General features: G+C 37.3%; 4 protein-coding genes across 5 annotated transcripts; 3 read left to right on the top strand and 1 right to left on the bottom strand.

The window, feature by feature from the left end:
• Positions 1–24,695: 24,695 nt before the first annotated feature.
• On the bottom strand, positions 24,696–26,312 carry LOC144701746 (Ribosomal L18p/L5e family protein). 2 transcript variants are annotated; one of them, XM_078573491.1, is made up of 3 exons: positions 25,726–26,280; positions 25,452–25,604; positions 24,696–24,939 (listed from the first exon to the last, which is right to left on the bottom strand). In XM_078573491.1, the coding sequence occupies exons 1-3, from the start codon at positions 25,933–25,935 to the stop codon at positions 24,784–24,786; spliced, it is 519 nt and encodes a 172-aa protein (XP_078429617.1). In that variant the 5' UTR covers positions 25,936–26,280; the 3' UTR covers positions 24,696–24,783. The 2 variants fall into 2 exon arrangements, with proteins under 2 accessions (XP_078429617.1, XP_078429618.1); XM_078573492.1 differs by having other exon boundaries at positions 24,719–24,944; positions 25,726–26,312.
• Positions 26,313–33,548: 7,236 nt separating this feature from the next.
• On the top strand, positions 33,549–33,980 carry LOC144702486 (protein FAR-RED ELONGATED HYPOCOTYL 3-like). Its single transcript, XM_078574548.1, has one exon. It carries the CDS (start codon positions 33,549–33,551, stop codon positions 33,978–33,980), a length of 432 nt encoding a protein of 143 aa, XP_078430674.1.
• Positions 33,981–34,043: 63 nt separating this feature from the next.
• Positions 34,044–35,890, top strand: LOC144702485 (protein FAR1-RELATED SEQUENCE 5-like). The gene is made up of 2 exons (XM_078574547.1): positions 34,044–35,160; positions 35,718–35,890. Exons 1-2 carry the CDS (start codon positions 34,044–34,046, stop codon positions 35,888–35,890), a joined length of 1,290 nt encoding a protein of 429 aa, XP_078430673.1.
• A 3,055-nt stretch (positions 35,891–38,945) lies between these two features.
• On the top strand, positions 38,946–39,750 carry LOC144701744 (E3 ubiquitin-protein ligase MPSR1-like). The gene has a single exon (XM_078573490.1). It carries the CDS (start codon positions 39,084–39,086, stop codon positions 39,669–39,671), a length of 588 nt encoding a protein of 195 aa, XP_078429616.1. The 5' UTR covers positions 38,946–39,083; the 3' UTR covers positions 39,672–39,750.
• The last annotated feature ends 32,339 nt before the right edge of the window (positions 39,751–72,089 follow it).

The raw sequence follows: 72,089 nt of genomic DNA, 5'->3' as shown, positions 1-72,089 counted from the left end.
GGAAGTATTAATGATAATAATAATAATAAATAAAGATAAAAGGGTTTTATGGGCTGGCTAATGAGCAACCCAAGGACAAGGCCTCAAGCCGGCAGCCAGGGCCAGCAAGCGCGGAGCACTCAAGCCGGCCCAACCACTGGGAGACCATTTTGCACAAGGAGCCAAGAGCAGCAGGCCCAAATCGAACCCCAACATAGCCCAGAGGAAGTCGCATTTATAGGCAGGGGTGTTAATTTATTTCAGAAGTTAGAACCCACAGACAACTAGATAGCGTTCCATTTTTTAGAAGTTTTCAATATGGGATGTAAATCCCATGTTATTTTGTTCGCATCGGGCCGGGCCGCAGAGTAAAAACATGATCGCGGCCCATCGGGCCACGAACATAAGGAAACAAGAAGAAAATCGAACCAGGTTTTGAGCCAAGCCGGCCCGAAGCCCGTGTTGTTTCGGGCTTATTTAAAGAGGCGGATATGATCTTAGGCGTCTAATCTTCTTGAAGAAGATCGGACGGTGGAGATCTATCTCACTCTTTTTAACTATCTTATTTTTTTGTTTAGGCTGACGCAGCAGCGGGACCTATCGACAGACAAATCAGAAGAAGACAAGGAGGGTGACGGGGCGCTGACGGGGCATTGACGAGGCATGAGCATGGGTGCACCAGAAGAAGGGTCTGCGGCTGCGATTTAATCGCAGCCGTTGGACCTAGATGGAGACTATCCAACGGCCAGGGGCAATTGCATCCACTCACGTCCCTGGCCGTCAACTCCGCCGGCCGGAGGCGGTTCTCGGCCGGCGAGGGGGGACCAGCCGTGATCCAATGGCCCGAGAGGGCTACCAGGGCAGCTCCCCACCATCGGACGGCCTCGGGGTCCCCTCCCAGGCCGTTAAAAAGGGGCCGAGAGCCCCCAATTTTGGCATCTCTGGCCGCAAGACAAGAGGGACGGCGGAGGACTCTTGCAGGTGACCCAAGACCTGGTGAGGCGCCGTGACACGCCTCAAAGGGCTCAAAGGACTCTCGAGAATATCTCAAAGGTCAGAGCATCGCCGAGTCGCACCCGGATGGAGGAGGAGAGCAGGTGAATGACCAAACGGAAGCTTGACGACGGCGACCGGCGCCGCTATCCATGTTCTCCGAATCAGGGCGTTTGGTGAGATTTGAACTTCGTAGATTATCCTGATACATCCGTTTTGATCTTAATGGGAAGTTTTATTCAACATTTCATCATATAATTGCGTTTACGATTCATTTTGATTCGTGGATTTCTTCGGGGGCATTTCATCAAACACCTAGTGTGTTCGATCAACATTATTCGATTTAACTAAGTTGTATTCCACTCAACCTTATAAAAACACAAAACATCAAAAAATATATCCTGCCTTCTTTTGAGCATTCTGTTGAACACCTCACGGGCGTTCGACAGAATCAACTCTCTTATCTTCTCTTTATCACTATTCGATGTCTATCGGGCATTCTGTCGAACACCTCACGGGCGTTCGACAGAAACACCCTCTTTTCTTTATAAAATCTTTATAAAACATATAAAAAACTTACTACTAAGTAAATACCATATAAATAGCTCTTCGTCTACCCCTCCTCAGGGGCATTTGGTCGAACACCTCTCAGGTGTTCAACTAAATCTACTTGTATTTCACTAAATCAATTATAATAAAACTATAAAAACTACATAAATCATATAAAACCACTGAAACTACCTATATAATTCTGTGGTAATGATCTTACTACAATAAGTAGTACTCTATAAGTCTAATCTATTCTATAGTCATATAAAAGCTTCTTAACTTCTATTATTGTCATCTACATCCTCCTAATTTCTCTCTACACTACTTAAGTTCTTACTTAGCATACTAAAGTTAGATACTATTAGATACCTACTTATTCATCATCTTAGTAATATATAAACCCTGCTCTATCCCCTCTGACCTCTCTTAATATACATATATACACATATATATACTCGTCTACATAACTCTTCTTTCTTCTATTCTGTCATTACTAATCACTCTTATTAAGTACTTTATATTTCTTCACTAGCTACCTAGTATCTAAATTCCTTCTTAATCGTAGTAGCATATATCTAATATTCCCCTTTCTATACCTATCTTATTAAAGTATTATCCCCCCTACTTATTAATTAGTTATCACTTCTTATTACCATTATCTTTACATTATTACTATATTTTAATAAATAACAACTCGATTATTGGATATATACCTAAAGGCCAGTCCCTGTGGAAACGACCTTACTCTCATTTATACATCTTTGAGTAAGTTTCTACTTTTTATAAATTTATTTGATTGAAGGCAAATTAATTACGACGACAATTAAAAATAACACCGCAATTTGCCTCCGTCAGTATCCCTTATCCTCTTTATCCTTTCTCTTATATCTTCCTAAAATCGAGTTCCCCATTCAAAAGATCCCTAATCTCAATATTCCCTTACTTATTTACTATCTCTAATATCTTTATAGATATTAGAGATAGTAATTATTCCCTTACTTACTTATAGTAATAATGTAATTTACATCTTATTTCATAAATATCTTACCTCTACCTTCTCCTATTTCTTTACAACTCTTACTACTTATTAATACTTACTACTTATCTTACACCTTATCACTATCATATAGTTATTATTTACTTATAGTAATAATGTAATGGACATATTATTTCATAAATATCTTACCTCTACCTTCTCCTATTTCTTTATAACTCTTACTACTTATTTATACTTACTACTTATCTTACACCTTATATTATCTTTTTGTATACTTAGTTTCTCTTGTTACTCATTTTATCATCATATTTTACTAACACTAACTCAACCATTAGATCAATCTCTAAAGGTCATTCCATGTGAACACAACCTCACTCCTACCATATTAGAGTGAGTGATAAGCCAAAAATAGGGGTGAATTATGCAATTTTATAATTGACGGAGGACCATCCCGTCGATCAAGGCCCGACCCATCGCCAGCCACATCGCGGAGCCTGAGCAGACGTGAATAATCTACAGTTCTACTATCAGCTTTGAGCCGCGGCGTCGTCGTCTCGCTTCGCGTAGTGTGTTTTTATGTATTTTTCTTTTCGTCGTCTCTAGATTGTTGGGAGGCCCCTACTGCGTGAGTACTGTCCTCCTGCATGCGTTTTTTTTAATTTTAGTTATGATTAGTGCCTTCTTTAGGGGGAGGAAATCCATGTTGGATCTCTTTTCCCTTGAAGAGCCCTTTTAAGGGGAAGCCCAATAGGCTTTCGCCTTAAAAGGGGGCCCAATTGGGCCATCCACAACTGCCTCTCCCTCTCTATAAGAAGGGGGAGGGGTGGACGTGGGAAGAGAAGACTTGTTTTTTTGAAGAATTCATATCTTAGATTGTCTGACAGCTATCGTGAATACAGTGTTCGTATTGTGTTCTTTTGAAAGTTCTTTATCTTGGTTTCTTCACCATGGCCCCTATGAATTTCTGAATTGCCGATTGATCGAGAAGAAGGAGCACTGGCAAAGAAAAGACACTCCCTGGCTGCCTGATTCTATCATCCTCAACATTTTGCGAATCCATCATCCGACCAGTTATCTTGGTTCTATTTCTTCCCTTCTGAAGAAGAAGATGCCGCATAAGAAGAAGAAGGTTGCCCCTTTGATGATTCCACAACCAGAGTTTCCATTTTCATTGCTGTTCTAGACAACTTCTGGTGTCACGATTAGTGAAAGTGAGAATGATGGGGGACCATTGTGACTACATTGACACGAGATGAGTTCAACCGTGCCGCGCTGCTTGAGCTGATGTTAAAACAAAAGTTAACCACATTAAATTAACACATAATTAAATCACATTAAGCCATTGCTAAATTTAAAAAGCATGAAAATCAAGCCAAAGAAATAAAAAAACAACCATTTAAAAACTTTAGAATGGTTATAGGAATTTTATTGAATTTAATAATTTAACTCAAATTATTCCATTCAATTATTCAAATACATATGTATTCCCTAAGTTAAGGAATTTTATTGACATCAAATAAATTAACTCTTAATTTATTTTGGTGAATAAAATCATATACATATTATTCCTGATTTTTCTGGAATGTATTTGACATTAATTAATTTAACTTTTAAATCATTCAATTAAAATAAAGGGAAATGAACCTTTCCAATTTATATTTATGTTTTATTTGACATTAAAATTTAACATTTAAATTTTTTCATGTCGAAAAATCAATAAATATAAATTTCTTGATTTTTCCATAATTTTTCGGAATGTATTTCATGCCTAAAATAATTTATTTAATTATTTAAGGTTAAAAAAATATTCCACCTTTTCAGGAGATATATATAGTTAAACTTTATTAATGTCAAGAACAAGCACATAACCCCGACCACCGGATCACCAGATCTGAGGTTCGTAACCCCGTGGGCGCAAATTAGAAATTGATGTTTTTGTTTGTATAGCAGGTGCAGGCCTGTCTACGTGGCACCAAATAGCGTGAGACCTGTCTACCAAGTGCGTGCCACGTAGGATTCTCGCCTACGTGGCATCTAGTTGGCACCGGTCCCGCCTTGCGGGCAGCCTCCAAGTAGGATGACATCCTACGTGGCACAGGCCCTACTGGCAGGTCGTCCATCTAGGTGGTGACCGCCATGTGGGGGGGGGTCTCCTAGGTGGCACCCGCCATGCTTGTAGGCCATGTAGGTGGCGCCCGCATTTGAACAGGGGGCCCGCCATTAGTGGATTGGGTCAAACGCGATCCACTAAATACGGGCCCCGTGTAGGGTGGGCCTGCGTGTGGATTAGGTCAAACCGATGATGGGTTGTCGGTGAGCCGTTGGGGCCTACCGCGGTGGAACCGCCCCCATTCCATTTGAACGGGAACCCGTTCCACCCTAAGGCAGCTTTGTTTAGGATGAACGAGCCCGTTCTACCATGGGGAGGCTACAGGTCTCGTTCAAGCTGAACAGGGACCCGTTCCATCCTGGACAGACCCCGTTCAACCATTTGAACAGGGTTCGTTCAAGCTCCAGATAGCCCAAAACAGAAAGACAGGGTGTCTGAACGGGATTGAAGAAAAATTGTGCAAAAACCAACTTTTTGCACTACATTTTTGACGATTTTGATGTCGTTCTTCATCCAAATCATCATATGAGTGAGGCTATGATACTACTGTTGGGTTCTAGAGGTATTGACATTGACGAACAAATCAAAACATTCCGCAGCAAAAGACTTGAATGGAAGAATGGCATCTATAAAACCATGAAACAAAGTACCTTTGCATGGATTGCATCCGTACTTTCTTGGATCCTAGAGCGAGACGAATCAAGCAGCTCAAGTTTGTAGCCTCTAGATATACCCACACGATCCTTAACACGTTGAATCTCCTCCTTCTTGTTGACGAGCCCCGTTCAATCTGCGTCATTATTGTTACGTCATCCTGATTGCATTGGAGATGGAGAAGGGATGTGGGGAGAAGGGAGAAGAAGGGGAAAGGCCCCTAAACAATTCTGGCCTGGGTGAATTTCGTTCAGGACCTTTGCCTATTTAGACTAAGTGGGTATTTTTCATAAAAACTCCATAAACTTAAGTATATCTTCTGACTCCCAAAAGACCATTTACGTGTGGCCCTCTAGGCCCATGTCAGTCTAGTTAAGGACTCCAGTGGCCCAATAACCTTTATTGGCCTTCCATTTAATTAACTATATCATCATATAGATTAACTAATGTCAGATCTATTTAACTCAATTGATGGGTGGAGTCTCCAACACGTGGGGTGCCAAGCTACACCTTGTGTTCTAGAAGATACAATAGAGTGTGTATTGACTCACTCATGGAACCCATTCGTCATCGGATACCGTGTAGGTATATTCCCTCATCCACTTGATGCTCCGTGGATGACTTAGGGTACGGAAAATTGTCAAACCCTAATCGGTCATCCGAGTTTGTATTGATGCATTCGGAAATCATCGGATAACTCTTCTCCAATATTTCACTACCTTAACTAAGGACTTCATCGCATCGTCTTCCTTGAGTGGTGATGATCTCAATTTTAGGGTTAAAATTCGTCGTTGGTGATTGAGATTATTCAATAAAATATATTTGACCGTACTTAAAAATACTTAGTTAGTGATGAGTACGGATCGTCTCCACAGGGAACGATGATTAAGGAATTACTTTCTTAAACTAGTGATGATCAATGAGTGATCGACAAAAACACAATTCAAGGATATGAGCGAGTGATATCGATTAAGAAGTACTTAATTTATATGTTAATTTAACTTAAATAAAAGAGTAAGTGATTGTGACGGACACGATAATGAACTATGGTATGAACGAGGATAGTGGTTGGATATGGAATGGTACGATGGCAAGGATGGAGAGATGAGAGAGTGGGGACATAAGTAAGTGAAGTGATAAATGAAACGTTGATAAAAAAAACTATAACTATGATAACGATGATGTTGGGAGAGAAACAACGTAAGGCGAATACACTTACCTTAGATCCTTACGTTCCGCCAGGATCACGGCGATTTGCGAGTGCCGGTAAGCTCCCCCTCTTCTCTTTTGTCTCTTCCCACACACCCAAGACACCAAGAACACTCTTAATGGATCTCAAAACTCACTCTCTTTCAATCAGCCCAAAAATGTGGGAAGCAAGTTCAAGATGATTTTTACTATGATCCAGGCCTCTATTTATAGATAAGAGGGTATGGATAGAAAGAGGAGGGGCAGATCAAAAGTTATGGCTGTTGGAAGTTAAGAAGTCAAAGCACTTGGTATTCTATGGCTTTTTGTATTCCATGGCTTTTCGTATTCCGTGGCTTTTCATATTCCGTGGCTTTTCATATTCTGTGGCTTTTCGTATTCCATGGCTTCTCGCATTCCATGCCACATGTACATGAAAAAAGGACAAAAAATAAAGAAAAATCTCTTTCTCGACGCTGACATAGCGGCGCACCGGCGCGCCACATCATCCTATGCCATAAAAAAACCAAAATACTTAAAATTTCATATCAAATAAAATAAAAGCCCAATAAATATGTATAAATATATATTTTGACTCAGAAAAATCAAACAATTCCATATAAATCATATTCTGTTTTAAAAGTTATATTCTTTTAGAGTATATTGTTAGCAAAATCCTAAAAAATACAGAAATTTCAGAAATTTGTTCTAAAAATAGATGTAATCATTTTAAGCTTGATAACATGCAAATATGAGTAATTTAATGCATAAAGACACATAAATATAATAATATAAGGCACTAGAAATGCATGTTATCAAGTTGTCACCTCTTATATCGAGGGTGGATGATCCCATCTTGACCACTCAATCGTCTTCGTGAACTTCGTGATAAATCCGAACTAAGACCATTTAGAATCCCATGATTAGAGACTCGTTGACCATAATCAAAGTACAACCGTTCATCCACAAGACATCTTTGGTGTCTCAGGTCTAAGGACCACATACACAACTATGACATGAGTCAACCTGATTGACAGTTCGGTATAATACCATTCAGGGATTTGTACGGATCAATTCAGTGAACTATTTCCACTAAAGTGCACCCACTATCTATCCTTGCTGTCTCCACACTAATGGCTACGAGACCGACCATACTCATCATATGAGTGAGGCTAGATAGTGTTATTCTATCCAAATACTTCATGTCCTTCTCGTGTATCCTTCGAATAGGAATGTTTAGAACACACGCTTAAAGACTAGTGATCTTCATATTATGATCCCATAATAATTAAGTAAGTCCGATCATCTAGTCATGGACTTCATTACATGTGTACTATAATGAATATGTTGTATTGATGAACATAGAACGAGATGTAGAATGGGTGATTGGCGTTCCAGCCACATATATGTCCATCATTACAGAGGTCTGGTAATCCTGAAAGACTGAAATACCTTTGCCTCAGTACATAGTGCATGCTTGAAGCCATCCACCCCTTGCACCTCTTGTGTACCAGCAACTAGTGATTTGTCATTTCTCGATCACCTGTAAGCTCACCCTCACGATGTGAAATACCAGATGATAAACTTTAAGATGTCTCCTCGTCTCCAAGAGATAGATATCCAAGAGTTGGGCCTACGTCTCTCTATCAAAAAGCATCTCTATGTAAACTTGTAGGCCTAGATCCTCATCACTTAACAAATAACACATCCTACGGACAATTCTAACACAACAGGCCTAGAATAGCTCCTCAAAGTGAATCCAGAATGCAAAAAAGAATACTGAAGAAATCAGAACAAAATTGGGAAGGTTCGCAGGTTGGAAGAATGTAGAATATTAAATTATGAATGCATTTTGAAGTTTTTTGGAATATTTTATCTGATCCGAACTACTTGGTTCATATCAAATCAGATCAGACTGTTTGATGTGAAGATTTGGGCTAGGTCAAAAGATACATCTGATTCAAATGCAAAGATCAAGTTTGGATCAAATTTATACTCGGTCTTTTTGAGGCTTGGATTTGATCATTCAAATTCTGGATCTGATTGAACATTCAAACAATCAGTTCAAATCCCCGGTCCTTAGTAGAGACACTATGGTCTAATAGTGGGTATTCTTTATAGAAATGTCTCAATAATTTGATATGAAGAAATCCATAAATGATATTATACCTAAGCATCAATCAAATTGATTCATTTCCTGGTTTTATAAGTGAACCTAAGATCTGATTTAATAATAACATATTATGCATTGATGGTAATTTTTTAATATGACTTACAATGAACTAATCAAGATACTCCCATGTGCGTGTTTGGTTTGTTTTTTTAGTCATTCAGTCTCTACCTTTAGGGGGGGAGTCCATGTTTGACTTCTTTTCCCCCCTAAAGAATCCTTTTAAGGGGAAGCCCAATAAGCTTCCCCCTTAAAAGGGCCCATTTGGGCACCCTACTACTTCCCCTCTTTTTACTATAAAGTGAGGGGAGTGGGGGCTAGAATGGTGCTTGTTGTTTTTTTTTGAAATCCAATTGTTGTTTGAAAGAGAGAAAGAGATCTTACTTTAGCTCAACAATTATTCTCACGAGGGATCTGACATCTTCCCCTCACGTTCGGGAAGAAAGTTCTTCCTGTTGTTGTTGTCGTATGAACTGCCACATAAGAAGATCGACTCACCGGAAGATCTATCTGCCCCGATTCTTCACTACGTCATTAACAGGTGCCACATACTTGTCATGAGTCAATTGGATCACACCGGTCGAAGCCCTAGTGCCTCGAGTTGCACTCTAAGTCTCCTGGCACGGTCGATAATCTTCTCCCTTCTGCCGCTCGATGCCTCCGACGAGGCGAATACGGATCTGGCGAGGGCAACTCGGATGCACGGGGAAGATTTACCTGTTGTGTTGTTTTCTCGGTTAACGTGAGCCTGAGTCTTCTATCGATGATCTGGCAACACGATAACCATCGATAACTTCTCTCTTATGCAGCTCGGTGCCTCTGACAGGGAGGATACAGGTTCAACGACTGACTAATAAGGTGTATGGGGAAGACTTACCTGCTTGCGATTTCTTCTCTACCATCGCCCCCCTTCCCTTTCCTTTTCGCGACGAGGAAGTCTATCATATTACACCATCAATAACTGATCTCTTCTGATGCTCGGTACCTCCGACAGTGGATAGGACTCCTACAAGGATGACTCAAACGCACGACAAAGACTTACATGATGTGATTTCCTCTCGGCTATAAACTTTCTATCGAACAATCGCGAGTCTCACTCTTCTGTCGGTGATCAGGCATCACGTTGACCATTCTCCCATTCTCTCCGGGTCATGATCGTCTAGAGAATTGATTATCAGAAGGTTCCTAGCCACTACTAATGAAGCTTGTATCAAATCTCCAGATCTGATCTCCTGGATTCCATCGATATATTCCACAGTGGTCGACTTTCATTTGGCAGTCAGTCCACCTATAGGTCACATCTTCTCTTCATCCCCTTGTATATTGGATTTTAATTGTCTTTCAGTGCTGAATTTCTTCGATTGCTGCTCTACCACGAAAGATTTTAAAATGTGATTATAGGTTTAGCCACCATAATTGGAATAGAGATTTTCTTTGACAGTGTCGGACCTACTCGATCACGTTGACGGTGCGAACACTCTTGGACGAGATCGTTCACCACTCATCGGCCCTTGAGCTGATCACACAGGTCATTGGGAGCTTGATCGTGCCACGATCGTTCTCTGTATCGTTATATGATTACGTCTCACATCACCCAAACTTGACATATTCTTCTCGTTGAGTTTTCAAACATACGTCTCATTCACTTCATTTACTCGCACTTTCACTTTCGTCACACCCTATTTTGTGATCATTCCTCTATGACGTAGCACGACCCTTCGATCTCGGCTATCATGTTACATCACTTGAATAATTGGTCAACATTTCATAGTTAACAACATGCTAAGTCATTTGGAACCCACAAACAAATCAAGGATTATACATATACCGCAATCAATGACAATAAAGATTCCATGAGAGATTTTAATCACTATTCTGTATTTTCTTGAACATGAGGTGTAGCTTAGCATCCAACAGGTTGGAAACTTAACTTATCAATGGAGTAAAGATGATCCTTGATTAATGAATCTATATCCAATAATAGCAGATTTTAAGGTTGGTGGTTAAATGTTATTGGGGCATTAAAGTTATAAGGGCTTTTATAAAAATAACCAAATTAAGTAAAATGATAGGGGGCACATCCTTTCAGATGACCGTACCAGCCAGATTTGAGAACCTCCCCTATTTTGTCCCCTTCCCTGAAACCTCCCCATTTAGTATTATTGAAGAAATTAAAGATGAAATTCATTATTTCAACAATCACATGGATATGATGTAGTGAATCGCTTGAAGGTACCATTAAAGTGAAAAAAAATGAGAGTGGAATTAATTTCATGCACAGTGTTCAATTTTCACTCATTTTATATTGTAATATGAATTGATATCCAATCAATCATTTTTTCTGCGTAAATCATTTTTGGATATCCAATCCAACAATCGCAATGCAAAACAAGTCCCCTTGAGTCTTAACTTTTTTAGAAATTCACGCCTGCAATTGGCACCTGCAATTCGCACCTGCCACCATTTCAATGGTTATCTTGGAAGCAGGTACAGTACTAAGTCCATAAATAATGTAAATTTAAACCTGCTACAAACCTCTCTTCTCATGATTATTACATCTCAAATTTCAGTTTATACACCTAAATTTGTGCTAATTAATGCTTTTTATTGGACTTTTTTTAAAAAATATTTTGTTTCCATGCATAAAAAATTCAATACATTAACATTAGCTCTTCCTATATTTTCAGTCTTAATCTTTCTAAACGGATAAAAAACAAACACATCAAAAATATATTTTAAACTTGAAGGTGCTAGCTTCTCAGCTCTAGATGCCAAGGCAATTCATATTTTAAACTTATGAATATATCTTAATATTTGATTATTAAGGAAATTCTCAATGATTGTTTTCTATATTTTAGATTCAGAGCCTGTGTCAACCAGTCCATGTATGATAAAAATTGAACCAACAGATATGTTAAAACAATTTGGCTTATTTATCTTCAAAAAAACATTCATTATAGTCAAAAAACTCGATGTTAGCATACTATGATGAGGTTATTTAGATCAAACTCATCAATCCTGTCCCCAGATATTGCCACTATTACACCAACACTACCCCAACTGTGATGAAACTGCCTAATACAAAGGGCGTTGGGAATGAACGGCTCGTGTTACACAATAGGGAGGATGGGGCACTCAAAGATGCAACGGTAATGAATGATGTGAGCTTAGAAAATCAATGAAATCGTACGTTAGAATGCCACAGACCTAGAGTGAAGGATCCAATAGTTGACACAAGCGGGTCTAGGGATGCATACAGGATCCCAATGTCCCGATATACCAGCTTGAAGGCCAACAAAGTGGGGGACAACCACTTTCCACAAGCGTCCACAACCATTGATGAGAGCGAGTCTAATCTAAAGCCTGAAATGAAAATTCTTATCTCTTGATTTGGTGGCTAAACCTATAATCTTAAATCTCTTGCGCTGGAGCAAGCAACGAATGCACTGAAAGAAATAATAAAACTCAAAGGGGTTAAAGGGGTGCGAGCTGATGGCCAGAGCCTGGGAGATCGGGGTGCAATGCGGGTTCTTGTTCATAGATGGAGTCACTGAGCCCCAATTGGTCACAGCGGTGTGTGCGTGGTGAGTCAATGGCTTCGCTTAGGGCACTCATGACATTCATGATAGCTGTACACAGCAGTAACACAGTGCACGAAGCTCACCATTTGGGTCTCATACCAATCACACATTCCATATCTTTTTCCATGTTCATTAATAGAACATATTTATTATAGTGGATGTGTGATGCTTATAATGAAGTCCATGAGTACATGATCTACTTGGTGAATTATAATGAGACTGTAATACGGAGATCACTAGTCTTTCTTTAAGCAAGTTTTCTGAATATTCCTATTTAAGGGATACTCGAGAAGGTCATCAAATATCCAGATAGAATACCACTATCTAACCCTATTCACTATCTAACACTATCTAACACGAACTAACACTATCTAACACTATCTAACACTACCATAGCCATTAGTGTTGAGACACTAAGGATAGATAGAGAGTGCTTTTACTCGAAAGAGTTCACTGAATTGATCCATACGAATCCTTGAAGTATACCAAACTATCAGTCAAGTTGATTCACATCATGGTTGTGTATTTGGCCCTTAGACATGAGACACCAAAGACGACTTGTAGATGGACAACTGTACTAAGACTATGACCTAGAAGTCCCTAATCAAGGATTCTAAATAGTCTTAGTTCAGGTGCATCAAGAAGTTCATGAAGATGATTGAGTGGTCAAGATGGGATCGACCACCCTCGGTATAAGAAGTGACAACTCAAGGAAGACAATGCGATAAACTCCTTGGCTAAGGTAGTGAAATATCAGAAAAGAGTTTTCCAATGATTTCCAAACACATTAGTACTAACTTGGATGACCGATTAGGGTTTGACAGGTTACCATACTCTAACTCATCATAGGAGCATCAAGTGGACGAGTGACTATACCTACACAGTAGCCGATGATAAAAAGGTTCCATGAGTAAGTCGATACACACTCCTTTGTGTCTTCTAGAGCGCGAGGTGTAGCTTGGCAGCCCACATGTTGGAGACTCAACCTATCGATTAGGTTAAATCAATTTGACATTAATTGATGTACATGATGATATAGTTAACTAATTTTGACAGCCAATAAAGGTTATTTCGCCACTAGAGTTATTAAGTAGACTAGTACATGGGCCTAGACGGTCACATGCAAATGGTCTTTGGATGTTAGAAGATATACGTAAGTTTCGGGGGTTTATGAAAAATCCCCACATAGTATAAATAAGGGAAGGCCCTGAACAAAATTCATCCAGGCCATCTTTGTTCAGGGGCCTTCCCCGTCTTCTCCCATCTTCCCATGACTCCTCTACATTCCCGATGCGATCGGAACGGGCTAACAGTGACGATGGAGATTAAACGAGGCTTATCAATGAGGAGGAGATTCAACATTTTGAGGATTGCGTGGATACAACTAGAGGCTGCACACTTGAGCAGCTTGACTCTTCTTGCTCTGGGATCCAAGAAATCACTGATGCGATTCGTGCAAAGGTTCTTCGTTTCCATGTTTTATTGATGCAATTTTGATTCCGATATTAGTCTTCCACTACATGGAATCCTCATCTTCAACCATATCAAGGATAGTAGAATCCAACAACATCATCTCTATGAATAGAAAAGAAAAACTTTGTTACAAATTAATTGGTCGTTATGGATTCAAAATTTGCAGTATCATAATGGCATTTTTTCATTGTTTCACACATACCAATTATCGAGGACTTTGATAATTTCTCTCCGTTCAATCAAATCAAATTGTGAAATATACTTAACGGGAAGCTATCCCAAAAATCTTAGTTTATATAAATTTAAATGCAAGTCCATAAAAATATATAAATAAATGTTTTGACTTAGAATATCTTCATAAATATAACTGCAAAAAAATCAAGAAAAGAAGAATTCTGGCTCAAATTTTTTTTTTCTCATATGACATTAGAAAAATCCTTTATGATAATAGGAACATGATTAATTACTTAAATTCAACACATAATTCTAGAAACAAATTTAATCATTTTAGGCTTAATAAAACACAAATCTTACCAATTAAATCCAAATACATCTGTAAATATATTAATATTAGCCTCCCAAATATATTTCTTATCATATCCATTGTTATTTAACATAATACAATGATCGAAAGAATTGTGGAGGTAATGGAAAGTCAGCAGAGGCAAGTGTAATGCATAAGCAGGAACATGGCAATGGTAACCGTCAAAGATGTAGAGCTTGATCCAGATATAGTGGCATTCTAGAAGAAAGAAGTAGACCGTATGATTAATGTAAATCCTAGGAGAGTAAAACAGCCCAAGATAGTTATTCCCATGTGTGAACATCTTTGCTACCTTAGAAATGGTAATCAAATGTACTACTCTCCTTAGATCTGAACCTATAAATTTTGCGACATCTTAAATGACTATTTTCTCCGTAAATTTAATTTATCAATCATTATTTACGCCATTTTAACTTTGTCACACAAAAAATGGATTATATGTATGAAATAACTGAAGATAGACATGTTCCATGAAATAATTGATGAAATCCTTCTTAGATTGTAAACTATTAAGCTCAAAATTTAGGCTTCAAATATGTCATTGGTGTTTTTGAGTTTAATCAATAAAAGTATTAACCCACTCACTTGAGTAAATCAAGTTAGTGATGAATATGGATAAAATATAATAGTGATTAATGTGACCAGATGAGATAAGTATAAATTACAGAGTCAAGAAACAAGAAACTCTAAGGAAACAAAATGATACTGATGACTAGGATTTTAGAAGATCAAGATAGTGATAATTGGGATGAAGTGACGATAATGAGAATAATGCACAGGAGAGACATAAAGAGTGAGAAGTATAAGGCTAATGATGACTAATATAGCAATGTGCAATGATGTAAAAATGGTATGACATAATTTGAGACTATAAGGATATGATGTGATCGTGGGACATGACGGTGAAATAAATCTACACCGACCATGAAGTTGAGAAGAATCAGTGTAAGTCAATGATACTTAACCTATATTCTTACATTCCGTCAGGATCATAGGGACTTGTGAGTGCATGTAAACTTCCCCTCTTCTCACACGTCGATAACACCAAGAACAAGTTTGATGGATCTCAAAAACTCTCTAGCTTTCAGTCAGCCCATATGTGTAGGAATCAAGTTTAACCATGAATTTGACGAAGATCCACACCTCAATTTATATATCAAAAGGTGTGGATATAAAGATGGGTTAAATATGATGTGTCCCTAAACATTTCAGCTCAATCGACCTTCAGGATTTTCATATATCAAGCTTTGAAGTAGGAGAAACCCTATTCATATGTTATCTCTCTCCTTGTCGTCGCGCTATGCTTCATCAATTTCTGTTGGTGGTTAAATGTCAAATCGTCATTGGTTTAATAATTGGTGAGATCACCTCATCTCTCACGATCGGCTGTTCTGACAAAGCCATGTGTCATTGTGTTGAAGAAAAACACAAAAAGATTATTAAATATCATTGCTTAATCATTGTGGTGTGGCGGCGCGTCACCATGCACCGCATCAATATATTTTTCTCTTTGCCTTTTTTTAATAATGACATGCTGATGCATATTATTAACATTAGAAAAATAAGAATATATAAGAATGATTGTGTGACATGGTGTGTGCTTTTGTGCACCAGGTCAGTATCATTCTCCTTTTTTAATCACGTGGGGTCACTTCGGTGTACAATATTTGACTTTTTTAATCTGAATGTTTTTGTGAATTACATTATCATTTATTTCTTCAGTATCTGAATTACATTTTTTTGATTTAAATCTTGCCTTTTCTATTTTTCCATGTTGCCCCTATGAATAAAAAAATTATTGACTTGTGAGTTAATGATTGGGGCATTATGGCATCTTGAGTCATGATGCCATGATTACACCTTTTTGCAATGATTAGCACAGCAACAATAAGCACAGCTAATAATTGTTGAAGCTTTTGATTGGTTGTCATTTGATTGAATCAAATGGTGACACTTGGTGGGGTGCAATTTTATGGCAAAAATATATTAATAAATCATTATAAAATGAATACTTGGTCATAAGAATATATTAAATATATTTTTTTTACTTAGAAAATCAATATCTCCATAAATAAAAAGGTCACAAATTCACAAAACTAAATTCAAAATTAGAAAATTAATAATATGAAATACCACTAAATCCATAAAATCAGAATATCACTCTGAACAAGATTGAATCATTTGAAGAGCATGATAACACATGTTTATAATTCCTTTAATGCATATTAAGTTAGCAAATTTCATAGCAATAACCCAATAATTTCTGTGTTATCATGGGAAATTTTGGCACTTTACCTGTTAGAAACTCAACATATCACTTGGTTAAATCTTTTTAAGATTAATTAATGTGCATGTTTAATATAATTAATTTATTGAGTTCACAAGCAAAGAGTTATTGAGTGCATGGATATATTCACTAGACCCTTACATGGACGTAGAGGGTCGTATGTATAAACCTAAAAAAATTGGAAATCATTCTTGAAAGTGCATGGATATATTCTTGAAAATGATTTCTTGAAATGCTATGTCACACCCATTAAATAAACATTTAATGGGTGACGAAGTGAAACATTTTATGAGCACCATGCCAATGTGCTTTCCTTTCTCAACCCATGATGCAATAAAAAAAGGAATTTTTTTTTTTAATGCAGTACTAAATTTGAGAGCCACACCCGTATGTTTCTCTTTTCTTACAATCACATCATGAAACGTATGTAGGTGCTTTTCCTTATTACCATACAATTTATGGAAATTTGAGTAAATAATTTTTGTGGTGCTGGCATGTGTTATCCTTTCAAATCTCATTCATTTCAATTTAACTATCATCATTATTCATTGGGCCAAAAAACCCTAGGTCTTAGAAAAATAATTTTACGTCTTCTAATGATTAGCCATTATGGCATCACAATTTGTGATCCCACAATAAAAACTTTTCCCATTGTCAGCTGCTCTAATCATTTTCAAAATTCATTAATTTTTTGACATTTGACTAAGTGAAATGATGACACTAAAATGATTCCAAATAAAGATGAAAAACACTAAAATGATTCCATATAAAAATGTTCATTCATCATAACATTTTTATATAGAACTAAACAATAAATTACATAGGAATATAATGTCAAAAATATATAGAAACATATTTCGAAATTATTTAATATACAAATATGATATCAGAATTTTCCATAAAATGTTAAAACTCCAAAAGTGTAATAACTCTGCTATATTTGGGTTTAACTATTTTCAGCTTGATAACCAGTATGTATAGTTAATTTAATTAATTAATATTTTTTTATCACACTTAGAATAATATTTATGATTTTCTATTCATTAATCCACATGAGATGTCTTATTGGATTTCAGCCCATATATTTACATCAATCCTGATGTCATTCTAGTGCTTTTATTCTTATTTATTTGATTCTAAATTTTTTATGCCAACCGCTGGGCTTGGGTAAAATGGACAAGCCCTAATATAAATATTATCCTATTCTATTTTCATATTCTCGGTCTCATTCTTCAGAATAATATATATTAAGGCAGCATTACCTCTTTATATATATTCACTGACTCAACGTGTCGTTCCATTCCATTATTAAAGTTTCCAATATATTACTAAATTAATATTTACTCAAAGAACTTCCTCCCTTGTACTCAAAATTACAATATATTGTTAAGTTAAAATTTTATTCCCTGCGATTTCACCCCTTCGAATCAGATATCCAAATCTATCAAGTTTGTAAGGTAAACTATAGAAAGATGCATGCATGCAATGTTTACCTCAACGACCATTTTACCCCCTATAATTGGGTGTATCACAGATCATTCACAATGCCTGCCTTTGAAGAAAGAGAGTAAGATTGAAAAATTGAAAGATGCAAAATTATTTTTAGAAAATTGATCATATATACCTTGTAGGATGAAGGAGATTGCAAAGGACATTGTCTCAATCAATGAAGAAAATGACATATCCTGTTGATTGAAAATTTTATTAATTTTTTTAAAGAAAAATTTACATCTTAAATTTTGGAAAATATAAATATATTTTATAGCTTATCGATACAAGTTAACCTCATTCAAAAATGTCTACACTCGAAAGAAAAATGAGGATAAGGGAAAAACTAAACATATGAAAAAAATATTTGTGAGAAAGATATTAAGCTATACCCTATAGGATAATGGATAAAGAAAGGGACATTGTATTTAATATCAAATATCCCTCCATTAATGAAAAAAATATCTAGCTTTTACCGAAGAACTTTTCTTACATGCTGAAGAAGAGAAGAACTAGCAATTAAACTTTTAAATAACTTTTACTGTTTCCAAATAAAAGGAGAATTCAATTTATAATGTTTATGATTCAAATAAAAACAGTTTTAAAACAATTTCAATAAATAAAAAATACTTATGATAAATAAATAGAGCTACACCCAGAATGATAAAGGAGAAAGAGAGGGCAGTATCTTAAATAATGTCTGCATTGATAAAAAACAAGGCATAAGATTTTTATTATAATAAATATAGTATATTTAATAAGATATCTACACAAATAAAAATTTAATAAATACATATATTTCTAATTTTTTGGATAAACAAAAGAACTTTATTTCACAACGTTTACATTTTTCTTAAAAAGGATGTGAGTAAAAATAAATGGAAATATGAACATATACTTATGAAAAAGACACCAAGGCGGATGTTGGAGAAACCACAAAACATTGTCTTAAATAATGACCTTTTCTCCATCAATGAAGAAGAATTCATATATGTTTCCCTAGGAAAAAGTTATCTTACATCAAAGAAGACGAGTAAATGATTTTCAAGAGAAAGTATAAAAAATTTTACAATTTTAGAATAAAATATTAATTCATTCATAATGTTTAAATTTAAATAAAAATGACGATAATAAAATAATGGACAGGTGAAAAGATAATTTTGAGAGAGAGATTAGATCATACCCAGAAAGATAAGCGAGAGAGCATATGAAATAGTGTAGATCGTGAAGATGTCTCTATCGACGACAAACTAGATCTATAAATTTTTAAGTAGAGTTATTAAATTAGGATAAATAACTTTGATGATTTTAATGTCCTCTTGAAAAATTTATTTTTTTCAATTTTTCTATTATTGAAGGAAGTATGAGAGGGAACACAATGGAAAGATGAAAAAAAACTTATGAAAAAACTAAAATCAGCAGGATAAAAGAGAAGAAAGATATCATTTTCTTAAATAAATAAGGCTAACTGATAATGTGCATTTGTATCATGTATTTATATCTGTCAACAGTATATGTATATGAATTATTGAAATAATGCATACTATCATTTATATCAAAAATACTTTATTTATGCGTGCATAGAAATAGGAACTATTAATTTTATTTTTAAGATGATCAAAATATGCACTAAATGGATGCTCAAATTTATTATGTAATTATCCTTGAGATATTATGTTTTATATATTTTTAGGTATTTTTATAATATCTTTTATTAAGGATAATATTAATTTAAGTTAGAGCAAATGTTTCAACTTATTATTTTTCATTTCAGGAATTTCAGCTCCTATTTGATATTTATATTGGGCGTCCATGTTGCAATCCAAACAAGTGGGTCACGGCGTGGGCCAATGGGCTTGCCACTGGATTTAATGAGCCAAAAGGACCCAAATTCTAAAAAATCTTGACTCGGTCAAGTTAACTCAGTAGCTGCTGAGACAGCCCAGGTTCTAAGAACATGGAGCTAAGTCCACAATAAGTGCCCCATATCACTAAATCTAAAAAATACAGCCACGTTTGGGCTTTAGACCAGAATCTAATGGAGAGTCAAATTTCAAATAGAAAAAATTTGGATTATATCATGTTAGAGTGTGATTTCATTTTCGCTTGAAAGCTGAGATCTAATCCACTCTCTTAGATCCCAAGCTAACGTGATGATTTTTGACGGAAAAAATTGAACTTGAATCAAGAGCCCTTCCATGTAGACAAATAAATGTAAAGTTGATATCCAGCATCAATTCTAAAAAAATTTCACGATTTTTTATGATCACTTTTGAGTCATAATTTAGATTACAAGAAACCTAAGTATTTGGATTAATCCCTAAAAAATACATCTCCTTTATTGTGATGTTCCCGACTTCTAAATAATTCATCTCTTTTATTCTGATCATTAGTCATTCAGTTTTTTTTATTAATTTGTTCACATGTATTTATGCTACCTTCATGCATAAAAAAAGACATTATTTGATCAACTCTTTGGAAATGATGCCAACTCATTGTCGTGCAAATTTCTAATTTTTTGATGTGAATTATAGGTTAAAAATTTAATGTATGTATAAATTAATTAACTTAAACTCTGATAATTGTGTATTAATATATCAGCCTCCAACCGTGAATAACAAACATATCACTTTTATTTTGAAATTATCTCATAAATCAAAGAAGAGAAGTAAAAATTAAAACAAAAGATATAATTTACTTTCATCATTTCTTGATAAAATTTCCCTTCATTTCACAATGTATACACCTGAACAAAAAGTGAGGAGTATTAAAACAACGGTAATATGAAAAATTAGTGATGAGAAAGAGATCATGTTAGATCCAACCGGATATAGGTGGCAGATGATATTTCTTAAAATAGTAAAAATATATCCATTGATGAAGAATAAGACCTAAACAATGATAAATATATTAATTTATCCTAAATATTTTTTAAGAAAAATTTCTCGTAAATCGAGTATGATAAGTAAAAATAATAATAATATAATATATGAAGATAACGTCAAATAGTTCGTGATAGATATGAGTTAAATTAATTTAATTTATTATTTGAAAGTGATAATGCACACATTTAAATTATCCTTTCGTGCTCATTTAACTTTTATCATAAATACTCTAAAGTTCCTAAGTTCCTAAATTATCTACGCTTCTCTAAAGTTCACAATTATATTTTTAAAACTAACCCTACTTGACTCATCAAGTAAAACGGATTTATCCTCACGTGTTATTGAGTTTTAATAGATCCAAAAGTATTAAACTTCCGTAAGACATGAGACTGTTGATTAGGGCCTTCTCCTATCTATTCTTGGTGGCAATTTTTCATAAAAGCCATACTTTAAACATATTTTTCAATGTATAACATACTATTTTTGTGTGACCCTATAGGCCCATGTATCATTCTAGTTAATGAATCCAATGGCCAAGTAATTATTTTCCATTAACCTTAATAATTATCTATATATAAGTTAATTAAGGATAAATTAACTCAATTGATAGGTTGACTTTCCAATATGTGGGGTGCCAAGATGCACCTCAAACCCTAGAAGATACAAAAGAGTATAATGACTCTCTCATGGAACTTTACTATCATTAGGTATTGTATATGTGTAGTCCCTCATTTTCTTGACACTGCCAGGATTACAGAGTATAGTCAACAGTCATACTTTAATTGTTCATCCCAGTTAGTATTGATGCATTAGGAAATCATCAGAGACAAAGTATATGATATTATATTGCCTTGGATAAAGTATTCCATAGCATCATCTTCCTTGAGATGTCTCCTCTTACACTGAGGGCGGACAATCCTATCTTGATCACTCAACCATCTTCATGAACTTCTTATTACACCCAAGCTAAGACAGTTTGGAACTCATAGTTCATTGTCAAACAGCAATGATCTATCCACAATGTCTTTGGTTTCTCATGTCGATTGACCACTTACACAAGTGTGATGTGAGTCAATTTGATTGATAGTTTGATATAGTAACATTCATGGATTCGTACATATCAATTTGCTGAACTTTTCCCTTAATCATCACCCACCATTTGCCCTTAGTATCTTCAATCTAATTGCTATGATATCGACCACACTCAGCATTTGAGTGAGACTAGATAGTCAAATTCTATCCATATATTTTTATGTCTTCTTCAAGTATCCGTTGAATCTGAATATTTAGAGTACATGTTTAAAAATTAATGATCTTCGTATAGGATATCATCATAATTCACTTAGTCATTGCATGTATCATGGACTTCATTATAAGCATCGCACGTGCATTATAATGTAGCCATTGCATCAATGAATATCGAACAAGACATAGAATGTGTGACTGGATGGTTGGCCACATATACTTCCACCACTTGTATTCCTCCTTATTTTTAGGGATGACTGCTAATTTTTTAATGGGTTGCCAACTGACATTTTTGAGGAGGCTGAAAATATGAAACTGAAGTAATTATCACCAGTCAAATTTTGGAATTCATCCACGAGCTTGGACTTCAAATAATTGTTAAAACGCGCTCCCCCCTTGATTCTTTCACCCTTGTATTTTGTTCCCCATTTGAATTGGCAGAGTAAAAAACCTCATTATAATCTTATTTGGATCTATCCTTGAGTCATCAAAATTTGACATCTATGTGCTCTAAAGCTTGGAGAAGCAGATTTGGAAGTGAAAAGCTGATGTTCATCAAGGGACTACCTCTACTGATGTTTTTGTTTGGCGTTTTTTCTACATTCTTATACAAGTTAATGTAAAACTTAGATTCATACCTTTCCAATGCCATGAACCATGCCTCAAAACCATTATTATATAAAACTGTCATATAGTGTTTTGTGCATCACACGATGCTGCCATATTCATCTTATTGTAGGCTTTTGTTTGCCCTTTTTCCAGATTATTGTACAAGTGAATGTATAGCTTAGATCCATTACCTTCCAGTGCCATGAACCATGCCTCAAAACTGTTATATAGTTTTTTTGTGCATCGCAAGATGCTGCCATGTTCATCCTATTGCAGGCTTTGTCATCACAACTGGTATCCACTTTGCATGCTAGTGCCCTCAACTATTCCCAACACATCATTGGTGTAAGTATTGTTAATTCATTTCTTGCCCTAAAGTTTCCAAATTTTCTAAGATCTTATAAAGCTAGTAGAATTACCTAAAATAAATACATTTATATTTTCATTTATAATTTACTTTTAATTATTTTGCTTTCATTTTATTTAAGTAATGGTTAAGAAGTCATAAAAAATCTAAATACATAAACAGTTCCTTCAAATTTTAAAAATATTTCTGAACAAAAAATTCAATGTTTCAATACCCCTATTCTTTGTAGTTTGACCCTTTATTATCACTAAGGAATTTTATAATTTTCTTGCACAAATCATAACCTTAAACATATCCTAATTTCAGGCTTATCAATCTACACTTGGGGTAAAAAGGAGAGAAAATAATTTCATGATGGGTGATTTGTTTTTAAGACTAAATAGATGATGACAGAATAAGAGGAAGGATTCTAAAATGAATGAGATAAAAGAGGAAGAAGAATATTGAACAAATGAAGAATAAAATGAGACTAATGAATTTTGCATGTCAAATTCAGCCTCAAGTCATTCAATTAATGAGTCAATAATACAGTTTGATATTAATGATGATAAAGCCATCATATTTACATCTAACAGAACTATAAGTTATAAAGATTCTAAAAATAAACTAAAACATGAAAGAAATGACAAGTGAAAGTGGATTAAGGTTTTATATCTTAGGTTTAAAGAAATAATGTGACAATGACTTAAGCCGCATCTTCCAGCCATTCAATTTTTCAATATTACACCATTGTAGCTTCTTTATTTGAGCTCAACAATGAAAAAAATTAATTACACCGATCCAACTTTGTACACAGTGGAAGCAGAACTGGTTTTACACTCCAACCTGGATAAGAAAAGGGAAGGTGGCTAGTTTTGGGAATCAGGTTACCTGAACCAATTGGCCCATTAAGAATTCTGTGTTTCCAGAATTTAGAATTTAGGATTGATGAAATTAAAAATTGTAGATTTAGCTATATCATGAGTATACCTGACATCTTGACCCAATGTGACCCATAGGAAAGACTAGGAATGCTCCTGACTACAGACGATGGGCGGTTGCCCAGTTTTGGGCACTTCGATTCAAATATTCGAACACCCCAACACCATGCTGAGCTTGGGGCAAAGCAAAATTTTGACCCAACCTGATTTTGATAAGAAATGCAAGGATCTAGTTTCAACATTGTTAAGTGGGTGGGTGCCTAACCTGTTGGTTTCTGAAAATGAGGTCGCGGTTTTAAATCCTGGTTAGAAGCATAGTTCTGACATTTAATCAAATTAAAATTAGCTCTTAAATCAGGGTCCTGTGGTGGGGGAAATTCTGGGCAATGTATGGTTTAAATTACCGGCCCGAATTCAAACTGCCCACCGCGCCTGGAGTCGAGGTGATCAGAAATTCTCCCACATGGCTTGAATTCTGATCTGAACTACATGACCAAGCTTGCAGCCAACTGGACTTGATCTTTTGGTCCACTACCTGGTCCAACCAAGAGGCTGGTTTGAGGTTTGCATCAACCAAAGGTCAAGTCGACTTTGGTTTATGTCTTATATCTTAGTATAAAACCTACAAAGGGCTTTTTTCAAAAAACAAAATCCTATAACTGGTTTCCAAGAGATAGCACATACAAAACACCATATACATCATATGCATGAATTTTTGAAGAAATTCGGAACTTTTAAACTGAATCACCGAGGCAAGAATCCATACTCTGCAATGGGAATCTCAAAAGCCAGCATTCTTTCTCCTCGGGCAAACCCATTACAATCGTAGGATGATATCTCGCAGATATTCAACACTTTACAGGCCTTGACGAGCTCTTCACCAACCCTTTGGGCTGCTTCCTGTTCTTGTTATGCATTTAATAAGGTAAAATGAAGCCCAAAAACGTTAAATCAACGGAGAATTTAAAATTTTCTGGGCAGAGAAAATATAAAATTTTATCGCTATTGGAGGGTTTTCTGTATTAGGGGAGAAGAAGAGAGGCAATATCAAGTAGAATGATCTAACAATGGTGGAGCAGTCACAAACCATGAACCCATTAAATCGACGTTAAGTTCAAATTTTGCTTTAAGTTCAACTACCAGAGCAACAAAAGAGCAAAAGAGAAAAGAAGAAAAATGGTCTTTCAAAGAAGAGAAAAGAAAAGAAGAGAAAAGAAGAGAAAAGCCGAGAGGAAGGAAAGTGATCTTTCAAAGGCGGAGCAGAAAGGAAACGTTAAACTAATTAATTATATCAACGGAAAGCACAACAAATTTCTAGCTTTCTGAGCACAAAATTTTGGAAATCACATTAAAATTAATGGGTTTGTTGTAATTCAAAGAGAAGAAAAAGAAGAAGAAGAAGACGATCGTACAATGGTGGAGCAATCAGGGTTGTCTCGAATGCTCTTCTGAAGAGTGCTCGCATAGAAGAGAGTCTTCTTATTCTGATCATCAATCAACATCGCATACAGTTGAGACGAAGAGCAGAAGACAGAGAGCCTCGGCCTGCTGGAAGTGCCATTAAACTAGGTCGAAAGAAACAAAAAAAAAAGGAATCAAACCCTTTTCTTCCACAAATTCGATGTTCTCGGCGATCGGACAACAATAAGTTGTCCATAAATCATCGCAGAAGAGGCAAGAATTTACCTTTTTTTGAAATCTGCGATTTCTGACCTTGGCGTTATCCTTCCGGGGGCTTGCCCTAGCTTCCACGATCAAGTAATTCTCAAGATGGCGACGCGGCCGGAGAAGTAAGTCGCCAAAACCTCGGTAGAATCTGGCAGATGGCCAGCCGATGAGTTGAGAGCGGAGATCAACGAGCCAGGGAGAGAGAATCTTCAGGGAAGAAAGCGGCATAGCCGATGGGTAACTTGGAAAGTGGGTTTTTTATCAGGCTAGATTTCTTGTGCGGAATTCTGTCGAACAGGTCGATGTATGTGTTGAAAGAGAAGTCGGGGTTGGAAAGAGAGCGAGAGAGAGAGAGAGAGAGAGGGAGGGAGGGAGGGAGAGAGAGAGAGGGAGGGAGGGAGAGAGAGAGAGAGAGGGAGGGAGGGAGGGAGAGAGAGAGAGAGAGAGAGGGAGGGAGGGAAAGAGCGAGACGAGGGGAGAACGAGAGGAAGAGAGACAATTATAGAGTTGGAGAGAGAGTTAGAGTGAGAGTGAGAGAGAGGGGGGGAGAGATGACTGTGATAGAGAGAGAATAAGAGTGAGAGAGAGAGAGGAAGAGGAGAGATGACTGTGATAGAGAGAGAATAAGAGTGAGCTAGAGAGAGAGGAAGAGGAGGGCGAGCCTGATAGAGAGAGAATAAGAGTGAGATAGAGAGAGAGGAAGAGAGAGGGTGAGTGTGATAGAGAGAGAGGAAGGGAGAGGGTGAGTGTGATAGAGAGAATAAGAGTGAGATAGAGAGAGAGGAAGTTAGAGGGTGAATGTGATAGAGAGAGAATAAGAGTGAGATAGAGAGAGAGGAGGGGAGAGGGTGAGTGTGATAGAGAGAGAATAAGAGTGAGATAGAGAGAGGAAGAGAGGGTGAGTGTGATAGAGAGAGAATAAGAGTGAGATAGAGAGAGGGTGAGTGTGATAGAGAGAGAATAAGAGTGAGATAGAGAGAGGAAGAGAGGTTGAGTGTGATAGAGAAAGAAAGAGAGAGGGTGAGTGTGATAGAGAGAGAATTAGAGTGAGATAGAGAGAGGGTGAGTGTGATAGAGAGAGAATAAGAGTGAGATAGAGAAAGAGGAAGAGAGAGGGTGGGTGTGATAGGGAGAGAATAAGAGAGAGAGAGAGAGGATGACCGCAATAGATAGATAGATAGATAGAAGAGTGATAGAGTGGAAGAGTTTAGTAGGGAGTGTTAAAGACAACTGCTATTGGGGTATGACAGTCCGTCCGGGTTGTTAGGAAAAACCTAAACCTTACCTAAACTTTTGTCCGGTTCTCATTCGTTCTTGTTCGGTCCCGATCCGTTACAAACCAGCCCTGGTCTGGTCAGGTTGACTAGTCAATGTCAAAGTCAAAGTAGAAAATATAAGTTCATAGTAATGTTATATATCCTCAACAAGTGGGTGCCCATAGATAGTAGAATATATGGCTTCTACGATGAGCTCAATAGAAACCTCTACGTTGAGTTGGATTTGATCTTTTTATAATTTTATAAATAAATATTCAATAATATACTTCCGGTTCCGCTCCGGTTTGACCCTTGGACCTAAACCTGTTTGAAAACCAGTCCAACCTAAAATGGAGGACCTATTGTCCTAGTTCGGTTCGGTCAAACTGGTTCTCGGTCCTAAATGTCCAACCCTAACTGCTATGATGGAGTCTGCCATTATACTGGCACAGAGACAGCGCCTGACACAGTGACACCTCAGACCATAATGCAGCCAGATGGCAGTACATCTCCACGGCAATATGATTATGTCGGAGACTGCTTTGGACATCATTGTAATTTCTTTAATCATTTTTACTAAGTTGGGGCACGTACCCCTCTACAAATTCATGTACATAACACTGTGATGAATATACAAGAATTAATTCTCATACTGTTGTTTTAACTTCTTCTCTGCTCATCTATACAAATCTCGTTTCAAACAGGGAGAGAGGAAGAGTGTTATAGAGAGAAGAATAGTGAGATAGAGAACAAGAGGGAGAGAGAGGATGAGCATGGTAGAGACAGAGAGAAGAAGAGTGAGATAGAGAGAAGGAAGAATGTAATACGGAGAGAGGAAGAGCTTTATATAGAGAGAAGAATAGTTTGTTATTGGTATTTGTCTTTCGTCTCATCTTATATCCATCAGTAAATATAAAAATCAAAATTTGTATATTCAGTAATGGCTATTAAAAATGGATTCAGAACCCAATTCTCTTCCATGGTTTTCTATTTAAAATTAAAATTCAGAACCATGATAATTTATCAACAAGTCCAAAAACATACGACGAATAGCCATTTGTTCTGTTCCAAATCGTCATCAGTCAACCGTCCAAAATGCAGCAAAATGGAAAATTCAGAAGACAAATGGTACCCAGATGGGTATCATTTGGGGATGAAATTATTCTAGGATAATGCAATTTGTACTCAGATGAGTATAGAATTGTGCATATTTCTAATACAAAATAATATAAGGGCTTCCTCTCCATAAACTATGAAATAAATCATAAAGAATTTGAGTTAACCACTTACAAAAAAAGATGGATGAATTTAAATACAAATCAACTTGAATTCAAAAGGACAAGCAAAAATTGCTCATGATATCCTACACCTATGTCCACAACCCTTGCTCTCTTCAAATATCCCACACATCAGAAAAATATATGTAACCATGCATAAATTTTTACTTATACACAACTATATATAAATACTAGCATCTAATACACATATTAGTACAAGGGTTTCCTCTCAATAAACCCTGAAATAAATCACAAGGAATGTGGTTCAACCACTTAAAAACAAAATGCATCAAGTTGAATTCAAAATAACCAAGAAAAGATGACTCCTTAGTGTCATATTCCTATGCCCACAAACTTTACTCCCTCCAAACATCCAACACATCAAAGATAAATAACCATGCATAAATATATCATTATACAATTCATATGCACAAATTATAAAAATTAACTTCCAATAGACGTACTACTGAATGGGCTTCTTCTCGATCAACTGAAGACAAAATTAGAAGTATGTATTTAATTGCTGAAGGAATTAGATTCAACCATTGAAGACAAAATGCATAAAAGTAATACAACTCAAGTTGATTTTTTAATATTATAAATATTCACTTCCAATGCACATACTAATGAAAGTGCTTCCTCGCGATCAATTGAAGAAAAAATTAGAAGTATGTATATAATTGCAGAAGGAATTGGATTCAACCATTGAAGACAAAATGCATAAAAGTTAGTACAATTCAAGTTGATTTTTTAATATTATAAATATTCACTTCCAATGCACATACTAATGAAAGGGCTTCCTCTCAATCAATTGAAGACAAAATTAGATGTATTTAATCGCTGAAGGAATTAGATTCAACCATTGAATGCAATATGCATTAAAGTTAGTACAACTCAAGTTGATTTTTTTTATCGTATTAATATTAACTCACAATACACATATAATGAAAGGGCTTCCTCTCAATTAACTAAAGCCATAATTAGAACTATGTTTTTGATACCTGGAGGAATTTGATTGAACCGTTGAAGACAAAATGCATAAAAGTTAGTACAACTCAAGTTGATTTTTTTAATATTATAAATATTAACTTGCAATACACATACTTATGAAAGGGCTTACTCTCAGTTAACTGAAGCCAATTAGAGGTATGTATTTACTTAAGGACACAGCTACGCAGACAACCGGTTGCCCTCGTCGAATCTGGGGCAACCGGTTTTCGTTTTTTTTGAAACAAAATATTTCGCGGTCCCGCTACGCCATTTTTGCCCGCGCACTCTTTTCCCGGCCACAGCTACGCAGATTTGGATCAACCCTGCGACGGCAACTTCTGCGGCGATCCGACCTCAGAAGCATGTTTCAATCCAACGAAATGAGGTTCCACTGAGAGATTGAGATAGAAAGCTGCGGGGTTGACAAATCTGTTCTCGACGCTGCGGGGTTCTCTACGCTGGTCGCTCTTCTCGGGTCCTCTCTCGCTCTTCCTGGTGTGCATTTCAATCTTTTCCCCTAAATGTGGCGTTTCTGAACCTAGTTTGCATTTCGAAAGTTATCAGATTGGCGGAGTTGATCCAAATCGGTTGCCCCAAATCGCCGGAGGTGTGCATTTCTATCGTCATTCTCTAGAATGGCGGAGGTGTGCCCCCAATCGCCAGATTGGCGGAGTTTTAGCTAGTATTCCCTCGTCATTTCATGAATGGTTAGTCCTGTCGCATAAACAGCTTCATAATCTGAATATGGGTGCTCAATAAAAGGTTAACTTAACTGTCAATGGCATTATGGATTCGAAACATCAACTTGATCATCAAGTATTGGAACAACGCCACAGTCTCTAGTTTATAAATGTAGCCTTAATTTACAATAAATGATTGGCATTATGGATTGGCATTTCATTATTTTCCGCTAACTTTAGCGTTCTAGGACTTAATTTTGGCCTCGAGAGTTATCAGATTGGTGGAGTTTTAGCTGATATTTCCTATTTCAGATGATTATGAGTTGTGATTCTTACAGATGATTATGAGTTGTGATTCTTACAGATGATTATGAGTTGTGATTCCTATTTCAGAAAACTACACAGCCGGGATTTCCTAAGATGAGCCTCTTGATTTCATTAATTTCCCCAAAATTTAGCGTGTTACTGTTTCAGATGATTATGAGTTGTGATTCTTACCGATGATTATGAGTTGTGATTCCTATTTCAGAAAACTACACAGCCGGGATTTCCTAAGATGAGCCTCTTGATTTCATTAATTTCCCCAAAATTTAGCGTGTTACTGTTTCAGATGATTATGAGTTGTGATTCGTACCGATGATTATGAGTTGTGATTCCTATTTCAGAAAACTACACAGCCGGGATTTCCTAAGATGAGCCTCTTGATTTCATTAATTTCCCCAAAATTTAGCGTGTTACTGTTTCAGATGATTATGAGTTGTGATTCTTACCGATGATTATGAGTTGTGATTCCTATTTCAGAAAACTACACAGCCGGGATTTCTTAAGATGAGCCTCATGATTTCATTATTTTCTCCAAAATTTAGCGTTTCTGGCCTTAATTATGGAGTCGAGAAGTATCACATCGGCTGAGTTTTTGCTGATATTTCCTATTTCAGATGGTTTTGACTTGTGGTTCTGAGTGATTATCTTAGTTTTGGGGTTCTCATGCCCGAAGACATTTCCGGAATAATCAGCTTATTTTTTGGTGTTCTTATGTTCGAATACAATTCCGGGATGTCGACCTATCGGATTAGATTTGTACTAGGATGTAGATTTTGTGATATTTCGAAGCGTAGACCTTTCTGTTGACATGATTTGGATTTTTTTTTCAAAAGCAATTGACCTGACTTGCTATTTCGTCAGAGAATCTAGGAGGAAAGAGGAGTATATATGCGATCCTGAGGATTATTGTACGTGTTATTCGTTCCTTTATGACATTGTGAACAGAGGCGATGAGCTTTTTGTAAGTTTTGTACGCGTGTTCTTCTTTGATCGATTTTTAAGCTCCAACAATTTTCCTTTCTTTCGCTCTTCTCAGAGCAAGCACCATTTAGTTGCAAGGCTTGCTGAGGCAGCTGGAGTGCATTCAGAAGTTGCAGTGTCTGATGAGCAGCTAGCTCTACTTCTACTAGGTATTTGACAAATCTTATACTGTATAGTGCAAGTAACTCTGAAGTCCATTTATGTCTTCGGCCTGCCAGTTTGCTTAAAATGGATTTCAAAATCTTAGATCGTTTCATGTTGACAAAGTTGGGGTGTTGGTAATTTTCATAGTATGTGTCTTCGAAGTTCCTTGCATTCGTTCTAAATTTCGTAGCTTAAAACTTATTCATGTGGAGGACATGCGCAATGGATTTTCTGTTTGGATCTTATCAAATTTGTAAGTACATGAGTAAAGGTTTTTCATGTTTTATTTAGAATACAACTACTAACATAAAGACATTTTTTACAACGGCCGTGATTCTTCATCCCATGGGAGTTTGTGGCTGTACTTTTTTTGGCACTTTCCTCTCTCCCCATCCGTCCATATGATAGGAGGCCACTATAAACCCGGAGGTCGTAAAATTATTGTACTTCACTTCGTCTCCTTACCCTAAGGATTATGAAACAAGACATTTGGAATGCCAAATTTAAGATATCTTTCTTCTTGAAAAATGAGTTCCTTCCCTCTCATGTTCAATCCTTATGTCATTTGCAACACACCTAGCCCCATGCAAAATGTATGGGCTCACGAAGTGAGATTAGGGTTTGGGAGCATCACCAAAGAAAGAGGGTATTCATCATTTGTGATACACTCTTCTCATCCCCTCATCATTCCCAAGGCCTAAATTGCACTTCCATTCTCTGTCATAATTTCGTAATTGCTTCGAGGCATTAAGAGCATATAGCCATCATATATCCAGCTATATTCATTGTAGACCCCTAACCCATCTTATTTCTCACTCTCTTACCCAATCGGTCAACATACAACCTTATCGTTATTCACAGGATCATAAAGACATTATAGAATGTCTGACTCAAGAACTGCCGGATTCTCATATTTGTAGACCATTTAACACCTACTTTTCTAGACCTGCTTTATTATCAAAAAGAGAGATGGAGGATTCAGAACGTGCATTGACTCTAGAGCTTTGAGTTGCGTATAGTGCCAAATTATCATCCCATTCCCATAGTAGAGGAATTATTTGAAAAGGTCCATGGTATGGCTGATTTTTCTAATTTGGACTCGAAGTTGGGATATTATCAGATAGGGATGCACAACAAAGATATCCATAAGACAGCCTTGGAGTCCCCATGAACTCAAGCGCTGTCCATCCTGCCTGCTTCATCCTAACTTACACCAAAGATTCTACAGGAACCCCATTACTTGAAGATTGGTGGTCATGGTGGATTTCACCGTACCTTCAAATGAACTAATCCAAAATTTTTTTGGACAGTGATTAGAAAACATGTCATCCACAGACACTTGACATCCATTTTCTGCAAAAAACTATCGCCAATATATATTCAAAAGAAATATGGATCACCGTTTTTGACTGACATAATATGAAATGAACGCACTTCTCAGTTATGCCTTTATAAATTGGCTGAATGGTATAGTTATCATCAGCTTTTCAGCCTCTTCTATTGTGTTCCTCCCATCTCATCTCGATATCGATCTCTCTCATTGGAAGATTCCCAAAGTAGAATTGCAAATTTGATTTCCCTACCTTCGTATCTTTACCCTGCTAGCCTTTCTCTTCAAGTAGAAGAATGTATATGTGGAACGTAATAATTTGCTGGAATGGGGCTACAATCTTAGGCCAACATGATTATGATTGACTATATAACATTGCAGCATGAAGGGGTCTGAGGCTGGGGTTGCTACGACATCAGAAGACACAAGTGCTGGCACGGGAGTATTAGATGTTGCTCCCATAGGCGAATCATCGATTGCTCGTGATTGGCATGCATCGTCTACTGCTTTTACATGTACCCGAAAAGTATGCGTTGGAGATATCTTTGAAACACTCGATGAAGCACGTGAGAAGTGTACCGCATACGCCGACTGCCCCCTTGGACAGAAGAGTTCGATACAGTTGCAATTCGGTGGTCAGGCATTACCGAAGCAGTCATCCGTTCCTATAGAGTTCCAAAGAGAGAAGCGGACATTGAAATGTCAATGTCCATTCGTAATTAAGCTGCGGAGGAATCAAGCATCGGGCGTCTATGAAGTGTATCAAATGAATAATCATCACAATCACGACCTTTTTATTGTAGCTGAGTTGGCTCAAATGCCGCAAAATCGCTTCATTCCGGACAAAGTGCGATAAAAAATGCTAGAGTTAAATGAAATTGGCATGCTCAACTGCTCTCAAATCAAGACATTGATAGAGCAGGAGCATTTCCCAGATGTGGCGGTTACGTGGACACTACGAGATGTTCAAAATTTGTTACTGAAGTCCTCTGTCAAATCTCGTGAGACTAACGACTTTGTCAAATTATTGAAAGAGAGGTCCAAACACGGTTGGTTCTTCAATTTCCAATTGAACGATGACACACTTCGCCTAGAGCGAGTTTTCTGGATTTCACCTAATGGCAAAGAGAAGTATGTGCAGTTCAATGATGTATTACAAATCGATGCTACATACAAGACGAATCGCTTTGGCATGCCGCTGGTGTTGTTCACAGTGATCGATAACCACGGATTAACAGTATTGAGTGCTGGATGTCTCCTGTCTAATGAGCAGTTTGATTCTTACTCGTGAGCGCTTCAGTAATTTTGATACTACACAAATCGCGATCCCATCGTCCTGTTTACAGATGGCGATATGGAATTGGCCCGAGCTATTAAGGTCATTTGGCCTAACGCAATCCATCTACTGTGCCGCTTCCACATTTCCCAGAACATCACACGTGCTCTAGCTGGCTCTTTGAGGGCCAATCTTAGCGAATTCATGAATGAATTCTGGAGGGTCGGCTCCATTGAAGAAATTGACGTATTTGAGATGGAATTTTCGACATTGAAGACAAAATGGCAAGCGGCAGAATCGTATCTTCGAGCTCTCGAGGCAAAAAAGAAGCAGTGGGCATTCGCCTACACCCATAACAACTTCGTCGCAGGTGTGTCTTCTACGCAACGCCAGGAGATGGTCAATGGGCAGATCAAATCCGCGTTATTGTCGACTTCGTCCCTATTGCGCATTATTGATGGTTTCGATGCTGTCGAAACACGATCGCGAGATAAGTTGTCCCAAGCTAGCCTCTCCACCAAGTTTGCCCTTGCATCAATGGACCCTCTAATTAATGACGCCCTTCATATGATGACAAATTATGCCCAGGTTCTTCTCAAAGCCGAATCAGGCATGTCCCTTTCATATACCTGTGTTGCAGATGCTTCCAAAGATGAGGGATATTTCCTGGTCAGTCATAAAGATTTCCCACAGAAGTTTCGTGTTGGCCGGCTATCCATTGGCACCATTGAGCAAAGCATGTGCTCCTGCAGGAAGGCAATTTGGCTCGGTATTGTATGCAGACACATGTTGTGTTGTTTTCGCCACAATAACATTTCTTCATGCCCTATGTCAATGTTTAATCGTCGCTGGAAAAAGGTCTGCGAAACTGTGGACAATCAGTCAGTCTTCATCGATACTGCATTGGCTACGCGACCCAATTCTGAAGGTATGTCCGAAGATCAACGACTCTCTGAACTAACGGCTCTGACGAAGCCTGTTTTACGACGAGCAATTGGAACTGAGAGCACATTCCACCTGTATAAGGCATCAATGACTGTTCTAGGGGAAACTATTGAAAGACACATACAGACATCGCACCGTGCATTATCTGATCTGGAGGAAGACTTTGTTAGGAATCCGCTGACAGCTCGCTGCAAAGGACGACCAAAGGTAGGGAACAAGCGCTACAAAAGCATGGCACAGCAAATGCGAAGTAAAAATAAGCACAGGGGTGTCACGTGCTCAAGCTGCGGCGAGCAAGGGCACAATGCCAGGACGTGTAAAAAATTTGATTGCATTCCGTTCAACTCCGTCGAATAGATAGAGGTAATCTCTGTTATTTTCCTATCTCTGCATCCATCTTACTTGCATAAATATTCTGAATTCCTACAATGAATCCATCTTAGCCTTCTATTTACAGCTTGAAGCCAGAAAGACTGAGCAGGTTACTCATCTCTCTCTACCTTTATCTTTAAACACACTCTCTCCATATATGTGTTATGTGGGCTGCTCAGGTGACTCCTCTCTCTCTATATCTCTATTTTAATCTATTTCTATCTCATTCATATTTATGTTGCTCTGTCTAAACTTCAGTGCATGTCATTCCTTTCAGGCTGAGAAGAAAGGGTTTTCAATTAGAGCGTCCACGAACAAGTCTGCTTGCACGTTGGTCACTGGCCCGGGCGCAGGCTATAACCTGGTCTGCTCTCTCTCACTCCCTTTCCCTCCCTAAAAAGTTTTTACTATATTGAGCAAATTTTCCTGCTGCAGAATCCAATCCACACAAGCCAGATGATTCGGCTTCTGAGATGGAGCGAAGTGGAGTCAACAAGAAGAGGAATAAATCTCTCTTTCTCGACCACACTCGCGCCAACATGAATCCCTCCAGGCTGTCTTCGACCGGCAACGCTGCCAGCGCATTGGTGGGCTATATGGACCTGTAGATGATTATATTTTTGGGTTGTACTTGGGTGTAGAATTGATCCACATGTTAGTGGGTCATTTGTTATATATGTTTGGATGTTGATGAGATCAAATATATGGGCTCCATCTCTATCTTTAAACTCTCTCTCCATCTCTATCTTTGAACTCTCTCTCTCTCTCTCTATATGGGCTCAGCTTCCTTATAAGTTGAGATTGAGAAACGAGGCCCTGGTGGATTTGCGTTAGCTATAAGAAATCAAGCACATGGTACTCACAAAGTATAACCAACTTTCATGATTCCTGAATCCTATGCCCTATCCATCTTCTGTAAAACTACTTCCATGATTCAGATTTCTGCAGGGGCACAAGATACGGTCTCTTTCTGATTATCGGTCGGAGATTTAATATTTGAAATTTCATTTATCACACATAATTTTTTTTTCTGAAACACCGATAAAAACTTCACAACGAGAATATTGGTCAGCAGACAATGCAGAACCAAACAGGATGTGGGCGTCAGTTATTGAGCTAGATGAGTCAAATCAACCACATTCATAAGGCGAAGGACGGAGGACAAGTTGCGCAGCCCTCGCCATAGTCACCGCAGAGAGTGTCCCCATGCTCGCCATCCTCGTCCTCATCCTCAGCTTCGTCTACACCATCCTCATCCTCATCCTCAGCTTCGTCTACACCATCCTCGTCCTCATCCTCAGCTTCGTCTACACCATCCTCGTCTTCTAGCTGCTCCTTTGGCACCTCCATCCCTGACTTCACAGGCTTCGTCTGTGACTCCGGGTGCCTCTGCTCGATGGAGGCAAGAAATCAGTGATCGGATACGAAACAATCATGTATTTAGAATCTATAATGCTCTCACTCTAGGAGATAATGATTATTTGTGAAACAATAACATATTATGTATGTGTATCTGCCTAAGTCCACGGCTGTCTACCATCTGTGTTCGCTTTATCTACTGTATATCCAACTTATTTCCAAAACGTCTTAAAAGGCAATATGATAGTGACAGTGGTCAATACGGAAAAATGCCTATCTTTCCTTAATGAGCAAAATGTTTTAAACCAACAATATTAAGACCGTGGACTTAGGCTTCCACAGTTGAATGCATATAAACATTGGAACATGAAAGACGAATTATTATTTAGCATTTGTTCAGGTAAGAAATCTTAGAACAAGAAATGAGCCTCAGAGCGAACAAGGAAGGTCTCTTACAACTTTATAATTTGACTTGGCCTTGCCATTGCCACTGACTCCAGCATAAGAGTAAGAATGCCTTTATAAAATTCGCCTTTGTTTATTTGAATTTCAATTTATCTTAGGAGTTGAAGATGCCTAAATGAATAAATTTTCCTACAATTTGAATGATATGCTTTCAATAAGAAAAAAAGAGGGAAATTCAAATACATAACGGCGAATGCTATTAGGAATCGAAGGCGTCTAAATACAGAAAGATGATCCCGGAAATCAAATGACACCAAATTTTAGTAAAACCATGAAGGGAACTCAAACAAACAAAGGCGAACATGACTTGAGACTTGAAAACGACTTTAAAAACAAAATTATCCTAGAATTCAAATGACATATACTACTAATAAGGACCACGAAGGAAAACTAACAAAAAATAGTCGAATTCTACCAGGAATCTAAGATATCTAAATAGAGAAAAATGATCCCAGAATTCAAATATCCCATAGTTCTAATAAGAACAACGAAGGAAATTGGAACAAAACAAAGGAGAACTGATCATAGGAGTTGAAGATCTATTCTCACAGCGGCGAAGCGATGGGCAGGAAGAAGCCTAGAGATATGCTCAAGGGCGCAACCAAGCGGCGCCGGAGACGAGGCGGCGAGGGCGGCGCAGGCGGCGCCGGGCGGCCAAATTGCCCCATTCCTTCATCTCAAAAGGCCCAATTTTGAAGGGCGCCTTCAGAGCGACATTGAGAGGACGACCTTCAGCCTGATCGACGTCGACGACGACGGTTTCTTTGATACAATCGAAGCCCAGGCTTTGTGGGTTGGTGGGATTTTGGCTATGTTCTTGCTGGCGAAGTGGGATTGTGGGTTTGTGGGCACAGCGGAGTTGGGTGGACGAAGCTGGGTAAGCCATTGAATGGTGGAAGATTCGCAGAAAGATGAAAAGGGTTGAAGAAATAGGAAGAAATTCGAAGTGGGTCGGGGCAAATCTTCTCCTTCCGTCATGGTAATAGCGTCTGTTAAGGCGATTTTGGGGCCTGTTGAGATAGAAATTGAGGGGGGGGGGCTCCTCGTTGGCGGTGGAACGGTGCTACCCTCTGCTCCATCGTTGGCGGTGGCGGCGCGCAGTTTTTGCTTCACTTCCTTCTTTACTTTGAATTTTCTGGAAGGAACGGAGATAGATCTAGGAAGAACCGTGTTACTGACGTCGCCTAGAGCCTTCCTCTTCGAAAACCTGCGGCTGATTTCTGAATCTCTGAACTCCATCAACTCTACCGAAGAACAACAGTGCAGTGTAGAAGATTTCTCCGCGCGCCACGCTCTTCAAATTGCAGGCCAAGACAGCGGGAAAAAAGAATTGGACACGCCCTCCCTCCCTCCCCCGCCCCCTGCTCGCCTCCCTCCCTCGCCTTCTGGTCGCCTCGGCTCCCTCCCTCCCTCCCTCGCCTTCTGGTCTCCTCGCCTCCCTCCCTCCCTCCCTCGCCCTCTGGCCGCCTCCCTCCGTTGAGGAAAAAATGTCGAAACAAATAACGTCTGGCCCCTCATTTTTTTCAAATACAAAAAATGACCCTGCTATGCGAGATTCCACGGGTTGCCCGAGATTCGACGGGGGCAACCCGTTGCCTGCGTAGCGGGGTCATTTACTTAATCACTGAAGGAATTAGATTCAACCATTGAAGACAAGATGCATCAAATTTAATACAAAAATTGAATTCAAACTGAACGAAAATATGAGTTCAGGGTGTGTAGTCAAAACCATTAATTTATTCTCTGACACATTCGAAAAAAACTATATAATATTAAAAAAATCAACCACGCTGGAACCTTCCACAACCTTCCACGCACTTCCATTTCTTTCCCCCCTATAGATACGGACCTTCTCGAATTCAATTCCCATCGTCTTCTTCATCTTCATCTTCGATCTGATCTTCATCTTCTTCATCTTCGATCTGATCCTCATCTTCTTCATCGTCACCTTCGATCTGATCAGATTTGCTGTGGAAAATGCCGGAGAACGCATCAGTGGGAGTGGAAAATCGGCCGTGGCTCGTGTTCTTCCCGGTGATGGTCGGCGTGATGCGCGTTTCATCGGAAAACGGAGATCGCCTCGTCATGATCTCCTCTCCCGTGCCACAATCCCCGCTGATTATTCACAGAGGAGGCGAAGAATCGATCTCCGATCTCGCTGCCGCCATGCGAGAAATTCTCTCCACAGATAGCGCCCCCGCCGGACCCCCGCCGGCGTCCAAGTCCTCGATTGAAGCCCTACGATCCGTGGATCGCCCTGAGATTGGCGATGGCGATGGGGAATGCGCGGTTTGCCTTGACGCGCTTTGGGATTGCGAGGATGGCGAGGTTAGGGTTGTGAAGGAGATGCCCTGCGGGCATAGATTCCATGGCGGATGCGTTGAGAAGTGGCTGAATTCGCACGGGGTTTGCCCTCTCTGCCGGTTTCGGATGCCGGTGGAGGAGGAAGGAACCAAGAAGGAGGAAGAACAGAGTCGGCGTTTGGATTTCAATATAAGGTTTGATTTTGGTGGGTTTCTTCGGCATCATCATCATCATCATCCGATAATTGATGATCTTGACTGAGGTTGTGGTCGTTTGTAGAGAAATTCTCAGCGATTATTGTGTAATTTGTACAAAAAATTGCAGTTTTTCTTATCTTGTCTCTTGAAATCTTTGATGGGTGGGTTACTGAATGGGGAGTTTCAATGGGATTTAGTGGCAGTGGCGCTGTCAAGATGGTGGCGTTTGGTCGAGTCATTTTAGAGTTGGTAGGATGATCTGGAATCTTCCACAAGTTTCTGATTTTTAGGCTTATATAATCTCCACTCTGACGGGCCAATGGTAACTGCCCACGCAGAAGAATAAAAGTGATGGATTCTATCTCTCTCCCTCTCTCTCTCTCTAGCTCTCTCGATCTCTCTCTACCTCCCTCTCTCTCTCTACATCTAACTCTGCTATCTCGCTCTACCCTCTCTATCTCTATCGATCTTTCTTAATCTCTCTCTCTATCTATCTCTCTTTATCTCTGTCCCTTAATATGTATCTCTCTCTTAATCTCTCTTATCTCTCTTATCTATCTCTCTACCTCTATATCTTTCTCTCTCTATCTCTCTCACTCTCAATCTATATATCTATGTCTCTCTTTCTATCTCTGTCACTCTCTCTATCTCTCTCACTCTCAATCTATATATCTATGTCTCTCTTTCTATCTCTGTCACTCTCTCTATCTCTCTCACTCTCAATCTATATATCTATGTCTCTCTTTCTATCTCTGTCACTCTCTCTATCTCTCTCACTCTCAATCTATATATCTATGTCTCTCTTTCTATCTCTATCTCTCTCACTCTCAACCTATCTACTATCTCTCTAGCTATCTCTCTATCTCTCTCTGTATTTCTATCATCTCAATCTCTCTCTCTCTCCCTATCTCTCTATCTCTCTTTTTCTATCTCTCTATCTCACTGAATTTCTCTCTCTATCTCTCTCATTTTTTCTCTCTCTATCTGTCTATCTATCTATAAACCTACATGGGGAAACAGGTGTAATGTACATCAACAATACGCTGTAGAGGTTGGGTGGAGCCATTTAAATTGGTAGGATGATCTGGAAACTTCAACAAATTTCTAATTTTTAGGCTTTGAAAATCTCCACTTTGGTGGGCCAACGGAATCTGTCTGCATGGAAGAAGAGAAGTGATGGACTCTCTCTCTCTACCTCCCTCTCCCTCTCTCTCTACATCTATTTCTCTGTCTATCTCCCTCTACCCACTCTCTCTGTCTATCTATCTATAAACCTAAAGATATAGTTCCGGATCGTCCGGGACGTGGACGATGGATGGGACGGGACAAAGATTGTCTTATCTGACGTCCGAAATCAGTGCAGGGACGTGGATGGGATGGTTTTTTCGTCCGAGACCTCTGGAAGGGACGGTTTTTTCGTCCGAGTGGACGAAAAGCATCCTTTCTGGTGGTCTCGGGAGGAATTTTCGTCCTGATTTTTGTCCAACTTCGCGGACGGGACAATTTTTTTGTCCTGGGACGAAAAAATTGTCTCGTCCGCGTCCCTGCACTCTCTAGTTCCAGATCGTCCGGGACGTAGACGATGGACCGGACGGGACAAAGATCGTCCCGTCCAACGACCTGAATCAGTGCAGGGACACAAACCATCCCGTCCGGAGGTCTCGGTAAAAATTTCTGTCCTGATTTTCATGCAACCACGCAGACGGTACGATTTTTTCGTCCTGGGATAAAAAAATCATTCCGTCCGCGTCAATGCACTCTCTAGTTCCTGATCGTCCAGGACATGGACAATGGATGGGATGGGACGAAGATCGTCCTGCCCAATGTCTGGAATCAGGGCAGGGACGTGGACAGGACGGTTTCTTCGTCCGAGACCTATGGACAGGACGGTTTTTTCGTCTGAGTGGACGGAAACCGTTCCATTCGGAAGTCTCAGGATGAATTTCTGTCCAGATTTTTGTCCAACCTCGTGAACAGGACCATTTTTTTGTCCTGGACGAAAAAACCATCCCGTCTGCATCCCATCTTTATACCTATAGGTGGGGTAACACATATGTACTGTATACCAATGGTTATTATACAGTTAAATAACCCATCTAAAGGGACTTTATAAAGAATGGGATTAAGGCACACCCATATGGGTGTGGATGCAAATATGCGTAAAAACTGGGTCAGTTACAAACACTGTGATTGGTAGTTTTGTAATATGACAAATCCCATGTCGGATCTGTTAAGACGAGTTGTTGTCCCTGGGTCATGCGTAGCACATGAGACCTTCAAACTTCCATTTGCGCCAGAGGGATTAGTCTCCCCTCTTAAGGTCGAAAAGATCCACTACCCATTCATCTAACGTGATAGAGTTTGGCATGCTTCCATAACATCTCTCTCACAGGTCTACTTTGACAGGCCAATGGAGTCTGTCCACAGGGAAGAAGAGAAGTGATGCAAACTCTCTCCCTCTCTCTCTATCTCTATATATATCTCTTTCTCTCTCTTATATTCATTTATAGATTTCTTCTTTCAAGTGAATATTTCTTTCCAGGATAGAGATTTTTCCACAGCAGTGAGGGATAAATAGTTCTATGTTCATTTTTGTTTCATCTTTTATTTCGCCAGGACTTGTTTTATTCCGCCAGGACTTGTTTTATTCATCTCTAAATCCACTAATTCATTTTTGGGGACAACTAGGCACTATTTTGACTACTATGTATTAATAAATATGTCTATATCATATATCTTTAAGTATATTTCAATAAATGATGTATAATAGACCAAGGGGATGAGAGAGATATATAGAACAGTCCCAAAGTTTTTATCTAGTTTAAGGCTCAATCTAAATGATGAAGGGCCACCAAGCCCCTGTCTCCAACATGCATTCACAGTTTTGAATACAACATGTTGGGGCTATTCCCAAAGTCTTTTGGCATTTTTAACCCGAAGATAACTGCAAAACATTCTCTAAGTGGGTGCCTAAATGAACTGCCAAGCTTCAAGTAATCTTCACATTTTGGATGAAACTGTTGTTATCTAAGAGTTAATTATTTCGTATAATCTTCAGATTCTTTGTGTAAAACTTCATTCAAATATTGAATATGGGGATTAATATCTCATTAATTCCTCTTAGTTCATTATGATAATAATTTAGATATTTTTTATAAAAGAATTTATCTTTTTGTTCAATTTCTTACTATAGATATTATTCAGCTATCCAAGTGTTTTATTGAACACTTGGACATAAATATATTATTTTTGTTTGTTTTTGGTTGGTATCCCCTCATGTATAGCAAAATCCTGATACTTCTGTAGTTTAATCATTTCAGCTTCCTTCACATGATTTCTTCTCTGCATCTGGTTACATTGTTTAATTTATTTACTTATTCTGATTAATACTTTAATAATAGCTTCAACTCCATTAGAATTTAATTCATTCAAAATTAAGAGCTTATTCTTTGAATTTATGCAAAGTTCGGAGCTTGCAGTTTCAGTTTCACATTCAAAACACCCCAAGTATCATATACATTGTCCCTAATGCATATAATAAATAACATGGGAAACTGAAAAGCCAAACTGCGCCATATAGGTATTTAGTATCTTATATGGAATTTTGCTGACATTTTAACTTATGGAACTCTGGAATATATGTGTCTGATAAGTAGAACTCAACAAAGTAAACATTAAAAGTAGGGCGTTAATGTAATTCCATTATTTAGAGAAACCAATAAAATAAGACAAACTACCAATAACAGGATTTAATAAAAAATAAATATAATGGATGATTTCTTAAGGAGTGGATCAAGATTCTCAGATTCTTGGACGTAGGAAACTTTTAGGGTCCCCTCCTGTTAGCTATGGAAAACGGTTAAATAAAACAGAAAAAGTGACGAAATCTAGGTAAATATCCTAGATACCATTATTAAGACTAGATAAAATGCATCAGAAAGAGGTTACCAAAATAAATACAAGAAAACAAAAAAATAATTATGAAATTGATTCCCTAACATCAAAAATAGTCTTATGATTAACTCAATGCCCATGTTAATAAAATTTTATTTCATAGGTGGTTTGATTCCTGGTTCATTCCATAATATTAGATTGATTTAAATTTATGTAGGATGATTTAATAAGCATGAAACAGTAAATTATTGTAAAAAAATTAGAAATACTTGATTTCTTCAAATCCAATCTGAATCGGTCCATAGAACGTGGGGCACTGAAAAAATAACAAATATGAAGGTATATTTTTCATCAGCGAAGTGGTCATGCTAATCTGTAAATATATATTATAATAGAAATAGGATCAACGGTGTTTACATCTATAAGATTTGTTTTGCATCAAAGGATGTACTAAAAACAGAACTATTTTCAGCAGCATAATAAAAACATTTCATGTTTAAAATTTTAACCGTACGATGAAAGTATGCATTAATCCTGGCATTTTCTTGCTCTAATGGTTGTCTTTAATGTTTCATCACGTTGTTAATAAAGGCAATCCTTAAAACATAGAAGTGCGTCTGAAAAATCAAAATTATGCTATATTTCTGAGGGTTGACATGAGTCATACTCTTCATTTATATCTATCAAAATATTATTTTTAACATCAGCCAACAGGATATGAATGTCATAAATAAAATCAATCATTTCCTTTGTATAAAACTCTGATTCCCCAGAATTATCTTTCCATGCTATCGTAATGAGAGCAGAATATTCATTCGCACAGTTTAAGAAAGAATCACCGTCACTCACACAATTCCTTGGGTAAAATCCAAATATACAACAGTAATCTTATGGAAAAGGAACAGTGATCTTATGGAAAAGGAATAGGGGCCAGCAATACTTCTGTGTTGTGTCCTTAACTGATTCTCCAACCAAATCATTATCAGTTTCCTTTTCTTCTCCTTTAATTTTATCCTTAGGAACTTTCAAAAAATGATTAGATTATTCATTTCTGGATACTATTTTAGATATGTATGAATTTCGTCATAACTTTTATTTGTAAACTGTATATGATATAATATAATATCAGCATGAAATAAATTGTAAGGATTAATTAAATTTTGAGTGGGCATTTGACCTTTCAAACTGTTGATACTCTCGTTGAGTTGGTAATCTTAAAATTCTTGGTCTTTCAATCCCTCAATCTCCATACTCATTTCTAACATTCTCTTTTATTTCACTTATTGCCCTCCTAAAATCCCTTTTAAAACTCCAGCAAAGTTTAGTCAGTGGGTCATTAGAAGGAGAATAATAAGAGGCCAATGATCTATAGCAATGGGAAAGATCTTAAGGATCATGACAATTAAAATTTTGACTTTCATTCAAATATACAAAACATAACCTATATATTTCATACTAATATTCTTGATCAAGATGGGGTAGATGTTCCATTCCATGTGAGTCATAACTACCATAGCATAGCATGATAATCAGAATTATAGTTTCTATATTTCACGATTTCATATATTGGGAATGTTTGAAATTTGTGTTTTAAAGAATGACTTCTAATTTTGAAATTTTATGAATCAGATAACTGAAAATGAATTATTTTATATTTTCTTTGCAACCATATTCAGAATATTCTGAATGCTCTTGGATGTTAATTCTTGGTTGAGAATCATAATTAGAAGAATTGGTGTAAGAAGATGAATGAAAAAGTTGATAAAACTTGAAGATTAAGCTTTAAGGGCATTTTTAGCAAAATGGTTTAATGTTTGTTTTGATGAATGTTCAAAGTGATACATGCCTGATTAAGGGTTGTGATCAAAGCATAATAGGCCCTCAGTCAAGTAATTGACAAATTGTATGTGAAGATAAAACATGAACCTTAGATATATTGAACGGCTACTTAGTTTGACCATACGCTGAACAAGTCAAATCATGCATTTAGGACTTGTATTTTTTTATGACATGGAGATAAACATAGTTTTTAAAACTGTTTAAGTATTTGAGTGAATTTGTCTTCATTTGATTTGCTGAATAACTTATCCAAAATTCTATTTATTACCATCCATTATTTAAGGCTGACTTTACCGATGATTTAATAAAAATGAATTACATGAAATCCAATGGTGATATATTTATTTAAATGATGTGGTAAACATACCTAGAATTTTAAGATTATTTTTAAAACTCAAATCGTTGGCATAACGGCTAGTTTTTGCTCTTAACTCTTGAAAGGTTTTATCAACTGATGGAAAAATTATAAATATAAAAATTAAAATTAAAATCATTATTATTTTATATTGCTTAAACATAATCGCTGCATATGACTGTTGAACTTATGACATATTACCATTATGTGCTTTTGGATTTCTAAGTCCATATATACAGTTTTGAGCCCTAATTTCAAACCCCTCTTCTCATTCCTCTTTGAAAATCACAGTCCAAAAGCTAAAAAAATCTCTCAATTCCTGGAGAAATCTTCAAGCAGTTTTTGAGCATTCTTTGAAGAGATAATTTGTTTTTAACATCAATCCGAGTCTATAAAACTTGGAATCATAATTTTTGGTGCAGGGTATTTCAAGATTCAAAGAAAAGAAGGTTGGGATCCAAACTTAGAACATCCTCGACCCTGTGATAAGTTTATAATTTTTAGCATATTTTTTATACTGTTTTTGAGCTTTTTTTCAACATATGAATTATTGATAACATCAATAGAAAACCAAAGAAAATTTAATCGCATCATTTAATTGAGTATGGAAAGAATTAAAGGGGTTTAAAATTGGACACGGAGGAATCAAGCGGTAAACTAAGGACATCTAAAGATTGCTCTCTAGAGATTTATCTAATTTGTTTTTGAACTTGTTGTGTGAGATAAAAGTTGTGAAAAGTTGTGTTTATGAAACCATTCCAGGTCAAATAATTGCATTTATGCGTAGGATTAAAAAATATATTTGAGTTTTAAGCATCAAAAGTCAAACACAAATCAAGAATTTCATCCAAAGAAACACGTGGAGGAGAAGAGGACTGAAGAAAGAACGAAAATAAACAAGGAGGTATTACTGAATGGAAGTCATAGTTATATCTATGAATCTTTATCTCTAAATTAAAAATTTTTACATAAAAGTATTATTGTTGAAATACTTAAAATTGATCCTTGTCTTGAGTACTATTTTAAGTAGCCATCAATATTAAGTGTTGTTGAAGAGAATACATTATTCAGAAATATATTGTTATTACTAGATCCTTCTAATCATTCAGGTTAAGGCTTTGGGGGCCATAAGAAGAAGGCTTTGGGGCCAAGTTGAAGTGGATCAAGCAACGTCATTCCATGGAAGCCTTTGAGGGTTGAGGGCGACAAAGCTTCATCTATTTTTTCTTTTTTCTAGGTATCCTTGTTCAGCCCTATTTCCAAGTGATTTTATTGAGGGGCATTCACACAAACTCTGTTAGGGCACATCATACATTATAATCTCGGGACGGATACCCCTGAACAGCATTAAGGATTAGCCTAAGCTATCTAAAAAAAATAGCTGTCTACCATTTTCCCTACCTCATTTCTTACGTAGAAAAATCTTAGGCAAAAAAAAAAAAAAATATATATATATATATATATATATATAATATAAATAGATAGACTAATTCACCCCCCTCTTAGGTTATTCCTTGGCCACCTAAACTAACAAAACTTATCATTGTCATGATAATTTCCATGGCATGAATGATGCTGCTGAGTTTTCCCATAATAATTAGACATGATTCCCTACACGTTTGTTTTTTTTTAATTTTAATTTATGAGATGTAATGAAGTGAATGAAATAGTAAGGAAATAAAGATAGAACTTACCTAGTTGGTGTTTCCTCAACTTACATATGTTAGAATTCTTCACCTTATATGGTTAACAAAAAATAAATCAAAATATGATAAATTCCCAAACTTTAAAAAATTGAGATAATTGCTTTGCCTCCCCGGCAAGGAGGCTAGTTGATAAGAACAATTTAAGGTTTTATGTCATTTTAATTTAGCCTTATGCAACAATAATTATAATACATTTACACTTAATACTCTACAAATAATTTAGGTTCATGAAGGTTTTGATCCATAGTGAAGAAGTAACTCAATTTCCAATTTGTTTGCTAGTCTTCGAAATGAAAGACATAATGATGGAAGACGCTCGTCCGGGATCGCCACCACATCATTGAAGTCGTCATCATTGTCATTGACAACCTGCGGCTTGTGCGCCGCATGACCGGCACGCCAAAGCATCGGTGAAGACGCCCAGGTTTAAATACTCTGGGTAGAGCACGTCCGTGCACATGTTTGTATTTTAATTCTCCATTCTAATTCATGTTTTTTGTTCGTCATGACGAGTTCACTGTACTCATCATGACATGTCCGTATCGTCGCGTTTTATCCGTCATTTTATTTCGAAACATTTTAAGTTTTTCTCCTATGTTTTTCATTTTATGTGTTGTAAAAGGGTTCCCTTATTGGGCCCCTTATGTGAACTTTGTAATGGGCCCGTAATGGCCCAATATAAGGCCATGATGGGGCATGTTCTACTCAGATCTGGAAATTGTGTTGCAGTTACATTCTCGTTTTCAGATCTCACCCAAGAAGAAGGGAGGAGGGGGAAGAGGAATAGAAGAAGAGAATGAGAAGTGGAAGAATAGGAGAAGGAAGACAGCAGCTCCGTTATCTGCCACGGCTGTAGGATGGTACAAAGCCTTGACTTCGTGCCGTTGATCAACGGGTATGCCAATCCAAAGGCGCCTTCTGTCGATTGCTCGCACCGATGCCTTTCTTCACCCTGCGACTCCCATACACGATCTACCAAACGCGATCGTTCTCGGCTAGTCTGGTCCACGATATTGGTGTTGCACCATCCGGTTTCACACACGCCAAGTCTTCGCATCACAAGAGTTGACGCATACAGTGGAATGCCACACTGCTCGTGCGACACTTCAAGCTGCTGATGGGTCAACGCAGTGGTGATTCATCCCGCGTGACGCGGTGGTGATAGGTCAACGCCTGAACAGAGACACACCCCGTGTGTGACCTTTCAATCCAACTGCCGGTCACCTTCTAGGCCCGTCAACGATTTATTGAGTCACCGTGGGGATTCAGGAAGGATCTTGACTGTGGACTGTGGTCAGCGACGGGACAACCACAACATACGCCATCGGGCTATCAACTGTGTATGGTATCGGCGCACTAGTGCTGCCCAGTCACTGCCCGCCGCGACACCCATGCATTTGCGCCTTTCGCTAGTTCTTGCGCCTGTGCAGCTCCTGTGCTGCCTGTATTCATGGTCACCGATGCCTGCCCCACTATAGCCTCACCTCTCGCGCCCCGCCCTCACCGCTGCCGCTGTCGTTGCCGCCATCCGGAGCTGAGTTATGTGCGAAGATCGCCCTTATGCTGACGAAACTCCTTTTGACCATGGCTCCCCATCACTCTTCGCTTCCGACATCCGACCCGCTCCAGCGCTGTGCTGCAGCCACCTGTTGAGCTATCACGTGCCCGTCGCCGGCACTTCTCCACTGCACTCACCCGCGCCGGTTCGTGCCGACGAAGATACCGACAACAAGGACGCCACCATTGACAAGGTACACCGTTCCCCTTGCTCGTCAGTTATATTACATCTTCCAGTATATTTTTGGCTGTACTACACCGGCCTCGGGCTATAGATAGATGAGAGAAATTATCGAGAAAACTACTAGTTGAGTGTCTTCCTAGTTACGGGTTGAGCCCGCCCGTTACGTGCGAGGGCCAACGAAAGTATTTTGTTCGGCACCGCAGTTGCCGTCGTCGCTTCGACGAGGGTCAGAAGGTCACCGTCATTGTCACCGGTCGTCCACTCCGGAGCTCGGAGCTCGGCGAAGTTCCCACAAGTCAGACCTGCACGTACTCTTATCTAGGGTTTTTCATCGCATCACGTAGTTACATTCACCTTAGTGAATTACCTGTCGGACGACGCCATCAAGGACGTCCAACATCATTTTGGTATTAAAGCACCATCTTGATACCCGACCGGACAACGACCTTGACGATGTCCGACATCACATAAGCTCACAAGTATATATATGTAAAGATTTTTTAAACTTATAGAATTTATTTTCAAACATTAAAATAAAAATGATTAAAATAGTTAAATATGATTTATTATAAATTCATTTAATTTTATAAAGGAGAAACATATATTTTGGAATTGCTGGTTTTTATAGACATAGATTCAAAGGCAAGAATGACTAAAAAACACTTTTATTACTTATTCCTGATTCTACCTATTTTTATATAAAAAAATTATGCTAAAAGACCTATAAATACTTAATATATGTTTTAATTATATTTATCTATATTTTTTATTGTTTAACTTCAGGCAGATCTACAGAAGTGGGATTAGAGTCAAAGAGGTTCCCCGGAATAGGGTGCTAGAGAGAGAGAGAGATTGAAGGAGGAATAGCTAGAGAGAGAGCAAGTAAAAAAGAGTGAGAGAGCTAGAGAGAAAAGTGTGTGATGATGAGTGAGAGGGAGAAGAGCAAGAGAGGGACCAAGAGAGCAAGATAAGGAGCGAGAGCAGAGAGAACAAGAGAGAGAGAGCAAGAGAGGGACTGGAGAACAAGAGAGAGTGAGGGAAAGTGAGGAGAATGAGAGAGAATGGGGGAGAGCAAGAGAGAGGGAGGGAAAATGAGAGATAAACTGGGAGAATGAGAGAGAGGGAGGGAGAGCGAGGAAAACAATAGAGAGAGAGCAAGAGAGGAACTAGGAGAATGAGAGAGAGGGACGACGAACAAGAGAGGATGTGGAAATAGGCAATGACAAACATCATCCATCACATCATTCGTCATGGTGAAGGATCCGTGACAGATGATGTGGTAGTGAGGGATAACAATTTTTAGCCCACTCATGGTGATGGATGATGTGACAAAAAACCCATGATAGGTAACGTGAACGGATGGCTGTCACGGATGATGAAGGCAAAAATTTTAAAAGCATGAAAAAATAGAAAAAAGGGGGATAAAAATTTTGTTTCCTGTTTAAAATAAAATGAAAAATTTTATTTGGAAAATTAATTTTTAAAAAAATATTAAATATTTTAAAATACATACTATTATCAATGGAGGAGAAAATAAAAAGTAATGCCTGGTTATTTTATTCCATAACTTAAATTTAATATTATTGGTCATATTAAGTATACGACGATGCCAAAATATAAATATCATTTATGTATACTAGCCTATGAGATACTACAGTTTTCAAATAATAAAAAAGGAAATTAAAGGAATATTAAAAATTATTTTTACACTTATAGTAAAAGCAGAGATACGATGGTTGAAATTAATATTTAAAAATTATAATAATATTTAAGAATACATTGTAATATGAATAGAGGAATCGAAAAGTGATTGTTTATTATTAATAGTGCCAAAATGAATAGAAAGTATTTATGCACATATATCAATATAATTCTATCATACTTCTCAAAATTTGACATGAATATTCATGCACAAAATAATATACATATTGTGTGGTTCTACAGGCCTTGATATGGATGAACAAATCAAAACCATATGCAACAAAAGACTCTAGTGAAATTGTATGACATTGATAGAATCATCTGATGAATCAAATAGTAGGCGCTAAATGACATGATTAAGTGAACTTTTTAATGACTATAAATATTTAAGTTTATCATTTAAACATTATTTAACACTTAATTCATAAAATTGGTCTAGATTAGTAATTGAGTATGTAGAAGTATTCTTTTAGACTAACCCCACTTGACTCATAGAGTCAAGTGGAATGAATTTCACTTCTCTGTTAGATTTTTTGACATTTTCAGCTTTAGTTCTCATTTGAAGTTTATTGGGCTATGGAAAAGAGGTTCAGGAAGGCCCAACCATGTTCAGAGCTCCAGGACTAACCCAGAGTTCCAATTAGCATGACTTTAATGAGCCTTTAATCTCATTAAGGCCAAATCTTCAAAAAAAGGCAAGCCAAGTGAGAGACCATCATGAGGAGCAATCAGAGGAATCAAACCAGATTGGAGGAAAGCTCTTCACCAGGATTTAGGATGCAGAAAAGATCTGGACCATTCAAAGCTTTGGGAGATCCAAGGGTCATCATTTCTCTCTCTTCCCTATATAAACCCCTCACAATCCAATGCAATACTCACTCTTGTTTCAATCTAAATCCAAGACTTAGTGGCATGTTTGCAATTTTTCTTGAGTCCTCTTACCTTTAGTGAGAGTTGGGTAGAGCAGGGGCGTTCAAGAGCAAGAGATGCTGGAGAAGTGGAAGAGTTTTTGATCACCTTGGACCTTGGCTTGTGTGACAAAGAGGTTTGATCATTATTTATTTCCCTCGTCCCTATCTGTTCACCTTTGTCTGCAGGTTAGTCTTGGAGCATCTAGCCAACATCCAGACGGTTCCAACGCCTTCAACATCTAGACAGTTAAATTTATTTTATTTTAAATTTAAAATAATTTACTAAAATGTTAAAAATGACCAAAAATCATACTTTGTCTAACATTTCCTTGTGGCATTAATTTTCATCTGGATAAAATTTCTTAATTATAATTTTAGTAAATCTAGTTACTTTGGTTTATAGGTAATAAAATTATAAGTGTGGAACAAACTTATACAAATCTACCAAAAAATATTTTAAACTTAAAATTCACTAACTATTACTTTGCTCTCCGAGGATCAACCCTTACTGTCTTAGGCTTGTAAAGTTTATAAATATTGTTGTTTTAATTCAGATTACCTAAACGACTATAATTAGTGATTATTTTGTCACTAATACAACCCAAAATCCGAGTTATCACCATTGAATGAAGAACATGTGCACGGATCGCATCCATGATTTATGGGATCCATGAGAGAGACAAGACGAGCTTCTCATGTATGCAGCCTCTAGACATATCCATGCGGTCCTCGGCACGTCGGATCTCTGATAATCTCAATTTTAGGAGTTTAATTTGTCATTGGTAATTGAGGTTATTCAATAAAAATATATTTAGCTGTACTTAAGAACACTTAATGATGAGTACAGATCGTCTCCACAAGAAATGGTGATTAATGAGTTAATTTCTTATGCTAGTGATGATCAAAGAGAGGAGAGATGAGGAGAAGATTCGAAGATATGAGCTTGTGATATTGATTAAAAATACACAAGTTATGTGTTAATTTAACTTAAGGAAAGAGTAAGTGAACGTGACGGACACGACGATGGACGATGGTATGAGCGAGGATAGAGATTGGATGGAGTGGTATGATGGAGAGCATAGAGAGACGAGATAAGAAAGTAAAATGTGGGTAAAGATACGATGATAAACCCTAATTACGTTAACTATGGTGTTGGGAAAGAGACAACACAAGGCGAAGACACGTACCTTAGATCCTTACGTTCCGCCAAGATCATGGCAATTTTTGAGTGTTGGTAAGCTCTCCCTCTTTTCCAATGATTCTCCCCACACACCTAGGACACCAAGAACACACTTGATGGATCTCAAAACTCACTAAGCCTACACAAGTAGGAAGCAAGTTCAAGATGAATTTCACAATGATCCAGGTCTCTATTTATAGATCAAAGGTATGGATGGAAAGAGGAGGGGAAGACGAAGCAGTGCTGAAAATTTCAGCTAAATCGGAGTTGTAGATCAAAAGTTATGGCAGTTTGAAGTTGAAGCAATCCTAGCCCTTGATTTCCTTTTCTCTCCTCATCATCATCATCCTCATTTTCCCTTTCTGGTAAATACTCCAATCACCTGAGATTCTGTGCCATTTTGTCTTCCGCCCATGTGCTTTTCGGATCCTGCATCACGTGTACCTGAAAAGAAGACAAAAAGACGAAAATGAAAAAAAGAAAGAGAAAACAAAGGGTGAAATAGAAGTAATTTAAAAAATAAGATCCCTTCTCGAGGCTGATGTGGTGGTGCATCAGCGCACACCACATCTCCTCTCTCTCTCTTTCTTCTCTTTTTTTATTTCTTTAACATAGGATACGAGCGCGCCACGTGTACACGTGCGGGCCACATGTACATGTGGCGCCCCGTCATGCGGCCACGTCGCCTCTGTTGGAATCAAAAGAGAGAGAGCAAAAAGTAGCTTTTTGTCTTTTGCACCTCGGTTCACGTAGCATGTATTGCAAAAAAAGGGCATCTTTTTTTTATTCTTCGATGTCATCTTGCGCAGAAAAAAATAAAGAAGGATTTCCGTTGCTCATAAATGCAATCATTGTTTGCGAATAGCGAAGAAATGATTGCCTAGTTAATGATTGGCTGGCGCCAATCATCATAGAGCGATAAGATTTGTTGATGTTCGACAAATCAAACGGCGACACGTGGCGGTGCAAAAAAAAAGATCAAAATACTTTAGAAATCCATATTAAATAAAATAAAAGCCCAAAAAATACTTATACACATACTTCTAGTTAGAAAAATCATAAATTTCCAAATTTAACGTCAAAAATTCCAAATAAATCATGTTGTCTCAAAAATTATATTCTTTTAGAATCTATGGTCAGAAAATTTGCAAAAAAAACACAAAAATGTAGAAAATTCAGGAATTCATTCTAAAAATAGATTTAATCATTTTAAGCTTGATAACATGCAAATATGAGTAATTTAATGTAGATAAATATGTAAATTGATCATATAAGGTACTAAAAATGCATGTTATCAATCTCCTTGTCTGCATTGACGAGGCCCGTTCAATCTCCGTAGTCATTATTACGGTGTCCCGATCGCATCGGAATGGAGAGGAGTCATGGGTAGAAGGGAGAAGAAGGAGAAGGCCCTTGAGCAATTTTGGCCTGGGTGAATTTCGTTCAGAGCCTTCCCCTATTTATATTATCTAAGAGTATAAATTTGAAGAGTAGAAGACCGGAAAAGTGAGTATGAGAGAGAGAGAGGACGATTGAGAGGAGGGAGAGTGGAGAATGAGAGAGAGAGAGAGAGAGGAGGACCAAGAGAGGGAGTGAGAGTGGGAGAATGAAAGAGATAAAGGAAGATCAAGAGAGAGAGGGAGAGTGTGAGAATGAGAGAGAAGGTAAGGAAGATCAAGAGAGAGAGGGAGTGGGAGAATGAGAGAGAGAAAGGAAGTTCAAGAGAGGGAGGGAGAGTCTGAGAATGAGAGAGAGAGGGGATGATTGATAGGGAGTGTGGGAGAATGAGAGAGAGATAGGATCATAGGAAGATCGAGAGAGGGAGTCTGAGAGAGAGAGAGAGGAAGATAGAGAGACGGAGGGAGAATGGGAGAACAAGAGAAAGATAGGAAGAGCGGAAGACCGAGAGGACTATGAGAGAGAGAAATGACGATCAAGAGAGGGAGGGAGAATGGGAGAATGAGAGTGAGAGAGAAGAATAAGATCAAGAGAGAGAGAGGGAGAGTGGGGGAGGAAGATCATGATAGAGAGAGTTGGAGGAGGGAGAGAGGGAGAGTGGGACTATGGGAGACCAAATTAGAGTCTCAGAGAGAAAGATAGATGGACAAAGTTAAAGAGCAAGAGGGAAACTCTGGGAATGACAGAGACAAGAGGAGAGAGCTTAGAGGGGCATGTTACTTACAGTGGTAGAGCTGCAAATAGTGTTGTAGGCAGCAACATGGGAAGGGAAGGTAGTGCAGCGGTAGAAAGGGAAGAAGCAACAGTGCAGGTGACATGTTAATTTTTCAAGACGACAACAAGGTATGTATTGGAAATTTCAACCTTAATTAAATAATTAAACCCATATTTTGTTCAATTGTGGACATGTACTTTCATCCCCTATGATGGGGATCATGAGATTGAGAGAGAGAGAGAGTAAGACAACATGAGACAAAGAGAAAGAGCAAGACATGGTAAGAGAAAAAGAGAGAGCAAGAAAACATGAGAGAAAGAGAGAGAGCAATACAACATGAGAGAAAGAGAGAGAGCAAGACAACATGAGATGAAGATAGATAGAGAGAGAGAGAGCAAGGCTCTGTGAGAGAGAGATAAAGATAAGGAAACAGAGAGAGCCAGAAATACACAAAGAGAAAGAGAGATAGAGAGAGAGAGAGGGAGAGCAGAAGTGGGAGAGAGAGCGATAGAGAGAAAGAAAGTAGAGAGGAGAGCAAGAGAGACTCAGAGGGAGGAGGGGTAGAATGAGTAATATATATGAAGGGGTTTAACAGTCTCGGTTATTAAAATCTTTACTATCTTGTTAGAATTATCATTCTTTAGTGTAACGATATTGATAATCGACATTGTTACCTGATCAATGATATATGTTATTGATATCCATTTTCCAACCTTAAACCATTATCCATTACCAATATCCAATATCATTATCGGACACGTTTCAGACTTTTCCAGATAATAGGTATCATGATATCTGATAACAGATACCAAATATGGATACTTTTAGTAGCACCCTACTCTACAGATATCTGGTCTTAACCAAATTTTGGCTGTCCGGATAACTTAATGGGACATGAAACCCCTAAAATAGACTAAAAATAGAACAGGATTTGAATATGTATGAAACAAAATGCAATTATGGAAAGGTAAATGGATGAATGTTTTTAATCAAATATTGAGTAAAGAAACTATAGGTAGTGGATGAGGTTTAGAGAGAGCAAATTTTGGGTTCTCGAGATAAAACAACTACAGAAAAATGGATATTTTCAGGCAAAGTAGTGCAAAATGAAGGAAATGTAGGAAATATGGACGGGGAGGATGATGAAAGGTAAGATCTAGGTTTGTAAATTGTTGATGCTTGCGTCAAGAACCCCCAATGCCTCTTCCTAAACTTGGAATTTTATGTTTCACCAGGATCACATGTTTTATCTACAAGAAAAAATGAGCAAAGGATGAACACTTCAAAACACTTACATCGACCAGGTTGAACAACCAGGATCCTACAGAATCTTGTCCTACTCGATCACTGCTAGAGCATGTTCAGAATGAGGTAGAGAGATAGGAGATAATATTTAAACATAAACACTATGCTAAATGATCTAATACTTTTTCCATATTTTCTCTCCTTGCCATTCCTTCCTCTTTTCCCATTGATTGAATTTGAATTTCTAGAGCTCCTTCATTTGAAATTTGTGCATCTCACTAAAAGTGATTTTAGAGAGGATTGTGAGGGAATCCAAGAAGTGTCCACTTAATCATATATATCATGTTATCTTTTAATTCATAGGTCCCAATGTTGGATAAATACAGGAGAAAAATATTGGCATACCTGCATAGTTTCAGCTCAAAAATCCTTCTAAATCACATCATTTGAATTTGGAGCCATCTAAATCATTTCATTTTTTTCCCCTACAATTTTCACTCTCCTTCAAGTTTTATGCCATATTTTCAATGTGGCATGCTACTCTCGGAGTAAAAAACTCAAGAAATTATTTAAAATATTTAAACAAATTGTAATTTTTGACTTCAAAAATATTTTTTTTATGAATTTAACGTCAAAAGTTCCATAAAAATACTATAAAATTTATAAAAATCATAATGTCATTTTAAATATAATAAACCCCTTGAAATATTTCAATACATCAAAATAAGTATTTGTTGACTTGTAAAATTATGTTATTATGAAATAAATGTCATAAAGTTATGTTAAATACCATGAAATTAAAAAAATGAAAATTAAGAAAATCATTCTAAAAGTGTATGTTAACCCTTAATAACATGCATTATTATCATCTTAATTGTGATAATTATATAAAATTCATGAAAGTATTACTTAAATAAGGGTTTTATCATATTTTAAATGATATCATGCTATTTAAATAATACTCTCGGACATCTCTGTGCCAACTTGTTTGAAGCCCAAACCAAATTTTCACCATTTTGGCCAAATAGACCAAATAAATAGCTCTACAAATCACATGAGATGCTCTAGATCATTTTTTTTATTTCTGTACACATGTAAGTTGAAAATATTAATGAGTAATAAAAAATTCCCACTGTGCATAAGTCAGTATTGATGGTGAAATTCAGAAATATTCTGACAACCTAGTCAATAACATGATATGTTTAATATTTAAATGCCTAAATTTGTATAAAATGCATGTTATTATAAACACATTTATCATGTGATCATGCCTCACATGGTAGTGCCCTATACATTGGGCGATAAAAGGAAAATTGGGCCCATATTTCTTGAGGACTGGCCCTCTGCTGCATGACCCCACACATAGTCGAGGGAAGCATTAATTTACGAGAATGGGAAGCTATCAAATAAAACCTAAGAGACAGATACTGATAACATCTGAATAAGTGTTTTAATCTGTCGTTAGTATTTTGAGATTATTCAATAAAAATATGAACCTGTACTCAATAATATTAACTCGTGAGGAGTATGGAGCGTCTCCTCAGGAATGGTGATTAAGGATTTAATGTTCTTAATATGGTGATTATTTGAGATGGGAAGAGATATGTCCTGAATACAAAATCAAGTGATGAGAAAATACGAGGCGAGATAGTGATATTAAGCCGAGGAGAGTAGTTAGTAGATAGTGATAATTCAGGTTTGAGAAGAGCAATTGAAAGAGAGAGTGAAATAATGATGACACAACGAGGTTCAAATACTATAATTGTTGAATAAGTTTATGGTAAGGTGATGATGAGAAGGTGGTAAGACATGATCTGGAGAACATGTGGAGGTGATCAGATGGTGAGATGTGTAGTGAAAGCAAACTAACCACCAACAATGTCGAGAAAGAGAATTGTAAGATGAAGATGCTATCGAAGACTCTTATCATGGATCCGTACATTCTGCCAGGATCACGATAATCTGTGAGTGTAGGTAAGCTCCCCCTCTTCTCTGTTTCTTCTCCTCACACACCTAGGGCACCAAGAACACACTTGAAGGATATCGAAAACTCAATCTTTCAATCAGCCCACATGAGTAGGAAGCAAGTTTTAGGATGTTTTTGACATTGATCCACATTATATTTATAGATCAGAGGGTATTGATGAAAATAGGAGGGGAAGATGAAGCATCCGTGAAAATTTCAGCTCTTTTAGACCTCAAGATTATTAGATATCACACTTTGAGTTCAGAGCAATCCTAGCTCTTCATTTTTTTTTCTCCTCATCATCGGCACTAACGCTTCATCTTTTTTTTCCATTTTTGATTAAGCGTCCAATTTTCAGCTTAATCATTGGCATGATAGCATCATCTTATGTGATAGTGCTCGCTCTCCGAGACTCCCATGTGTAGTTGTGCAGAGGAAGAGACATAAAAATGATCTATTTATTATTTGTTAATCTTTGTGTGAAGTGATGTGGCGTTGGTGTGTACCCTGTCACAAGATCACCCTTTTTTCCTTTTTCTCATGAATGACACAGTGACGGGTCTCATTCATGTCAGAAAAGGGGGAATATTGCCTAACTATTTATTACCTGACGCAGCACACATTTCCACATGCCGCGTCATTGTCCTTTCTGATTTTTAATCAATTTCTAGGGTACACGTATGTGCCATGTGTACAACCACAATTGTTGACTTCATCTTCCTCTTTTTCTAATTATTTTATCTCTTGGTTTTCATATAGCATTTATTGCAATTTAAATCACCTATTTTTTTCTATTGGTCCAAGTCACTCCGACAAATGAAAGAGAGTGTCAGATAATGATTGGCACATTTTGGCATTGTTATGCGTGACTCCATAGTTATGCCTTTTTGCAATGATTAGCTACTTTAATCATTAAGGATGCTCACAATTGGTCACTATTCAACAAATCAAATGGCGACACGTGGCGGGCACACATTTAAGCCAAAAAATATATTAATAAATCATTATAAAATAAATTCTAAGTCATAAAAATTTAATAAATATATATTTTGACTTAGAAAATTTATATCTCTCAGAATTTAAGTTCAAAAAATGTAGAATATATATTCTGACTCAGAAAATCAAGTTCTTTAAGGATACGATGTTGGAAAAATCATTAAAAATGTGATTAAATCCACAAAAAATCATAATATCACTCAAAAAAATATTTTTTAATCATACAAAGGTTGGAAACACACTTATAATTATTTAATCCATAAAGATGTAAATTACCCATAAATAACCTTATAATTTGTATGTTTTCCTATATGTTTTTATAGTTGACCGTTGTTTCAGTTTTTCTGTTATGGGATTAATATGCATTGATTTTAAACCTCAGTGTGGGCTTCGCTGAGGAATATAATTAGACAAGACCGCAGCCCAACCAGTTTTGAGGTTGAAGGAAAAAGAGATAAAAGAGCAATTGGGCTTCCAGCCAACCTAGCCTAAATCCCCGTCATGACTAGATAACCTATAATTGATGGTATACTCTTCATTTGCCCAAGATTTTGAAAGACAACTTGAAGGGGGAAATTATAAAGGCCTCATTTATAATTATTAATTATTTGATAGTTGGTCAATTCTTTTTATAAACAGATTTTTGAAAGAATAAAAGAAAAATGAAAAATAAAATGAAGTTAAAATAGGCAGAGCTTGCCTAGTTTCTAGGCTACTGCTAAAGGGCTACACAAGAGCACACCCCAAGTCACCAAGTGGGTCACACCATATCTCAACATGGCACTTAGGTTGAACCATATAGCCAACCCATGAAGAAAATGATGGACCCATGCCAGACCATTCATGCATGGCACCTTGTCTAATAAGAATAATAATTTGGAGTTAGATAGTCTTGTTTTTATATGTCTGTTTCCATTGTTAATCTTTTTATATTGACTTAGCTGGTGGGGTTTATTCAAGTAGGAGTTGGAAATTAAACGCAAGCACATATTAGTATGGGATAGTGGATGGAAAAAAGGAAAAAGATCTAGCCACATGAATTTCATGCAAAAGAGAGAATTTCAAGACATTGAATGATCTTATGATTAAGTATCTCAAGTCAATTGGACCATGAAACCTTGGTTATTTTATCATCATTAGATATGGTGTTAAAGTAGGGAGTCCCCTCTATTTATACTCTATATGAATCTTTGAAGAAAATACCATATCCTTGGAATATTTTATGAAAATACAAACGGTTAGAGCATATCTTCCAAAATCAATGACCATGTATTGGTTTAGTTAATGAATTTAAGGATTCAATTTATGTATATTATTTGGTCATCAAGACAATCACACTACCATGTTATGTTTTATTAAAAGAAGTATTTATTCATTATTATTCATATGTGTTGTTTAAAATGAAGTCCATGAATACATCCAATATCTTATCAAAATATGATGAGATTACTGTTAGTCTTTAAACATGTATTCCGAATATATTTATTTGATGGATAGTCAAGATGGACATCAAAATATTTGGGTAGAATAAACTATCTGATCGTACGTATATGGTAAGTTAGTGTTGTTAGTGTTGATTCATGTGGTTGTTAGTGTTGTTAGTGTTGTTAGTTTGACTGATCTTGTGGTTGTTAGTGTTGAGACACTACTGGAAGACTGTGCATAGACTTTGATGGAAATATATGTGGCCGGCAAGCCAATCACACATTCCGCATCTCGTTCCATATTCATTATAGTGCACGCGTGATGCTCATAATGAACTCCATGAATACATGATCGGACTTAGTGAATTATGATGAGATCGTAATACGGAGATCACTAGTCTTTAAGCATGTGTTCTAAACATTCATATTCAAAGGATACGCGAGAAGGACATCAAAGTATCCGGATAGAATAACACTATCTAGCCTCACTCATATGATGAGTATGGCCGGTCCCATAGCCATTAGTGTGGCGACACTAAGGATAGATAGTGGGTGCTCTTTAGTGGAAAGAGTTCACTGAATTGATCCGTACGAATCCCTGAATGGTATTATACCGAACTGTCAATCAGGTTGATTCACGTCACGGTTGTGTAAGTGGTCCTTAGACTTGAGACACCAAAGACGTCTTGTGGACGGGCGGTTGCACTTTGGCTATGGCCAACGAGTCTCTAATCATGGGATTCTAAACGGTCTTAGTTCGGGTGCATCAAGAAGTACACGAAGGCGATTGAGTGGTCAAGATGGGATCGTCCACCCTCGGTATAAGAGGCGACAGCTCAAGGAAGATGATGCAATGAAGTCCTTGGCCAAGGCAGTGAAATATTGGAGAAGAGTTCTCCGATGATTTCCGAATGCATCAGTACTAACTCGGATGACCGATTAGGGTTTGACAGTTGACCATACCCTAAGTCGTCCAAGGAGCGTCAAGTGGATGAGGGATTATACATACATGGTAACCGATGATGAACAGGTTCCATGAGTGAGTCGATACACACTCCTTTGTATCTTCTAGGACACGAGGTGTAACTTGGCACCCCACGTGTCGGAGTCTCGACCTATCGATTGGGTAAAATCGATCCGACATTAATTAATCTATATGATGATATAGTTAATTAATTTGAAAGGCCAATAAAGGTTATTGGACTGTTGGAGTCGTTAACTAGACTGATACATGGGCCTAGAGGGTCACACGCAAATGGTCTTTTGGACGTTGGAAGATATACTTAAGTTTTGGGGGTTTTTATGAAAAATACCCACTTAGTATAAACAGGGGAAGGCCCTGAACGAAATTCACCCAGGCCAGAATTATTCAGGGGCTTTTCCCCTTCTTCTCCACTCTCCCCACTCTCCCCACACCCCCTCTCCATCCCTGATGTGATCAGGACGACGTAACGACGCCGACGGAGAAAGAAAGGGTCTCCTCAACGAGGAGGAGATCCGACAAGTCGAGGACCACGTGGATACGTCTAGAGGCTGCACACTTGAGCAGCTTGACTCGTCTCGCTCTGGGATCGAAGAAATCACGAATGAGATTTGTGCAAGGTACATCGTTTTAATGGTTTTTTGATGATGCCATTCGATTCGCAAAGAGTCTTCCGCTGCGCATCGTTTTGTATTTGTTCATCCATCTCAAGGCCCCTAGAACCCAACAGACTTTAGAAAAAGGGTTTTATTAATTGAACGATATAAATCCCTTCATGGCATTATAGCTAAACATAAATCAAGTTGATTCATGTCATGGTTGTATAAGTGATCCATTGACCAAAGACTCAAAGGGCATCTCCTGGATAGACAACTATGTTTTGACTATGGCTTAACAGTCTCTAATAATGGGATTGAAATAATTCTTAGCTCAGATATAGTAATAAGTACACAGAGGTGCTTGAGTGGTCAAGATGGGATCATTCGCCCTCACTATAGAGAAGATTGACTCAAGGAAGATGATGCAGCTAAATCATTTGCTAGGGTAGTAAGTATATTGGAGAAAATGTTCTCCAATTTCCCAATTATTTATTAATACTAACTAAATGACAGTTAGGGTTTCAAAATTAACCATACCCTAAGTCATTTGGGAGTCTCATGCGGCCAAAGTATTATACATACACGGACACAGACGATGGTAAAGAATCCATGAGCGAGTTCAAATATTACTGTATATCTTCTAGACATGAGGTATAGCTTGGAACAACATGGGCTCGAAACTTAACCTGTTGGTTGGGTCCAATCAACCCTTAGTTAATTAATCTATATGTTGATATAGTTAATTTATAATGTTGACTAATAATTGTTATTATAATATTAAAATTATGAATTAGAATGATACATGGGCTTAGGTTTGATGGTCCCTGTCCGATCTGAGTTTTTATCAAAGACCTAAACCTTACCTAAACTTGAATACGAATCCGGTCTGTTCTTGTTTGGTCCCAGTCTGGTCAGGTTGACTTGTCAATGTCAAAGTCAAAGTAGAAAATTTATGTTCATAGTAATGTTTAATATCCTCTACATCAAGTGGGTGCCCTCAGATGGTCAAATATATGGCGTCTATGCTGAGCTCAATATAAAGCTCTCAATCAAGTTGGATTTGATCTTTTAAAATTTTTAGAAAAATACAAAATTAATATTAAATTATAGACTTCCATTTTTGGTCTGATTTGACCCTTAGGCCTAAACCTGTTTAATAAACTGGTCCACCCTCAAATGGAGGACCTACGATTCAAGTTCGGTCCGGTGGAACCGGTCCTCAATCCTAAATATCCAACCCTACATGGGCTTAGAGGGTAACATACATAAAATTATAAGGGCTTTGGTTAGGGGATTTTTAACTTATGTATTAAGAGGGAAGGGCCACCCATTTTAGGTATCTAGACTAGCTAGAGCTGGGTGCCCCCTCTTTCTTTAATTCCTTTTGTAGTTCATGTACATTTTCTCACCATGAAGAGACTATTCTTGGTTACAAGAGAAAAAGAGAAAAAAGAAGCAGAGATCCAAGAGCACCTTTATCGTGTGGAATTTTTTAGAGACCAAACATGTGAATGGCTTCAAAACACTCTCCAAGGGAGCAAGTCACTGGTGCAACAAGTTCCCCACAAGTTAGAAAAATTTTGATTTATTGTAAAAATTGATTTAGAATCAATTTCAGTCTCTATTGGTTTAAAAATTATTATTTGATTTTCAATCAATCCCCCAGATCCCAACACTGGGTAAGTTTATTACTTATATATATCGACATACAGATTATTTTATTTGGGGATGATTTAATGTAATTGATTAGTTACGTACCTTAGAAATCAAGGTTAGTATGGTGTTTAAGGTTTCTAGTTTATACATCAATATTTCTAATTTCTCACGAGCCAAGAGCTAGTAAGTATTGACTCCACAAATTTTCTTTAATTTTTTATTTTTTGGATTTATTCAAATAATTAAATTTTATTAAAATAAAGCAAATTACAGAAAAAAATAATTAAATGAAGGTCAGAAAATAATTTAACCTTATTATTCAGATTTTATACAATAACTTTGATAATTTTAATATAACTTTATAGTAGAAAAGTACTACATAATTCTAATTTAAAATACCTTTGCCTACACTTTGGGAAATGCCATGTGACAGTAGATAGAGATGGACATGAGTACAGTGTAGAAAATGAAAGAGATACCATGTTGTTTGTAACATAGATAATGGCAGATACACACCGAAGGGCGGTGGAGGGGGGGAGAGGGATACAAATTTTACTATTCCAAGTGCGATGGATATGGAGGCATATATATGCGGACAAGCAAAGGAGTTGAAGGTGGTGTGCATGAGAGTGGTAACCTACACTACCAGCGATGATTAGCTAGGAAAAAAGATGAAGACTTGGGTCTGAAAAAGACAAACATCACAATAACCTTGTCATCACATGCCCAATGGGCTCAGTGGTGCTTTTTACTCATGTGTCTTGATATGAATATCACTCCTTTAATTCGTCACTCTTGGAATACAAAAACAAACTCAAACGAGATTTTGAATGACTAAATCACTATGCTAATTGTAATTAGGAAAAAAATTCAATGGTGCTTTCTATTATGAGGATGGGAGTTTCTATTTATAGATGCAATGCAATAAATGGATAGCAGAGAGAAAGGTGGAATTACCCTCAAAATTTTAGCCCCAAACTCCTTGTAGATCGTTAGATATCATCGCTTCAATTTAGAGCAATCTGAGCCATGTGATTTTTTGACCTCTTTGATTTTCTCTCCTTCAATTTATGTGGAGGATTCCCATTGGGGCTCACAATTAGAGGAGCTGAGAGGTCAATAAATTTCAATAAAATTATTTAAATAAATTCAAAATTATATTTATGACTTATAAATTATGTTCTTATACGAGAAAATGTAATAAACCCTTGTAAATTTTAATTAAATATAAATTTATATCTTCTGACTCATAGAAGTTTTTTTTCATGAAATTTATGCCAGAAAATGATACTAAATTGCCATTAAATATAGACAAATTGGAACTTCATTATTAACACTGATTACATACATTTAGGATAATTTCAATGAGAATAAAGACATAAAATACACCAAATTATTATGAAAATTAGCATTTTACTTTTGATTATGACTAGTCCCATTGGGGGACAATATACACCTCTGTCATGGAACCTTGCCATTATCAGTATTGTATGCATAATCCAGTATCCGCTTGATGATCCTAGGATAACTTAGGGTATGGTCAATAATAAAACCATAATCAATCATCCCACTTAATATTATGATGCATTTGGGAAATTATCAGAGTACTTTTTAGAGATTCCATTGCCTTGGGTAAGGAATTCATTGTATCATATTTCTTGATATGTCTCCTCCTTATATTGAGGGTAGATTATCTTATCTTGACTACAAAATGACCTTTATGGAAAGGTTGGTGTTATCGGGTATAGATGGTTTGGAACTCATAGATCATTTTGAAAACACAACAATCAGTCCACAAGAGGCATTTGATGTGTATATCTACGGGCTAGCCATTTAACTATGATCTGAATCAATGCGGATATAGTTAAGTCTAATACCATCAATGGATTTATACATATTAGTTCAATGAACTCTTTATTTAAAGAGCACCCTCGATTTCTTATTAGTGCTTCCACACTAATGGCTACGGGATCGGTTATACTCATCATATTAGTTTGATCAACCAATGCTTTCCAATCGAGATATTTTTTTCCCTTCTCAAGTATCCTTTAAATAAAACTGTTATGACATATGTTTCAAGACTAGCAATCTCCATGCAATCATCTCACCACAATTCACTCCGTCATTACAAGTATAAAAAATAATTTATTATAAACATAACATCAAAATAAAAATGAATAAAGTTTTTGTTACATGAAAAAAGACATGGAAGCGTTATTTGCTTGTAGGCCACATAATAATGAATATAGTTGATTTTTAATATCAACATTAAGATTCTAAAGTGTGATTTTTAATATTAAAAGTGTGATTTTTAATGTGGACATTGAACCCAAAGATTACTTGACATGGCATGAAATGAGCAAACTATAGGGACCTCCCTCTCTCTCTCTCTCAGTACAGGGTCTTATCATTTATCCTACTCACCTCCAGGCTAAGTGCGACAAGTTTCGTATTGGAATGAGGTGGCAACCATGATGTGCACAAGAGACACCTTGGTCACCATCTTTCTCTCTTGTCTCTCCCTTTCTCTGCCTTTCTCCCTCTCTCTATCTCTCTCTCCATTTCTCTATATTTTTCCCTCTCTCTCTCTCTCATTTTTTGTATCTCTCTCCCTTTCTCTGTCTTTATCCCTCTCTCTCTCTCAATCTCTCCTTTTATATATCTCTTGTGAAGAATCTTCCATGAGCTAGTCTTGAATGCAAGCAAGAATCAGGAGAGGATACAATAAGAAAATACAGAAGATAGAAGATAAGTGGAGAAGAAGAGGCAAGAGACAATATGTCAAGATCATAGTATTCACATAAGCTTTAATGTTGAAAATTGGTTGGTATTTATATATATATATATATGTATTATAAGTAAATATAGTAATATTGTTTTGGTTTAATTGCAGCCATTTTCACTGCTTATAGCTCCTATTCTTGATTTAATCATGTATGTCCATGTGTTGCTTATCTTGGATCAATCATAGCCGTTAAACGGCTTATAATACAGCTAGTTTAGATTTAATCCTGGCCATCTAACTGTTTACCTTTCTACGATTTAATCCTAACCTTCTATATTTGATCAAGCCCATCTTTCATCCTAGATTTGATACTAGCCGTTAATTCTCCGTAAGGAGCATAGGATACATGTCGATCTTTTAATTTAGAGGTCAGCGTCACTACTGACTTGGTGAGTTGCTGAATCCTTGGCTTCAATATCTCTCTCACTTTCTCTGTTTCTCCCTCTCTCTCTATATCTCTCCCTTCCTCGTCTTTCTCCCTCTCTCTCTCTCTATCTCTCTCCCTTTTTCTGTCTTTCTCCCACTATCTCTATCTCTCCCTTTCTCTATCTCTCTCCCTCTATCTCTCCCTTTCTCTTTCTCTCTCCGTTTCTCTGTCTCTCTCCCACTATCTCTATCTCTCCCTTTCTCTTTCTCTCTCCGTTTCTCTGTCTTTCTCCCACTATCTCTATCTCTCCCTTTCTCTTTCTCTCTCCGTTTCTCTGTCTTTCTCCCACTATCTCTATCTCTCCCTTTCTCTTTCTCTCTCCGTTTCTCTGTCTTTCTCCCACTATCTCTTTCTCTCCCTTTCTCTTTCTCTCTCCCTCTCTCTAACTTTCTCTCTCGCTTTCCCTCTCTCTCGTTCCCTCACTGTCCCTCTATATAGGTCCTCTCTCAGTTTCTTTATCTGTCTCCCTCTATCTGGGTCCTCTCTCATTTTCTCTATCTGTCTCCCTCGTTCTATCTCTAGGGTCTCTCTCTCACTTTCTCTATCTGTCTCCCTCGTTCTACCTCTAGGGTCTCTCTCTCCCATTCTATATCATTCTCTCTCTCTCTCTCTCTCTCTCTCTCTCTCTCTCTCTCTCTCTCTCTCTCTCTCTCTTGTGCTGTTACCAGACCTTTCTCTCCCTTTCTCTATCATTCTCTCTCTCTCTCTCTCTCTCTCTCTCTCTCTCTCTCTCTCTCTCTCTTGTGCTGTTACCAGACCTTTCTCTCCCTTTCTCTCTCTTTCTCTCTCTCTCTCTCTCTCTCTCTCTCTCTCTCTCTCTCTCTCTTGCTCTTGCCAGAAGGGCCTACTCAATTTCTCTTTCCTGATGCGTCTTTTTTCGATCTATTTTCTTGTCTCGTCCACTTCTAGCCCTCTCGTCCTCATTTATGATGCGACGAAGTGAAAGTGCCGCTCCGCTCTGCTTACATGCTTCACCCATAACGTGTCCCCCTTCCATACTAACATTTGTCATTTTCTCTATTTGACGACAACTTCTGTCAAATGGTTTCTAGCGAGACGAGACTCAAAGGGAGTTAGAACGAAAGAGACAGAAAGAAGAGGGGAACGAAAACTTATTCCTTTCTAGACTCTATAGCGACCCAATTGACTCTTCCCTCTTCTCTCGCCATCTGCTCTCATCTCTCTTTGTTCCCACGTATGTCGGCCGTTGATGCAGCCACCACAGTACAAGAAGAGAGAAAGGGAGAGACGAAAATAGACGAGTTGGTCAAATGGGTAAAGCAATAGTTTTAGTTTAAACTGACGCGTGGAGGGAGAGGGAAGAGCTGTCCCTGAGTGACTGCTTGAGGCAGTCTAAGGGGGAAACGCGGCAGTCTCAGTGACAGTGGCCCTCTTTTGTTTGTAAAGGTGCATGTGTCTTAAATGTTTTCTGTAAGGAAGGTCTTCTACCACAGCTGCTGCAGGCCAGAAAGATCCTTGGCGAGGTCCCCCCTTCTCCCTCTTCCTTGGTTTGTCTTCTTCCCTCTCTCCCTTGGTCTCTATCTCCACTCTAGTCTTTAGCTCAGTATATCTCTGTCCTTTGGTTATCTCTTCCTTCATGTGTCTCTCTCGGTCTCTATCTCTACCCAACGCATCTTTATCTCACATCTCTTCGTTCTCCCTGCCTCATCCGTGTCTCTCTCAGTCTCTATCTCCGTACTCATTGTCTTCATTTCGCTTGCTCTCGATTTCTTGTTAATATCTTCTCATTCTCTCTCCCGTGATCTTTTTTCTCTACCCGCATTTTATGTATTTCATCCCCTCGCACACACAACTCATCAAGTGGAGCTTAATCGTCAATGTTCCACATAGCTGAAGAGCTATGAATTGTGCACCTATTTTCACAGGTTATTTGTTGTCTATTTTGAGGTCTCCTCAAGAGAGGTGGCGCAAGAGCTATCTGTTGACATGACTTTTTAGGGCTTATGATTTTTCAAAGCTAACACGACTTTTAAGATGATGGACAAATCATCCTCCTTCAAACCTGTGGAAACAGTGGCCATTTAACCTATAAATCCGACTAAAGTTTATCATTTAGAAATGATCCTAAACAATGCTTTGTTTCATATTCTTTACATCCTGGACCCTACCGAGATTGGAAGAAGCTAGATAAAAGAGTAATTTAGGCTTCTTACACCATAAGGGATCTATTCATCTGCTCATAGTTGATTATGGACAGATGTATGTTCAAGACGTGTTACATGACATTGACACTTTGTCTCATCCAAAGTCATGTCCTCTCATGTGATCACCTCATGATGATTTTACTGCATGATCATTGTGAGCCTTGAAGAGGTTACTACCACGTTGGGCTGTCATCCCCAGATTTAACGATCCAGTGAAATTTATGGTGAAGAGCACTATAGAAATCACAAATGGAGGTTACTACCACGTTGGGCTGTCATCCCCAGACATAAGTCACACACTTGAGCTACTAATGGATCTGATCTCCATACATGGAAATATTAGAAAAGTAGCTCTTCATCCTCATATATCCGTGCACTCTATCCAGATCCATATTTTTCTTCAGAAGTTTATTGAATGGCATGAAAAGAGTGTGAAGCATGACTTAATGGATCTTAGGCGAATCCCAAAGGCAAACTGGATATGCATCCAATGGAAAATATGGAAGTAAATGACATCCAATGGCAAAAAAAAGTATGATGACAGGCCAAGTGTTTCCCCATAGTGGGCACACGAGGACTAAATGAGATCATACTTAGGATACAAACTACATCTTTCTGAGAGGAATAATGATTACTTCAGATAAAACAGATGTAACATAGTAATTGGTAATAAAAAAAATAATATTTGGCGACCGAGGGATACACATAGCGTAGTAAAAGGCATTGCACATGAGCCCTTTCTCCTATATCAATGGGCAAGGGCCCAGCATTAGACATCCTAATTGACGCATCCTTATTGCGGTGTCAATATATTAATCATGTATTGATCGTAATGTATATTGTTTATCATTCTTCATGTTCTTGAGTGAGTTAGGGTTAGTGAATGCTTGAAGCATCATGGACTTTATGTAATCCAAGGAAACATTAGGAGAAATAAAGAGCTGAATTTTGGGGGAAAAAATTACAATTTCATTTCTTGTAGATGTTAATTATTATGATATTAATAACTACTGATAAAGTATTTTTATAAAAATATAAGGTAGCATTGAAACTAAAAATATGAATGAATTAATATTAATTCAACAAAACTCTATTCCTAAATTATGTTACTTTCTCTATTTGTATTTCCTGATGTATCCTTAAATATAATCCTCTATCCGTATTTTGATAGTGATATCGAATGTTGCTATCTGGATAGATGCTTAACAGGATGTCAAACTGGGATGTTTGATGTCCACCTAAATTCCACCTGGATATCATACAACAATATAGATTGTTAAATTATGTTTGTATCTGATATCAACATCCACATTCATCTACAGTTTGGATGCCAATATCGGGAAATCCGTGGTTGATGTCAATTTTTGGATATCTGACTTAATATTTTCAATATTGTGATTGATTTTTCAAACAAGATAAAAAACTCAGTTATAACTATGATATGTGCTTAAATAAGTGTTGATATTGATTTAATGAAGGCATAAAATTAATTAACTTACCTTGATAAATATGTATACAATTAATTATGATTGAGCCACTTGATTTTCTATATAGTAATTAGTGTCTAATTAGGTCATTTCCTGGTTCCTAGTTATTGAATAATACCATGAGGGGCAGTGGATGACTGGAGGGCAAGGCAGTGACCAGAAGACGATGGGCAGTCAAGGTGCTGAGCGACTGGGAAAGATCAATTGACCAAAACCAAACATGGTGTTGAGCGGTGATCAGTGCATGGGCAAACTAAATATGTGAGATTGCTAGTGATGGGCAGTGGATGTGGCAGAACAACAAGCGTCACAAGAGGTGAGGGGCAAAGTCTGAAAAATGAGGTTTTTCCCTCATCTTTATTTTTTATCTCTCCCACCTCCCAATTTTTAAACTGAAATCGACTCTGATTAGAGTCAATTTCTGCTGTAAGAATAACTTTTACTATAGTTGGTTCTTGATCAGAGTTGACTCTAATCGGAGTAAACTTCAAACCAGAGAAGGAACTCTAGTTATTTTTTATTCAAGACCAAAGAATGACTTGGCCAGAGTTTATTTCTGAACAAAAATCAAGTATAAGAAGGGATGAATTTGATCAAGACTCGATCCTATTCATAGCTCATTTCAGACCATAAATTGACTCTAAAGAAATTTTAATTTATGAACACAAATGAAGCTTTCAATGTTATCATTTTATGATCAGACATCAATTCTCATTAGATTTGACTTTAAAGTATAGTCAATCTTTGATGGACATTGACTATAGTCAGATTTGATATCAGTTTACAGATTTATAAACACAAATCAAATCTTTTGATACTCTATTATTCATGACAGTCAATTGTGATCAAACATCAACTTTTGTTAGAGTTGACTCTGATAAGATTTGACATCAACTAAATTGACTCTACCTACTGTAGATTTTGATAAGAATTGACTCCTACAAGAGTTCATTTGTTCATAAAATTACCATAGTCAGAGTCAAATTCTGAACAAAATCAACTCTGATCATGCATCAACTTCAGTCTAGGGTCAAGTTTTTTGGGAAACTAACTCTGGTGAGAGTCAATATATGATCATATATATATATATATGGATTTTAATCGATCCCAATTAATATACGTGAGTCTCAACCTATTTGAATATTTTCAATTTTAAAAACTTATTTACATACATTTAATTTAATTTTAATTTTCTCCTTTCAATGTAGTTATTCTTAATATACACCATATTAGTTTATGGGGAAGGATAT

Source organism: Wolffia australiana, chromosome 4, assembly GCF_029677425.1.
Source record: "Wolffia australiana isolate 7733 chromosome 4, ASM2967742v1".
Lineage (NCBI taxonomy): Eukaryota > Viridiplantae > Streptophyta > Magnoliopsida > Alismatales > Araceae > Wolffia > Wolffia australiana.
The sequence above is the reverse complement of the archived record's forward strand: the minus strand, read 5'-3'. Positions and strand labels throughout refer to the sequence as shown.

Coding starts and splice junctions, on each gene's coding strand:
- LOC144702486 (XM_078574548.1), top strand. CDS start 33,549: ATGCTAGAGTTAAATGAAATTGGCATGCTCAACTGCTCTCAAATCAAG.
- LOC144701746 (XM_078573491.1), bottom strand. CDS start 25,935: ATGCCGCTTTCTTCCCTGAAGATTCTCTCTCCCTGGCTCGTTGATCTC. Junction 25,605..25,725: donor ATCGCAGATTTCAAAAAAAG/GTAAATTCTTGC, acceptor CTTTCGACCTAG/TTTAATGGCACTTCCAGCAG. Junction 24,940..25,451: donor ACCCTGATTGCTCCACCATT/GTACGATCGTCT, acceptor TAACAAGAACAG/GAAGCAGCCCAAAGGGTTGG.
- LOC144702485 (XM_078574547.1), top strand. CDS start 34,044: ATGGAATTGGCCCGAGCTATTAAGGTCATTTGGCCTAACGCAATCCAT. Junction 35,161..35,717: donor CATGGCACAGCAAATGCGAA/GTAAAAATAAGC, acceptor TTCCTGCTGCAG/AATCCAATCCACACAAGCCA.
- LOC144701744 (XM_078573490.1), top strand. CDS start 39,084: ATGCCGGAGAACGCATCAGTGGGAGTGGAAAATCGGCCGTGGCTCGTG.